At 45.4% G+C, this 71,826-nt stretch overlaps 3 protein-coding genes and 1 pseudogene across 3 annotated transcripts; 1 reads left to right on the top strand and 3 right to left on the bottom strand.

The window, feature by feature from the left end:
* Positions 1–19,474: 19,474 nt before the first annotated feature.
* Positions 19,475–21,468, bottom strand: LOC120836709 (beta-1,3-galactosyltransferase 1-like). Its single transcript, XM_040205737.1, has 2 exons — positions 21,317–21,468; positions 19,475–20,327 (listed from the first exon to the last, which is right to left on the bottom strand). Exons 1-2 carry the CDS (start codon positions 21,466–21,468, stop codon positions 19,475–19,477), a joined length of 1,005 nt encoding a protein of 334 aa, XP_040061671.1.
* Positions 21,469–23,466: 1,998 nt separating this feature from the next.
* LOC115321800 (tetraspanin-33-like) lies at positions 23,467–30,606 on the top strand. The gene is made up of 4 exons (XM_029982070.2): positions 23,467–23,586; positions 27,313–27,570; positions 29,421–29,581; positions 29,975–30,606. Exons 1-4 carry the CDS (start codon positions 23,467–23,469, stop codon positions 30,423–30,425), a joined length of 990 nt encoding a protein of 329 aa, XP_029837930.2. The 3' UTR covers positions 30,426–30,606.
* A 20,389-nt stretch (positions 30,607–50,995) lies between these two features.
* On the bottom strand, positions 50,996–51,177 carry LOC115312204 (annotated as a pseudogene).
* LOC115316486 lies at positions 51,001–52,253 on the bottom strand. The gene has a single exon (XM_040205736.3). It carries the CDS (start codon positions 51,993–51,995, stop codon positions 51,288–51,290), a length of 708 nt encoding a protein of 235 aa, XP_040061670.1. The 5' UTR covers positions 51,996–52,253; the 3' UTR covers positions 51,001–51,287.
* Positions 52,254–71,826: the final 19,573 nt, after the last annotated feature.

Raw genomic sequence — 71,826 nt, 5'->3', positions numbered from 1 at the left:
CCAAAGCGACCCGCCAAAGAGAGGCTGGAAGGGCGATAGGAGACAGCGTGTAAATGGAAGTTATCTACACTGGAAGGAACTGACAATTCTGAACTAAAAATTAGAAAGCCAACATAAAAGGGGAGAGAAAAATAAATTTATAGTAGACATTTTAAGACATCCTCAAACAACCCAATCTGCCAGCATTTCAATTGACTCCAGCAAAAGCACTGTTAAGTGTGTGTATTAAATCTGACTTCTGAGTCACGCGGTCGTGATGAGTGGGGAAGCCGGAAAAAAGACTGGTAACTGTAAGGTGGTCAAAGACGTGTCCTGTTGTACTTATGTACCATGACAAGGGGAGTGAAGGTATAAAAGTTACGTAAGATTTGGATATTACTACTCAAATTTAAAAGGATTCGGTGTGTGACCAATGCACGTGTGACGAATGTGACGATTGTGTGACAATTGTGTGGCCAACGCAGTGGTCACACAATCGGGCTCCCATCTCGAAAGACGTTTTTCCCGATTTATGAACCCAGATCCGCATCAATGGTGATACAGAGGTTCCTAGCAACATCCGGCACCCCTGGATATCACTCTGGATATACGCCTGTGCGTATTACTTGAACTGTAGCCAAAAGGTTACCACCGCTGGTCTAAGCCTAACCAAACAAAAAATGCAAGAAGTTACCGACATCAGCCACTCACATTTATGCGGTTACAAATTTATAGGCGATATTGAACGCAGTGCGCCAACTATCTGCTTAATTACGGTGCAGATAATTTTGTCGGGGACATTGACAGTCACCCAATATGGCGTTTGATGTCCATGTATGTACCGACAGCTCCAAGGAAATCTTCGGAAGGCAGCAATTTTTTCAATGTTGCGTTGGCTGTTCCAAACGATTTTATTGCCGCTGCATTAACGAAACCGTCGAAGAATACAAAACTTATGGCAACCGCAAAAAGCCAATATAAATACAAAACCTGCATCAATCCGCGAATTATATATCTGACATGCTCGCCTCTTCGCAACAAGATATCGGCGCCAAAGAACTGGTGGGGGTATCCAATGCTGCAAACGAAAGTAATCTACTAAGGGCCCTCAAATCATTGCTCGCAAAAAGTGGACAAGCCGATGGTGGTGTCTCAAAGGCAAGTAATTGCTGGGCTATGTGAATGAAATGGCGAATCACAAGCCCGAAGCGTGCAAGACTTTCGAATTTACCAATCAATTTCGTGCTTTGCTCGACAAATCCGCATGCCTGCACCCAGAAAAACTGCAAGCTACGTCTTTTCGGGCGCTTTTTAGAACTCATCAGGAAAGGGCGAATCAATCAGAGCTGACCACCGTACCATGACGACAGCAAATGCAACGAGGACACCTTTCATTCCCAGAACTTCTCCAACTCACGATTCGAGAAGCCAACCCTCCAACATCGGCGAAGCTAGGACAAACCACGCCAAAGACGGCTACACTGCAGTTACGAAACCAAAATACCATGAGATCCGGTAAACGCAAGACGTCCACCATTTAGAGTGACCGTCGAACAGGAAGAGCTTTGTTTGTGACTCGTCTTCGCCCGGACACGTCAACTGAACACGAATATGAATTGCTCGCTTCAGTTATTAAAGCTACCAGGATTTATTAGAGAAGGTGACGCTGTCGCCTGTATTTGTCTTGTGGCGGTATACCTAAACCCGCTGGGATAATCTGCCTGAATCTTTCGCTCTGTTCAATATTATTGCGTTAGAGTAAGTTGACGCTGTTCCCGACGGCAGTGAACCAGACAGTCACGTCTGTCTCCCTGGCTCTCTGTGCGCTGTTGTTTCTTTCCACGGTGACAGTGAAACCATCCAATTGTTCGCCATTGAAAATAGATTCATCAAAAATTATCACTAGATATACGTGGTTCGCGAGAACATGACGCATGTACGCTGTATTCGAATAAAATTTTGCCGAATTCTAACATATTTGTTTCAGTCTGTTGGCTTGGCTATGCGTAACAGTAGTTTTTCTTTTCTTTGTTACAGTGGCGGGGATGAGACCTGTTGAAATGAAGATAATGTTGTCGGTAAATTGTTTTCCAAAAAAAAAACAGTTTTTGGCTCCACATTAACTATCTCGGCAGTATCATAAATAAATTTCCCAGCTGGAGAGAATATGTGCGCGAGGACCGAATTCTAGGGTGGACTGCGTAAAAATTTGAAGTGAAAGTAATATTCTCTATGGCTTCAGAAGATACAAAAAATGCATATATCTTGCGTTCAGAGTCGGCTTTTTTGGGAAGAAACAAACAAAATCAGGTTACAGTCGTCCTCTAAAAAAGTTGGAATTGTTTGGGTTAATTTTTGTTACCAGTGAAGCGCCAATCTCCTCTACAAAGGAGCCTCAGGTAAAATAATAAACGATTTTAGATAAAGCGATATTTCTCATACGTACAACTGCCACTTAAGTAAAAGATCTCCCGCTTAAATCAAATATCTCTTATTTATTGGATTCGAAAAGTCTCAATCAGGTTTTCATTATCATTGCCAGTGAAATTTACTCGTGCTGTATCAAATCAATGATAACGATAACAGTGAAAGGCAGCAGCTTGGTTCTGATTCCCTGGATTCTATAGCCTAGATTCAACGAAACAATGGACATGAAAGGTATTGCGCCGCTGCGTTCTGTGGTATTGTAAGGCTGATTTCGTAAACATGCATTGTTCCGGTTTGTTGCACAGAACAATAGTACGGGGAAATCTTTCGATCTCTTCGAATAAAAATTAAATGTAAAGTTACAAAGTTAAGGTAGAAAATCTTCTCTGTGCAAGAGGTTGCAAGATTTGCATGCGAGACGTGTGCAGAAGTTTCTGTCTTGAAGTGAGTATCTGCTAGGTTTTATTTTGTTTTACTCATTGAAATGTCTGAAAATCTAAGCCATGTCACACCGAAAAAGCATTATTTTATTCCGGCACAAAATGTATTGTCCGAAGAAACAATCTAAAAGAAAATGCTTTTTTCGTTTAAGATTCTTTTTTCTTATTCTTTCTTCTTCTACTTCAACATGTGGCCCATGACGTGGAATCGTTAGCCTTGTGATAAAGACGCGACACATTTTAATCTGTATTTTTGTAGAACGCTTCATAGTTACAAATAAGTCTAAGCGTTTATTTCCTCAGCTCAAAACGCTGAGAAAAAAAGGTCGTGCCCATTAATATTTTCTTTAGGCATTTTTATTGACATTAGAAATTCGAAACATTAAAGGACTTCCACAAACTAAAAAAGACGAAAATAACCTCACGCCAGACAAATACCCCAACCACGACCTGCAGCATCTGCGGAGGGTTTTGATGTCAGTTGTGATTTAGGGCTCGGATCTTAGGCACCCGTTCCCGCATAAAGAGGCATCGCCGTAAACTTTGTATTTTGGAACGGGCGTCACAGACAACAACTTCACGTGACGTTCCTGGGGTCACGAAATCTGACGTGGCCTTTGGTTGGCTCCGATGGCTGGAGGCGTCAGCTGCGGCCGTGCATGGAGTGGGGAGGAATACAGCAGCGGTTTTTATTTATTTATTTATTTTTAACTTGGGCTCTTTTATTTGGGCATTTTTACACGTGATCTGACAGGTGACGTGGCCCGGGTGTGGAAACCGAAAACAACTCTGTAACCGACTTTGGCAACCAGTCTTGAAGAACGCCTGTCTCAGGCCGAAACGTCGACTCACTAAATGCTTTAAAACTCCAACAACTTTTCGAAGTGCGACTTCATTACTTTATATATATATAGAGAGAGAGAGAGAGAAAGAGAGATACAGTGATGTCTCGTTAATATGGACACCTCCGTTCCCCTAAAAACTCGTCCATAATGTGAGTTGTTCATAATGAAACAAAAATGCAGGTATTTTCAAAGTTTGTCCCCTAAAATGGCGTCCATTTAGCGGGGTATCTGTATTAACCGGGTCTATATTAACGGGACATGACTGTATATATATATATATAGAGCGAGAGAGAGAAAGAGAGATAGTTGTCTAAGAAAGCCGAGAGAACTACACTTGTGCGGTTTGCGCTGGTTATTCATATACGGCCAGGGGGACATAGTATCGGGGGCTAATCCTATCCATCGATTGCCTTGTTAAGTGTAATTTGTTAATACCGTTTTTAGAATTAGGGAAATTAGACATGTGGTTTCCATTTGAAACTTGCTAGGCATCATCGAAAACCACCAAATGGATTCTTTTTAGGGAGATATAAGACAGGGCAATATTTTACGGCGTTCTGAAAAAAACGCTCAGTTCGGACGCGTTTTTAGATTTCGGTTTCTTATGAAAGCGCATATTTGCGCCTTTGGTCCTGGGCCCTTGTTGGTTGGTTAAGCCCGGCGCGAAAAAAAAAACCTCGCCTCCCTCGTAGGATGAAGAGAAGTATGGCGCACATATGTTGGGCGTCGCAACCACTAGTGATCAGGACCCCGGGTGCAGGGATGCGCTCCGTTGAGAAAGTTACACCTAGAAAAACGTTTAAATAGAGTGTCTTTACGGAACGCCATAACAATTTGCCTCTGCGTTATACCTTTCTAAAAATGGTTGATTCGGTGGTTTCGATGGGGCTCAAAAGTTTCTAAACGGAACCCTACGTCTATATTCATATCTAAAAAGTTTCTTACCTATTTCACTTCATTAGCAAAATAATCTCTACGATTAGCCGCCTATACTAAGTCCCCCTGGCCGAGTAACTCACCCGCACAAACTGCGTAAGTGTAGCTTTCACGATGTTTTTTTAAACAAATTTGTTAATATTAAAAAAAAAATAATCAAAGACGTGATGCCTGACAAAACATATGCCACTTTTACAGTTCCAGCAGAAAGCCTTCATCGAGTGCTTCAGCAACGATTTTCAAAAATCTATATATATAAAGTGGTATGAAAAAATGATTTCCACCCATGTCGGATGTTAGGTATAGGGAGACGCATACTCACAATTAACTCTTCAGTTATTCAAAAGAAACATATAGTTCCAACAAAAACACTGAGCGTATTCCAAACAAAATGTATTTCATAAAAATATAAAGAAAGTACAAACTTTACCGCGTTAAAAAGCAAAACAAAAAACACTGAATTTTTACGAGTTGCTGGATTTCAATTTGCTAACCCATCACATCTTTGTACTAGCGGTTCTGTTCTCTCGTGGACGAGGCACAAAGTGGCCACTTCGCCTCTCTCGTGCTTCAATTTCAACAAACCACGCGAAGCTTATTGCGTTGCTAGACTCACAGTATCGAGGGTTCATATCCATATTCATGTCTACAAAAATATTCGATTTCAAGTGCACGAAACGAAGCGAGAAAACTGCACATTTCCATATAAAATTCTGCTGGGCAGCTTGAGCCGATTACAGACGTCGAATTATATTCGCACACGCGTGTTTCGAATTCACCTTAAAACTAAATGACGCTGTAAGTTAACAATTAAGTTTACCAAGCCTAAAATTTCTCGCTCACTATTTGAACTACAATTCTCGTTAATCAATATTAAATTAAACCGATCTCCGCTATTTTGAATTTCAAGAACATGCAGTAAATATTCTCAATATTAGTGAAAAGCGCCGTTTGAAGACATCACAAGTAGACCAAGTTGGGCATGCCCACGCTTCGTCCCTTTTTCTTTGAAATAGGACAAATAAGAGAGGTTTTTTGAAATAAGAGAAATATCAAACTGTAGGTTCGTGAAAATGGCAATTTTATTAGTCACTAATGAACAGGATTATAATGAAGAAGCCAAACGTTGATTAGTGCTTCCCTCGATCTTTGTAGGTGGATGGCGACGTAGCAAATTTCGGTACGGTTTATCAACGGAAACCCAATTTGCGCGTTACAATACTTTCCATGCGCAGACTTGCCCAAGGCCTCCCCGAAATTTTAATATTACATAAAAATAACAATTGCCTACTCATGAAAAACAAGAATGACTTTGTCTGCCCTCAAGTGGAGTCCAGACAATCGGTGCTCCTTTTTAACTTGCGAGAATATTTTACCGTTAGCTAAAAGACCTTCGTTCTCGTATATCTTTTTTTATGTTCTTATTACATTTTGAGTCATTACAAAATGAAAATCGCAATGCAAAGAAAATTGCCTTCAAAAACTGCGAAGTTCCTTCAAAAGATAATATGCATTGTGTTTTTCTAGAACACAGGCTGCTTTCGCTTGGATGTGGAGTCTATGTTTAAGATTTTCCCCACGACTTACATTCGCTAAACTTGTTTTCACCCTACATTATTTTTCTAATAAATTTGTGTTATGAAACACGGCAGCACAGCAATTTAAATTCAGATTTTATCAGATAGCACAGATGAGCGCAACGCACGCACACGCACGCCCGCAAGCTCCCACACGTTACAAGAAATTTACATACACACGCGCACGAATAAACAAACACCCACACCGACCCCCCTAGCACACGAGCGCAAATACGCTCAGACACACAAGATGACAGACAACGAAGGATTTATTTTCGAGAACAGCCAACTGAATGAGCATTAATAGGTTAGAGTCGCGGCTAGTGGGGTTTTTATTTGACGATGCCGAGCTCTCCATTTCATTGGGCAGACTTTACTGGCAAGTACTTATGTGGTATTACGGTTCAAGTCGCGGTGTCAGTGCCCCGGAACCTATGACCGCTTGTCAAACCCTTTGGGTACGTAGACTGGCGTGAACATTGTGAGATGTATCTTGATTAGCATTGTGAGGCGGAAAAAAGAAAGGAACACAGCGTTGCCCGACAATTTCACAACAAACATGCAAAGAAAAAGAAGTTTTCAACTCAGGAAACGTCGAAGTTCGAACTCCTTTAATACCCCATCCTTATCCCTCTTTGCACTTAGAAACAGGAGCACATAAAATATTCGTAATACGTGAATGGTTTCCTTTATCTTCAAAAGTAGATGTCAACGATTTCCTCGGAGAATTTTTGAATGACTTGATACAAAACTCTGTGAGCATGGAAAGTATTTTTAAGCATGAAATGCTTTCTAACGTTACGCCCAATCCCAAACTTTTCGTCGACCCTCCGTCCATCCCTGAATTTCCCACTAAAATTAGCGGGGAAGTTGATGTCACAAGACCTATACACGAATTCAGTATCCCCGCTAAATATAGCAGGATATTTGAAATCACGTGACCTGACCTCACGGGGCCTACACTCCAATTCAATACCCATGCTAAATTTAGCGGAAAAATTTACGTCACATGACCTCTACACCAAAACAGTTTCCCCTCTAAATTTGGCGGGGAAATTAATGTCACCTAACCTGGCACCAACGTAGCTTCTCCCTTTAAATTTAGTGGGAAAACTGACGTAACCTGATCCGACGTCGCCTGACCTTTACTTTATATACATACCTTTTATACAGCCATGAAAGCTACATTTATGCCTTTTGTGTGCGTGAGTTATTCGGACGGGGGGCATAGTATAGGGGGCTAATCGTAACGATCAATCGGGTAATTAAGTAAAATGTGTTTATTAACTTTTGAATTAGTGAAAATAGACAAATGGATATAATCAGAAACATGTTGCATCATCGAAAACCACAAAATCAACAATTTTTAGCGAGACTTTGAGCTCGTGAAAAGCGCGGCAACGCGCTAAAGTTACTCTTCGTGCAGCAGGAGAAAGGCTTCCGATGCGATAATCCACCCGCACGATTTTTCCGACTCTTATCATGGCCTCAGCCTTTTTAGTTATTGCATGAGCGGTAACTTTAGCGCACTACAGCGCTTCTCGCGCGCTCGAACTCTTTCTGAAAATCACTGATTTGGTAGTTTTCAATGACGCTCATCAAGATTCTAATTCCTACCATATATTTATTTTCGCTAATCATAAAGTAAAAAAAAATTTATTTAACTAGCCCACTGACCGTTACGGTTAGCCCCCTATAATATGTCCCCCTGACTGTATGCCTCACATCCACAAACAACATAAGTAAAGCTTTTCCGGTTTTTTTTTTTTGGTTTTTTTTAAACAAGGATTTTCACTATTACAGAAAACACCGTGTATATAAAGTGAAGGTCAGGCGACGTAGGGTCGCGTGACGTTTGTTTTCCCTCTAAATTTAGCGGAGAAACTACATTGGTGTATAGTTCACGCGGCGTCAGGTTACGTCACATCAATTTCCCCGTCAAATTTAGCGGGAAACTGAATTGGTGTAGGTGTAATTGACGTCAATTTTTTAGGAAAATTTAGCAGGGAAATTAAATTGGAGTGTAGGGCTTGTGACGTGAGATCACGTGACATCAAATATTCCGATAAATTTAGCAGGGAAACTGAATTCATGTATAGGACACGTAACACCGTTTTTTCCGCAAAATTTAGTGGGAAAGGCAGGGACGGACGGAGGGACGGACGGAGGGACGGACAAAATTTTGGGATTTGGGGTAAAGTTAAAAAGCATTTTATGGTTAGAAAAAAAAAAAAACTTCCCATGTTCGTAAAGAGTTGTATCAGGCCATTCAAAACTTTTCTGGGGAAATCGTTGGCATCTATTTCAGAAGAGAAAGGAAACTATTCAGGTATTTTGATTCTTTCCTGTGCTCATGTGTCTAGGTGCAAAGGTGAATAAAGATGGGCCTTTGAAGGTGTTGAAGTTTACGTTTCCTGCGTTGGGAAGTTCTTTTCCTTAACCTGACACTTTACATCTTTGACGTGCAATTGTCATGCAAAGCTGTAATTTTTTTACGCCTCACAATGTTATCATGCAATAAACGCCCCTTAATCATCTGTCAAGCGGTCATTGGTCCCGGAGGACTGCCATTACGCGATGAGCCATAATACCACACCAGTACTTGCAGAAAAGCTTGCCTTATTAATTATAGAGCACGGCGTCGTAAATTAAAAGTCATATTTGCCACCATTCTAATTTCCTGGTATTCATCCAGGTGGCTGTTCTAGAAAATATTTCCTTCGCGTCGTGCGCCCTTCTGTCTCTGTACGTCTGGTCGCGCGTGCGTTTATTCGTGCGTGTGTTCGTGTTCACGTGAACATTTTTGTGCACGTGCGTGCGTGCGGGTGTGTGCGTGCGTGCGTCGCGTTCATCTCTGCTAGCCGATGAAATCAGAATTTAAATTGATGTTCTGCCGCTTTTCCTAAGAGTAATTTATTAGAAAAATATTTTACATTGAAAATAAGTTTAGCGAATGTAAGTAGTGGCGAAGCTCTCAAACCAAAAGTCCTTATCCAAGCGAAAGAGTCGAGTGTTCTAGAAAAACACAATTCGTATTATCCATAGTTTCCGAAATCACTTTTTTTTTTGTATTGCGATTTTCATATTGTCCTGACTCAAAATGTGAAAAGAAACAAAAAAAAAGTTATATGAAAACGAAGATCTGCCAGCTAAAGGTAAAATATTCTAGCAGGTTTAAAAGGAGCAGCGATTGTCTGGACTCCACTTGAGGGCAGTCAAAGTCATTCTTGTTTTTCTTGAGTGGGCAATTTTCATTTTTCATCTAATATTCAAAACTTCGGGAGACCTTGGCCAAGTCGGCGCGTAGAAGGCATTGGGATGCGGGAATTGTGTTGGCGTTAATAAACAGTACCGAAATTCACAACATCGTCATCTATCGACCAAGATAGAGGAAAGTAAATCAGCGTTTAGCTCCTTCTTTATAATCGTTTTCATGAGCCACTAATAAAAATTTATTATTCAAGAAGCTAGATTTTTATGTATCTCTTATATCGAAGAACCTTTCAATGTTATTGTAATTTCCATCCCAGCTGTCAAACCCTCCTCAACGCTCTATATTTTTTTTCGTCAAAAAAATTCAAGCAATTATTCTGTCACTGTGATATTGTTATATTGTGCATGACTGAGCGGACTGCAGGATCCATCCTTTTCAATGGCAGATTGTGCAATAGGCGTTGCAGCAAGAGTGAGGACATTCAGTACCCTAGAATCCGTATCCGCCGGCATGGCTGAGCCGCAATACGCCTTAAGCGCTATTCGTTGCGCAATCGGCTCCTAATTACCCAGGACTTAACACTGGCGACGAGAACAGATGAGTACCGCACGTGGAAATTCTCCCACCGTCTCAGTGATGATAGCGCTGCAGGGCAAGCTTGAAGAGTTACATGGTACAGTGTGGTTGGCCTGGGCTGAACGGTTGGACTTCCAGTTCGAGGTGAATGACGTGCACTGTTGACATTATGTGGGGTAGAAATGAATATTACGGTACAAGCGCTTGTTGCAACCCGCAGGCTGGAAGAAGTCAGCTTCGAGGATATTATGTCAGTGCTATGGGACCATTGAGGTCCAAGGCCATCTGAACTCATCTGTAAAAGCAAATTTCAGAGGCGTGATGAGCATCCGGGGAAGTTTTTTACTTGCTACGTGGCAGACCTGAAAATATTGGCTGCTGATTAAAACTTCGCCTGCTGACAGCGACTGCCATGCCAGAGATTGCAACAAGGTCATCCACACGATGTTCAAAACACGACGTTTTTAAATCCCCCCCCTTCCCCCCCCCCCCCCCCCCCCCGAAACAAAATCCTGGCTACGTGCCTGGTGGAAGGTATCTTGACACCCCACGCATTTGTCTTAATTTCACTCTACTGCCGACGAGCGCAGGACTTTGTCGTCTGCTTCCCGAGTTTGGCCTCGTCTGCCGTGTGTCCAGGCGTAAAAACAATTCAAACCAGATAGCACTTCACCGATACAAAATGGTAATAGTGATGTCCCTTTCCCATTGAACGTAAATGTATTTTGATGGAACTAAGACGTAGTGAAGTTTGTTGACACAACCACCAAGGACGCGTTGCCGAGATAGTGACGACGTCATGTAAACAACTACGTCACGTTTCTAAACGTCATTATGGAGAGGGCTTGTGGCAACCTTTCAGCGCGCAATATTGAAATCGGGAGTAAAAACCCGAAGACTGACCGATTAATACCTAAACCTATTACCTTTTCGCAAATTTTGTATATTGGTCAAACCTCTGATAGTAATAATTAACATGCGCGCACAAAGAGTTAAAGAAAAATAAAGGAAAGAACATAGAGTAAAGACAGGCCCGTATTCCTTCTGTTCTGCGTTCCTTCCTCTTTTGTTCTTGTCATCGTGCGCGAATTTCGATCATGTGCAACGTTTACAAACGGGCTCAGCTTGCCACCTTACCACTATGATAGTAGTTGACGTCACTACTGCGAATGCAACATCGGCCATAAGACCATTATTCAAAAAGTTATTCAACAATTTGTTCAATAAACGGCTTTACCATGACTGTTATTAACTCATCTAATATCCACCTAACCTGACACTCACATGGCAAAGACGGCACCCGTGTGACTCCCACCTTTTATCAAACATAGTGAGTTCGGAATGTGATGCGTGCTCTGCTGGCCTCCAATGTAGTCCGGAGTCTAAAATATTGCAGATGAACGGGACCTCAGGCGCGTGAGACGTCCGCCGCAAAGATTGAAATGCTTTTTCCATCATTACACTGCTTTTGGTAGCATATATATTCTATCAAAATGCATTTAAGTGCAATGGAGAAGCTAGATTACCGTTACTAATTCGCACCAGTGGAGAGCTATCCGCAGTAATGTTTGGAGGTGGGCTAGTCGGTGATGCATTGGAAACATAGAAATAAAACAGCGGAAACGAACACAAGGACAAGCAGAAGAAGGGACACAGACACAGCGCTGACTCACGGCTTTCTTTCTCATCTTTTTAAAACATATCAACATAAGAAAACAAGAAATGAAAAATAAAAGAAGAAGAATCCAGCATGTAGCATGGCATATGACAGAGAGGATGTCCTACATGCTGGATTCTTCTTCTTTTATTTTTCATTTCTTGTTTTCTTATGTTGATATGTTTTAAAAAGATGAGAAAGAAAGTAAGTCGTGAGTCAGCTCTGTGTCTGTGTCCCTTCTTCTACTTGTCCTTGTGTTCGTTTGCGCTGTTTTGTTTCTATGTTTACGAGAGCTATCCGGAATGAATTTGTTTTTATATCTGAACATACGACAGACGAGGCCGACGCGCACTCTGCGTTCCCAAACTCGGGAAGCGGACTATGCAGGCCAGCGTTCGTCGGCAGCTACCTTGGCAGAAGTAGACTAACATTGGGACGATAGTATCATTACGTCACGTAAAGAGGATATACGGATGCATGGAAGTCAGGATAACTTCCACTTCAACTGAATAAAACGTGTTTTGAGGAGAGCGTTCAAGATCGCGGCGGCGACTCAACACCGTTGACGCCTCGCTGACGAACGTCAGGGAACTTCGCCTACCAGGTAGGCTCCCGGAGTCATAGTCGGTGGGACTCATTTTTAAAATAATATATATTTTCTAAGCAACAATAATAAGTACTTTTCTAATTTTTGATAGGTTGAACAGATGAGGTGGATTAAACTTTCACCTATTTCCACAGTTCCGTCCACTGCTGCCTATATTGCTTTTTATGGTTCTCAATATGGCCGTTTTTACATAAACTGGAGATTTTGTCATTTAATAAAATCACAACAAAACCAGGAATTGAAAATTTAATACATGCAATTTAATTATTAGTTTTATTAGAACAAAGACAAATATGGTACATAACACCTAAACCCAAGTTGACCAAAAAAAACAAAAAAATCTTAAGACTTTTTTTTTCGCGCTCCATTTGACTCAAAATCGAGTCTTTCTATATTGCCGCGCGCAAGGCTGAGAAAGCAACGCTCGGTCACGGTCCTCCAGAAAGTTCCCGTTTATTCATGTACCGCACGTAACTTCTATCAGTTATCCCTGCTTTTGTTTTCTAGAAAGTGCGTGTTTATTCTCGCCCCGATCACGCGACGCTCGAACCGCTTTCGCCGAATCTTCGAGATAGCGGCGCACTCTAGATAAGAGGCCGCCCGCGACCTTGTCGAGTCAGTCTCGCCCTAGCGCTCGATTCTGCTGACACGCCGACTTCGACGCCCGCGACGCTCTGCTTTCTTCTGTTTCCTTCTTTATTTTCGGCACAAGTTCGCCACATTAAACGTTTATTTCTCCCTGTTTATTTCCTGTTTTCTTTTGGTCACCAACCGTGACAATATTTGCATTTTAATGTAAGATACGGCATATTATTAAGTAATTAGGCGCCCACCTAAATTAGTATGGTACGGAACCGTTTTCACAATGTTTTTTTTTTTTTTTTTTATTATGAATAGTACGTATATACAAAATTCTAGAAAGTTACGGCATATCGGAAAAAAAATATTTCTTAAAGATATACTTTATTTAGTTCAGAGGCTTCTTTATAATTTTTTTTTTCGTACATATCTTAGACACGAAAAAAATTGCCGCGTCTCCTTCGGCATGAAATTACCTATACGTAATTAATTGTTACATCGCTATATTGAACTCCGTCGAACGTAACAATGTTGCGCTTGTACTTGTCCGCTCCTTCATGTCCCTCCTCTGTTTTTGCGCATACAAGTTTACACAGTACCATAAACCAAGTAGCAAAAAAAAAATCTAACGTGACAATGTTCCTTGTTAGAGAAGTAAAATTTGCCTTAGTTTTTTTTCTTTCTTTTTTTTTTTCCTGGGGTGTCGCGGTTAGTTTTGCTAACGGCATAACCTTGATTATTAAAGAAAAAACGTCTTAGCAAAAAAATGGAAACGGTGCATTGTGCATTGTTCGTAATTCAAGCAATCCTCGCTTCGACCCAAAGACTGTAGTCTACACTCGGCGTCAACTATACCGTACTACACTTCCAAGGCCAACCTAGCGTGCGCAGTTCTCCAACTCTGTCAGGAAAAATAAACGCCTTTAAATAAGCGCCTTTCGGCGTTATGTGCTTTGACAGAATTGGGGCACTGCTGATGCTAGGCTAGCCTTGGCAGCGTAGCACAGAATAGTTGACGCCGAGGCTGTTCTTTGCTTGGTTTCTTTTGCTGAGCCGTTGCAGACAATTTTGTTGACGACATAAAGTTGTTTATTAGCGAAACCAATGTCCAAGTGAAAGTTTTAGACGGTGCATTGTGCATTGTGGATTGTGCATTGTTCGTAATCATACAATGATCACCTGTAGTCTATACATGGCTGTTATTTTGTCTTCAAAGTGAAACTTTTCGACTGGGATCCGACTGGTCCCAGTTCAACTGGTTTATGAAACGATTCCTATAGTGGCACCTGGTCCCCGTTTCAGCATGTTTCAGTTGTAGTTGGTACCAGCTAGAATTGGTCTCAGCTGGAGTTGGTCCCAGTGACCGCTGTTGCAGACATCAGTAACAACCATACACGGCTCAAGATGGAAGGTTGACCAGCGTTTATTGTCAAAAGTTTCAGAATAAAAATAAATATTAGTTTGTTCGGTGACGTAGTACAGGTTTCCGAGTTGAAGGAAGAGTAGTGTAGCTCTGTGAGGGAAGGCTTCAGCTGCCTCGTTAGAGGCTTGCTTGCGACGATTGAATCGCCCTTTCAGAGGTAGTATTCATGCGAAATGGAAGAACGGCCGCTGACGTCTGTCAGCATCAGTGAAGACGTCCTTGGCTCTTTCGGCGTTGCGTGGGGGAAGTCGCGATACGACGGGGCAGCGCTCCCAACTTGCAATCCAACATTTACGATTACTTGTGTCGCGAGAGTCGAACATTTTCGAGGTAGACTTCCCTCCATTTTTTCCAAGGTGTTCTCCGCGGCTATTCCTCTTCCGTCTGGTTTTCCCCAAGGTGCCCTCCTATCGCTAAACTGCACTTTTCAATCCTCGAAGTTCAGGCTGCCGCCATGGCGTGTCTACAGTTGGGTCCAAGGAAGCGCAGGTATGTTTTGGACATTTTCACAAGAACACGTTTATCAACGCGCCAGCTTGGCCGATGGCTTCCCTTCTCGTATACCGACCACCGCGTCCGGCCCGCATCGGGTGGGGGGACACCCTTTGACCCGCGCCGCGGCGCCATATTTGGTCGGACGAGGGTGTGTGTGCAGTGGGGCCAGTTGGGCGCGCAGCAAACTCATCCTTGAAACAAAAATCTCCCATGATCTCGTCAGCAGCAGTATGGTACGTAACGCGTTACAAGTAATGTATTACTTGTACTCGATTACATTTTAGTGTAGTCTTGTAACGCTTCAATTACTCCTTTAAGGACTAACGATCTTTGTGATTGAGTTACTTTTTTGTGTAATCGATTAAAATATTACCCGTTACAACTTTCCTCAATTCCTTTACTTATTATTTTTTTGGGGGGGCGGGGGGGGGGGGGGGGGGGGGGGGAAGGGTTAGATGTGCTGGAGTCACTCAGCTCTGGACAACGGTATTTTTTTTCTTTTTTTCTTTTTTCTTCGAAACCCATAAGCACGGGATTTCAAGGATTAGTAGGCCACTTCACTCTGCTTCGTTTCCTGGGTACATTTATTTTTTTGGTACACCGGAGACTACTTCCGGGTATGAAAAATGACCTTATTCAGCCTCTTGTGAGTAATGTTTTTAAACAGCGCTCTTTTCATTTTATTTTTATTTTTATTTTTCTCAAGAGGGAGGTGTTGGCGTCACTCACTTAGCTCTTAGCAAAAACGGTCAAGACTTTTTTTTTTTCTTCGGAACAACTGAGCGCGAGACCCCATGAATTATGCTACCGCAATCCAAAAAAAAAAAAAAAAAAAAAGTTGAATAAAAAGTAACGTGGGAAGTAATCGATTACTTTAGAGTAATTTTTCGATTACTTTTTGAGGCTGTAATTGTAATTCTCATCGGTTACTTCTTATGGTGAAGTAATTGTAATTGTAATCGGTTACATTCTTTCAGTAACGTGTACAAGTCTGGTCAGCAGTCGTGCCATGTACCTGAAGTGTGTTATGATGAAGACGTGATCGTCCATGCATTACTACGACGGTCTGTTGTATTCGGCTGTGCGCCGGTTCGTCGGAAAAAGGACTCCGATGTTTCCGCCTCCACCGAAAAAAGACGGGAAGAAGAAAATGGGAATCCCAAGTCAAGCGCGATTTCTGGAGGGCTACTAAAACTCGAAGATCTGCGAGGTAATTTACAAAAGCACATCTGATTTCTGCTTACGAGAGCTGCATACACTAAAAGGCCGTTTTAAGGAACCGTTTCTGAAGCTCCGATCGATCGCTCCGTGATAGGAGTTGTTGCACTGCAAATTCAGTGCTCGCTTTGCCACACCGATCACATCAAGCGATTCATCGGATCAAAGATAATAATTAAAACTTGTGTTTGGGCGAGTTGGTTCATACTGATTTAAAAGGTTAAAAAGCGCAACACAACAAGGACAATGAAGACACGAAGACGACAGGACGGGCGCTAACTCACAACTGATTTTATTAGAAACAACACTGTCACTTTTATACACAAGATCGTATGCCAAACCCACACTGCAACCAATCACCGCTCTCACAAGCAACTATCTAGAAACATTACTTCTTTCTGAAGCAAAAAGAGAGAGGGCGCGCTAACGCACTCTCTCTAAAAAAGAGAGTGCGTTAGCGCGCTCTCTTTTTTCTTTAAAAATAAAAAAAATTTTAAAGAAATCAAAAGATAAGACCGAGAGAGAGATTATAGAGGCGTTTTATATCAAAAAGAAAGATGACAAGTGCGTTAGCGCGCCCTCTCTCTTTTTGCTTCAGAAAGAAGTAATGTTTCTAGATAGTTGCTTGTGAGAGCGGTGATTGGTTGCAGTGTGGGTTTGGCATACGATCTTGTGTATAAAAGTGACAGTGTTGTTTCTAATAAAATCAGTTGTGAGTTAGCGCCCGTCCTGTCGTCTTCGTGTCTTCATTGTCCTTGTTGTGTTGCGCTTTTTAACCTTTTAAATCAAGATAATAATCCCTGGAGAAGGGGAACAAGAGGGACAAAGGACCAACACAAATCTACAAACATAACTAGGTGACTGGTGCGCGATCGAAACAACCCGCCAGGTCCTGGTATCGAACCAGGGACCTCTCCATTTTCAGTGGAGCGCTATACCAACTGAGCTAACCAGGAGTTTGACGTCAGCAGAGAAAACGGGTTTTGTCAGCTGCCATCAGTCTCACATAAACAAGAATGAACGGCCTACATTTTAAGGTTGTGATAATATTGCAATTAACGCAAAGGTGCAAGCGATCTGGACAACAGCGACGATAATAATCTCTCGAGAAGGAGAGCAAGGGGGACAAATGACAAACACAAATCTCCAAACACAGCTATAGGTAAATGGTGCGTGACCGAAAAAATCCACCTGGTCCTGGTGTCGAACAAGGGACCTCTCCATTTTCATCAAATCACATCAAATCACATCAAAAAAATCACAAAGTTCTTGAAAAGAACTTTGTGATTTTTTGTATATATATATATATATATATATATATATATATATATATTTCCTTACTTCGTAACTCGTTCAGAAATGCATCACCATAAAAAAATACAAGAAAAACCTAAAAAATACTCCTCCAGAAGGCTCATCGCCACGTTCACCTCTAAAGTAGATAGCAGGTAGGCCTCGAAACGTTGCGTCAATATAATTAGGGCTTGGTTGGACTTTCTCTTCTTAAGGGTGATGCAGCAATTTTTGTCTTTTGCGCAAATACTGCTTGGAACGGATCCCTACAACGAAATTTCGGCGCTTATTTTATTGTCTATATGTGTTCAAAGGAGCAGTATCACATCGAAAACGACAATATCTTGTTAAAAAAGTCACGAAAAGGAATTTTAAAACGAATTAAATGATTAGCAAAGAGCACCTGGTGGATGTCGCTAACGCCTCGTTTGTAATGCCCGTCTAGGAACTTTGACAGCTAGTGACGGTGAGTGTCTCGCCTCCGGCCACGACGAGAGAAGAGGGGAAGGAGGAACTCCCATCTTCCCGAGAATCCCTTTTGTGTGTTCCAGAAGTAGCTATTGTCCCCCTACAAGGTTATAAAAATTAACCCGCCACTCAAAATTCGTACAAAAGCAGCCGCTTCGGTGGCTGGAACGACTAGGCCATCCTCTCGAAGTCAGCCTCGCCGTAGCTTTGCTCGTCCCCAGACGACCTACGTCACGATTGCGTTGGATGTCACGTGGTCTCCGCTGGGCCTTCTCCGAGCGCTCGCTACAATAGGCCGTTTATAACAAAAAATACAGCCACCAGGCTCAAAATACAAACATGCAATTGTCATTTACGGATATTGTGGATCATATTGAACCTATTTTTGAACACGACGGATATATTTCAAATTTCGTTGAAGTATCCCCTTAATGACCTATGAAAAACGCGTTCGTTTTTCACCCCACGCAATAGAAGTCCCAGAAACAAGATTAAAGAAAAACAAGCAGCATTCACCCCCTCAACTCGCAGTCAGAACAAGCGGCCACGTGATCTGGAGCCGAATATATGCCGCCAATGTTGATCATAGCCACGCGCTGGGGTTGGCAAAGCACAGGACACGCGCTGAGTTCCAGACAATTGTTATGGCTCGGCTATTGTCGTCGTTGCAGCGATTGGACACGGGCCACGACACGAATGCTTCTCGAGCTTGTAATGATCACGAGCCCAAATCGAGTGCCCACGCAATGCTCGGGTCCAATTTATGAACCGCATTCAAATATCGTCATTAAGCTGTACTGCGATCCCCACGTTCCGTTATCAAATTTCGCAAAGGAGAGATTAAATGAAAATGATGGCTTTTGTTTTTGAAATTACACCGCAACAAAGGAGTTTCTTGGCCAGTGGCGTTGCGTGCGAGTATCCTTGATTCCCACTGGTGCCAGTAAGCTCGTGTAAAGTGAAAAATTACCGCATCTCCACGTGGTGAATGATGTTGATTGGGGCGAAGCTCGGGTGGTGCTGATGATACTGATTTTGGTCATAGGTAGTGCTGATGGTGCCATTTTCATTCATGTCAGTAGAAGAATGTGTGGTTTTCTTCTTTTTCTTTTTGTAAGAAGACAGATGGGATGGCAACTAAGAAGCCCCTACTTTTTTTTTTTCTTGGTACTGATTTTGGTCATAGGTACTGTAGTGCTGATGGTGCCGTTTTCATTCATGTCAGTAGAAGAATGTGTGGTTTTCTTTTTTTTTCTTTTTTTAAGAAGACAGATGGTATGGCAACTCAGAACCCCCTACTTTTTTTTTTTTTTTCGTTTTTTTTTTTCGTTTTTTTTTTTTTTATTATTTTTTCTTGCTCAAGCTGCTGAACTCACGAGCAGGAGCTCGTGAGCTCACGAGCAGGGGCACGCCGGACGTTTTTTTTCATTGTTTTTTTCTTGCTCTCGCTGCTGAACTTACGAGCAGGAGCTCGTGAGCTCACGAGCAGGGGCACGCCGGACGGCGGACGGACATACGAACATGGCTAGCCCCTAAGGAGCTTCGCCCCTAAAATATTCCAATGGAATATCGTTGCATCGCTCCTTTAAATATTATTTTCCCTAAGAACAGATGTATCTGTAGAATGTTCACGTTCAAGCTCTTAACTTAAACGCTTCAGTGATTTGGCTAAATAAGGTTTAGGTTAATTTTTGTCGCTTTATTTTACGTAGCACACGCTTCCAGAAACTCCACGGCACATCAGTTCCAACCGAGCTCTACTTCAAGTCCACGACACTCTTGCTTGGCCTCCTGCACCCTTTTCACGAGCCCTGCTTGTTCCGCCGGCTGGACACCGTGAATCACCACAAGGTACAGCAAGTTGCACGTCCAGAAACTAGACGTCCTCGCCGAAAACCTGGAGCTATGTTGAGGTTCCACTCCGGCTTCATTTAATACGGATCCTACGTAGGCATCCTCATTCGCGAACGGCCGCACATAGCGCACAGTTCTGATGAACAGGCTCAGTGCGGTAGCATCAAGGACGTATCCTGCACCGCTGGGGTAGGGCGGATACTGGCTCGCCGAGAAGTCCTGCTCCGAAACGTACCAACGGTTTTTTGCATCGCGTACGACTTCGTTTTCCCAACGGATACTTCCCACATAGAGTGCCGAAGAATATTCCTGAAACCCTGAAAACATAGACAAGGGCGTTTCGACTGTTAAAGTTTTTGCATCTACAACCTTCTTCTCCGGCGTCACATTTTGCAGCATTGTAAAAGCGACCCGCCTTGCTGGAGACCCAAGCCGATTAAGTCTAAAGGCTATGTCTCCTGTCAAGACATCATTCAGAACTTTCGTGTTGACAAAACAATCGTCATCTGTTTTCAAGACGTAGAGAGGCTTGAGATGCATGCCGGCCCAGATGAGTCCATGCACTGTTTTCAGGGTAAGGTTCCTGTAGCTGTCCTTGTAGTTTCCAAGTAGGACATCTCCTTCATCTTTGACTTCATTTGCGATCACTTTGTCTTGCTCGGGGTTTTCAGTCCTCCCGACTAGGAAGACCGTGAGAGCCGCTGGGGGGCTTCCATTTAGCCCCCGCGACCAGGCGGTTCTGATGGCATTTCGTTGTCGAATGTTCTCTGGAGCCGAAGCAATTAGAATGACTAAAGATGGCACTCCTTTCGGTAATGATGCACCATGACTGGATTGGAATCGAGTTACAATTCGCCACAGATGCGGATCCCAAGCAAAGTTGGGATATCTCCTCTCTTCCTGTTTTTGCACCATTCCTCGGATTCTATAGGACCGTGGCCTTTCTTTAACTCGCCGAGATGTGTCTCTTGGTGAGATAACATTACCAACAGCGCTCTGTTTGTGAACGAAAGAGAAGACCTCCATACACGCAATAATTGTGACTATAAACAAAAACGCTGAAAGCAATAACTTCAGTTTCCTTTTAAGAGTCATCGCATCCAACGTATTTTGATACGCAATCAATTTCCTTTTTGTGAATCAAGTATCATGATCGATTCAACGACTCAAATCACATGGTCTCAATTTTTTTCCGCTACTAGACACAGCTCAATACTGAGGATGGAGTAAAATAATTGTCGACACAACATAATTAACAGCTCACAAAATTAATTCCTAGAACCTGGAAATTTCAATCAGCACACCGCATCAGTCTCGATGTGATACCCAGAGCAACGCTATAGCTCTACTGTAGGTAAGGCTAGCCTAAGGTATGTGGACAACGTGAAGACTTAATGACAGAAGTAAGCGTGCTATCGCCACGGCACCAGAAGCCATTGAAAACACATCCCGGATTTGGGAAGTGATATATCACAAGGAATGTTTTACTAATTCGGTGCGACGAAGTTCACTTGGCAGACACTCCACAGTCTTAAAAACTCCTTGATCGATTCTGTATATTCTTACACCCGAGAGGCCGTAGCACCCTGTTGACACAGCTGATAATCGGCGTATTACAAAATGTCTGACACTCGGTGACTAAATAAAAATGTGTCTAATGTTGGTACCTACGTCGCAAAGCATCCTTTTGTAGCCTTTGTACACTCTCTCATTGATGACTATTCTCACGATGTATTGTAGTGTTGCACTTGAACGTTGACGGATTTCCGCATTTCACCCGAAGACACTTCACTGCACAACACGACGGCGACGTCTTCTTCTTCGGAGAACACGACACCTAATTGAGCGGACAGAAAATATCTCCGGTCGGTGTTGGCCATGGTTGACGCCTCATGCAGACGACTTGACGTAATCCCGTTTCGCAACCCTCCCTGTTCTCCCCGTTGCCATGGTTGGTGGTAAATGGGATTTGAGAGCGACTGAGGATTTATTTCTGGATCAGCAGCTACCGGGCGCTAGTGGGGCTTTACGCACAAGAAGGGATTGACGGGTTTCGGATTAAAAGAGAACAAAATAATGCAAAAATAAAAAAGAATAGACTTATCGTACGACGTTAGATTGCACTTAGGTTAAACAGCTGGTACGTAAATAAAGGCTAATCTGCAAATGTTTTGCTTGTCTGTGTGTGTGCGTGTGCGTGTGTGTCTGTTTGTGCGTGTGTGTGTGTGTGTTTTTAAAGCGGCAGTTTTTATTCTGAACCTCCCGTGGAAATTAATCACATTCACAATGACGGCACTAGCTGTGCACACTTATCTTTCCTTTAGCATCATCTCTCACGCTTCCCTTTCTCAACTGCTTCAAAACGAAGCCGCCTTTTTGCATAAGTCCGACCGTCGGAGGCGGAAATGCGGTGCCAGGCCAATGTGCAGCGTTTCTATGCTCCAAGATCTATGTGAACGAACTGCCGGAGCACATCGTTGTCGAACATAGTGCAATTATCTGCGCGAGTATTCCCAGATATCTTGAAGTAGCGGTTTAATGTCATCTTCCCAACCCTGCCCGCTCTAGCTAACACAAGCACGCCGGGCTTTTGGATCACTTCCATGCAATGCAATACAACAAGCACTGAGTGAAGAACGGAGCAAGGCATCTGGACAACAACTTACAATCTATCCTTTACCTATTTGAAAGACGCACATAAATATAACACAGCTTGCAGGAAAGTACGGGCTGTAAGGGCTATGGCGCCTCAATGTCCCTCTGTTTAGGGCGATGCCATGCTTCGTAGCACCTCATGCAAACGACAAGCGCTAACAGGAAAAATACGAAATAGAAATAAAATGCCTCCATAGCCCTGTCAATGTCAAGAGCTCGTGCTGAGAGACGCTATTTGACGCGTATCGTGGATTTAGTGGGTTTCTAATCTAGTGGTTATAGAAGGTTTCGAACCTGTCACTGGCTAATGGCGACGTGCACGACCAAAAGCGTCGCTGTGATTGGCCTTCCACGATTGGCCAAATGCTCCCTACGACGTCTTGAGTAGGATTATGTATGCTCTCGTCGACGGAAATAAAAGCAATGTCATACTTTAAACCTTGGCGGTGTTGATATACAGAGGTGATAACGTTTTAGTGCTAAAGCTCTAACTGTCTCAAGGAGAAGAAGCTGGTGAAGCCTGCGAAAACGGAAACTAAATTCCCATTGGCTGGGCGTCGTCTGTAGCAGCGAAACGGCACCTAAATTCTCATTGGCTGCGAGAACTTTTTCGGGGATGTTCCTATAAACAAAGTAAATTGATGGCTTTGGAAAGAAAACTTCGTACATTTCGGTTTGGGTGGGAAACGAACCCGCGGGCCTCCGAGGTGCGAGACGAGCACGCTTTTCCGACGCCACGGCGGCTCCACTGTTCCGGCTGACTAAAGCAGTGCCTAGTGCGTGCGTCATGCTTTTGCAATCCCACAGGCAAGCAGTCTTAAGTGTCTCTGCCGATTTTTTTTTTTTCAAACACCATCGAGCTTGTTGTTTGCTACAAATAAACTTGATCGTGACGTCAGAGGTAGGAACCATAAAGGGGCACCGCCAAAACGTCTCGCCTAAAGCCCCTCGATGTGTTTGTGTTTGTCTCGTAAGTAGCGTCGAATGCGCCACTGCACCAGGCCCGTGTCTCGAGCGCAGCTCTGAAATGAGCATATCTTGGAAGCGAATGTCGGCGGAGCACCCGCTCGTGGCACGTTTCTTGCGCGTTTTCACAACAATGGTTGGCGATACTTGAAAGCGTGAATTTTATCGAGGGACTTTAATCTCGCCGTCAATTGACATCACCAGCAGTCGAAAGAAAGAGAAAGAAGAAATCTTCTATCCACAGCGCTTTTCAGGCGATGCCTCGAATCTCTTCCGAAGACACACTCACTTTGGATGTCAATCCTCTGTACAGGATACCACTCGTCGCCATCAACTGCTTCATACTAGTCGCTTCCTTCGGAGGGCTCAGCATGGCCGTGAGTACACTCGGAAAAAAACAAAAGAGCTTCTCTTCCTCCACGTAACGCCATCACACTCTGATGGCACGAACTCTGGCCCGAGCCCGGTGCCGACCATCTTTCGACACATTGACTTCATGGACAGGAGTCCCAGCGGAACGCTAACACAGCGCTCGTATCCAGTTGGTAGGGAGTTTTCGTAGACCGCGTTTCTCCTTCCGCTAAGCCCTCCGCAACGAAGAAACCGCTACTGCGCCTGCGCGTATGTACAGGGGGAACAGTGTACCCGCAAAACAGTCACTCAGGTCAACATACACCTGTTCTGCGGGTGCGCTTTTCTCTCTGTACATCAAGAGCAACCAACTTGCCCGAACCTCTGTGTTAACATGCACCTGCGCCCCTATGGCCTTGACTGTAGACTTCCGGGCATCGTAGCGGGTCGAGGGGAGCGTTGCGGAACGGCGAAAACCATCTACGAAAACTCCCTTGTGTCTGCGCCCGATCTTACTGGGATGACGTTGAAATGCCACACTTCGTTTCACGTCCGGACGCAGCCAACAGTATACAAGTTGTTGGGACCAATCAAACGGCCTGAAAAGTGCAAGTCACTGGAACTTCCCTGTATAATGATTGGTTCTGCGATGATAGAATATGTACAGACACATTGCGAACACCATGCTGTTGCATTTTTTACGCAGCTTGATTTGTCTCATCAGCTCTTAGCGTCTTCTGCGTTCGAACCAAAGGTGAAACGAAGCATAGTGCAAGGGCATTAATTATCCTATATACATCGTTTTAGCTCAAGTCCAGACGCAGCTGTCCCTGCGAGCGAAAGGGACCAATCGAGCAGCGTCAAAAGCGCGAGTCATGTGGCATTTTACATTTATATTTGGCTCAGCGATGATAGAACATGTACATAAACGTGACGAACGCCATGATGGTGCTCCTTTGACGCTGTCTGATTGAGCGTCGTCTGCGTCCTGACTTAAAGGGACCATGAAATGACCTTTTTACTTTTTCCAGATAACTTTTACATTAAACCGTCAATGTTCACTGAATGCCGAACAGGCATCCGTTTTCGTCTCGGTTTATTAACTTCTACACAAAAAAATTATTGAAATATCGACTTTTTCATTCTCTCCAACTGACCGCAAAACAAGCCGTGACGTAGGCCGTTTCCGGAACCGGAAGTTCTCTCGGCAGTAGGAGAATGGGAGTGTTAGCGGCAACGAGTTGGGGTGCGCCGGTAGGTTTTACTGCGCTGATGTCACCGACGTATTTCCTGAATCGGCGCTTCTCATCACCGCATCGCAGCTGAGCGAAATTCAATGAGATATGTTGCGCTACAGCGACAGCATGGGACTAGTCCCATACGCCGGTATGCCTGTTGGGAAGTGCAGCGAGTCTTCCGGTGAAGACTCCAGAAGTCAACCACCCTGTCATTGTTGGCAGAAGGGCAGGCAGTGGGCCGGCCCGTGTCAGTCGTTTGCAAAGCGACGTAGATGGCGTTTTTCGCGGCCTCGGAGATGCAGGAGCGAGCCGACGTTAAAAAAGATACGTTTGAACTACGAGTGTCAGCAAGAGCCACGTAAATACCTGTTTACACTCGGAGCGGACGCGCGCGCTTGATGGAAGTGCTGTATTCGCGCTGTTTGTAAGCGCTTCGGGACCGTTCTTTTACGATTGCAACTCGATACTGACGCGACACTCGGCAAAGAAAGGTTGGACCGGGGTTGTACGTATACCTCCCACGAACTGTTATAGCTCGACAGTGACGTGCAGTCTGTCAGAATAAAAATGGCATACCAATAACAAAGTGTACATACCGTGTTACGAAGGTAATCCATACGTCGTTTATTTCAGCTCTATATCACACAAAACAAGAAGATAGAATCGACGAGAGTCCCTTTTCGACGAGTGTTCGTCAACACTGCCTCGGAAAACAAGGGGAAGAGATTGACCTCACCTCTTAATCTAGAATTGAGGTCAGTGATCAAACTATAATACGGGAAGGGTCCACAAGGGTCGCGCGGGCATATTCCATTTAGCACGCCAGCCGGTCGTAGGCAGACGGTCTTGCGACGAAGCAACGCAGCGCCGAGTCGGAATGCCTGCTAGGCCTATATTCTGAGCAGCTCGCTTCGTCGGAGTCGGTGGATCCAGCGTTCTTGTTCGTCGTGGTCTGTTTGAAGTACCGTTTTCTTGCTGCTTGAAGTCGGCACGCGCGGGAAGAACACGTAGAAAAATAAACGTTCAGTCAGTCAGAGTTTTGAGAGGAAGGAAAACAAAGAAAAGAAACGTTCGTCGGTCGCCGCCACTCAAGTAACTGTCGGCCCTGCCCTACTGCGCACGCGCAGTAGTTGCTTCGTTTACCACACGATAGATGGCGCTTGGCTCTCAGCATTTCTACAGCGCGGAGTAGGTAGACTGGCTTTGGGGGTACATTGCAAAACGCCAAACCAGGGAGTACAAGGAGACATGGGATGGGCATCATTTGAGAGCAGGGAAGCGGTGAGCAAGGTAGAATTTGAGGATAGGTTGAGGCAAATGGACGGGGAGCAATGGACACGAAAGGTTTTCAGCTATTTATACATGAGGAGTGTAGACACAAAGTGGAGACAGCGCACTAGGAAATTAAGAGGAAAGTTTTTGGGCTATAGCGAAGATACGGAAGAGCAAGTCTCAGTTAAGAAGAAAGTTAAGGCCACAGAAAGAGATTGGTGGCTAGAGGGAATGCAGACAAAGACGGCTCTGGAAAGCTATAGATTAAACAAAAGAGTTATTGCCAAAGAAAGCATTTATGACAATTCTAGGGGAAGCTCATTGCTGTTTGAGGCAAGAACGGGTGTTCTGCGAACCAGAACATACAGAGTGAAGTACCAGGAAATTGATACAGTGTGCACTGCTTGTGGAGAGGAGGACGAGACGGCTGAGCACTTGATACTCTACTGTAAAGGGCTTCACCCTATGCCTACCGAAGACAACATAGATTTAATAAAGTCATTGGGTTTTAGAGACAGCGAAGGGAGAGTGGATTTCAAGACTGTAGAGATTACCAAGCAAAGATTAAGTGAATGGTGGCAGAAATCGAGAGAAAACTAGGTATTTTCTTATCCACTGATGGCAAGGGGGTTTCATAGCCTCACATTCTTTGCACTGCGGAGTGAATATAGATTTCACATTTAAATATTCTAAGCTTAAATGGTAAAACAAAATGGCTAGGTGGCGTAAGCTACCGCCCGATCCAAAGGGCTCAGCCGTATTCATCCATCCATCCATCCTATCAAATTTGGCAATTTTCGCCACACATCTCTAATTATGCTACAAAATGTGGATCTTAATATTATTTAACAAAACTTTTAGGAAATACTCGCCGGCTATTTATTGTTTACAATCGCGGTGCTGGTGAGGTAGGCTCTTACCCAATAGGCGACCTGGATTTGGCTGACGTGCTCCATTTCCGCGGATGCATCGTAGTGAACAGGCGAAGGAAGGAAGGCGCAAAAGAGTCCAGTTTTCTTTTAAAAGTTCTATAGCAAATAATTTTTTTTGGCTCCCTATTTTTGTGTTTTTGTGTTTCTTTTCACACCTTTTACGACGTGCGGTGGATGAAACTCGATTTTAAAATCATTTCATGGTCCCTTTAAGGCAAAACGAAGCGTAGGAGGTGTTGTCTAGAGGTGCGTTTCAGAACACTTGCTCGCCGTATCGCAAGCACGCTTCCGTCATATCTCTCTGCTTTAGACCTACTCGCTGTACTACCGGTTCAGCGAGTTGTCCCTGACCGGCGGTTCGGTCCTGATCACGGTGGCCGTGAACCTGGAGATCCCTATATTGAGCATATCCTTCGTCACCTTCATCGTGTCCTTCGTCGGCTTCTTCGGCGCTCTGCGGGAAAACAAGACGCTCCTCAGGTGCTACATCCGCCTGCTCACCAATGGCATGTTCTTCGTGCTCCTCGTCGCTATGGTCATCGCCGGCATTCCGTTCATCTCCAAAAACGTGAGTAATACTTATCAATAAATAACTGGCAGCCACCTTTATCGCCAAACTCCTATAATGCATAACATGCAGTATTTAAGGAGTGATCGTTCAAATTCGTTTAGAAAGTACTAAACAGTATTTTCGGGGAGTGAAAAACCTATATTTCTATCTATTCACCCGCTAAATTTAGCGGGAAAACTAAACCATTAAATCCGTGTATAGGTTAGGGAAGATGGGTCGGATGGGATACATTTTCTCGCTAAGTTTAGAGGGAATATCAAATTGGTCTGTAGGTCACGCAACTCAATTTCATATCACGTGATGTCAGGTGACATGACAATACTCTTTCCTCCAAACTTAGCGTGGAAACTGAATTGGTGTATAAGTCCCGTGAATTAGGTCATGTGCCGTCAGATTTCCCGCTAAACTAAGCGGACAAAAGGTGTGGCCCGCATTGGTGTACAGATCTTGTGACGTCCGGCCAAGTGACGTCAATTCTTCTGCTAAATGTAGCGGCGAAATGGAATTGGTGTGGTCACGTGACGTCAATTTATCCGCTAAATTTCGCGTGGACCTTGAATTGGTGCCATAGGTAAAGTGGCGTCAGGTCAGTTGACGTTAATTTTCCCGCTCAATTCATCTGGAAATGCACAGACAGACGTACGGACGGACAGACAGACGGAGAAGAGTTTAGAATTCCGTCAAAAAGCATTTCATACTTAAAAAAAAAAAAACGTATCAAATATGAATAGGATGCGGCATCTCGATACGGTCACGTACACTTCTCTACCAATGCGCGACCTCTTTTCAGCGTGAGTACCGTTCTTGCAATTGATATGCCAACACCGATCTCCACTTGAGGGCTGGATGGCGCGTTCAGCAAGCAGGTATGAAGCCACCGGAAGTAAGCGGCTTGTCCCGGAAGTGAGCGCTTGGCACGCTTCGTAACCCTTCCGAGTGCCGGTTTGGAAAGCGCCGAGAATGCTGGATTTTCGCTTTTCGCATGAGCCTGCTTGTTGCACAGTAAGAGCGCATGCAGACCCGACAAGTATCATGGCAAGCCATTCAATGTAAACTTTTTGAGATTCTGGTTGATCAAGTGTGCATGTGTCCCAAGTTCAAATGCCTCATTCTCGGGATTTAATTCGGAGCATGATTATTAAAACACACTCAAAGACACCGGAAAGCACGAACTGAAGCGTCGATTGAATGCACTAGTAAGCCCAGCAGACGCCCGACTTCCGGGACAAACATCAAACTTCCGGTGGCTTCACATGCGCCCTGCTCGGAGAGCGGCTATACGGCTGCGTTAATGGCACCACTCGGCCTAACTTGGCACAATAAAGAATGGTTATTCACTCTCTCAGCCTGAAGGCCTATTCACACTGGGGTGTCCTCATGTGCGCTTTGCTTAGGGGGGCAACAGGTGCCTTAATGTTTTTTTGCTGCTGTTGTTTTTTTTTTGTTTTTTGTTTTTTCTGTTTAGTACAGGATTCCTCAGTGTCCTTCTCCTAAAAATGATATGACTTTTTGTAGTGCCCGATGCCGGCGGCATGGATTCACGAGGAAAATAAAAAAGAGTCGGAAACAAAATTTTGTTGTAGTACCGCCAATTTAGCTCGTGCCGGGAAACACGCTTTCACGCGTTCCTGAGAAAGAAAGCCAAACGTCAAGGCAAAAGTCGTCGTATGGTGCAACTCTAATCAAAGCACATACAATGTAAGCCTATGTGCCGCCAGACGTCACATAAAAGTCAAAGCTAACCAAACGCTACTGTCTAATTTCCCAGTGGAGCGCTGAAGCAGCCTATTGAGTGGCCAAGTTATATAACACGTGTTTGGTTCTTCTTCTTTTTTTTTTTTTTTCAGACGCTGCAGTCTTCGGTGAGCGTTGAACTAGTGGAACGCTACCGGGACAACGCTGACTACAGACAACTTATCGACAACGTTCAGGAGAAGTTCGAGTGCTGCGGCGTGACCGAAGACGGATACAAGGACTGGAACCAAAACATCTACTTCAACTGCTCCAGGTATACGCGGGAGGATTGTCAGATTGGCAGTCGCTGGACTCGAAGACACAGCGAGGTCGTCTAGTTGGTGTTTCGCCACATTTTGTATAAAATATGCATCTTCTTACCATGAGGGCACGTACGATTAAGACGCAAGACGAAGCCAGATGCTGTCGCAGCAGCGGAGGGTGCTGTATTGTGAAAACTATACGTTAGCCTTGACAATCTAGCAGAAAGAGTTAATCTCAATAAACGACGTCCAAAACTCTGTACTTCCTCCTCATTCGCATTGCTTATAATCCTGAAGCTTGACAACTCACTCTGCTACGCAAACTGCTATGAAACAAGGAACACGTGATAAGGGCTTATACGGTCATTATTGTGCATTTCTTTTTGTTCCTGACTCTCGTGCAGATCCAACCCAAGTGCGGAGCGCTGCTTCGTGCCATCGTCTTGCTGCCGGCCCATGGAGGTCGTGCAAGACCTCGAGGCCATCTTGAAGCGTCGCTTCTGCGGCCAAGACGTCCTCAAGGTCAGCGAGCAGGAGGCCTGGGAGAGAGTCTACCAGCACAACTGCGTCGATGCCCTCGTCAAGACGATGCGCGGGAACCTCTTCGTGGTCTTCGCGGCCACGCTGATCATCCTGGCCGCGCTCATAGCCATGAGGTTCTTGGGGGTGTGCGTGAACCACGAGATCGTGGTCGTGGAGCGCATCTACAAGAAGCACTACGAGGGCGTCCTGGCCAGACTCGCCAAGGCCAAAGCTCGGAGAGAAAAGCGCGAGCGGAGTAAAAGCATGTCCAAGGACGTTTCAACTCGCTCCGCAGAGGCTAGCAGCGATTCGGAAACGTCCTCTCCCGAATGAGGGACGCGACTTCGACGTGCATTCGTTTGTATAATCCTGTGTGTCTGTGTGTGCATGTGTGTGTGTAAAAATAAGGGGGGTGACAAAAAAAGTTCAATAAAAACGTAAAAAAATGAGTACAAGATGGATGATAACAAATTCACATGACAAACAAACGACAGTATCATCAAATAAATGACAACATTTCGTTTCAAACCTGAGCGTTCATTGTGTTTGTGTGCCGAACCCTTCCCATGCTACCTCGGAGACGAACCGTTCGCCTTAATAACACTCCCTAAAACCTCAACTTTCCCTACAACCAAAAACAAAAGCGGAAAACAAAATTAGACGAAGGAGTGAGAGGAATGTATATGACAAGCGTTGACTTGCAACTGAATGTTTATTAAGAAGAAATATGAAACCCTCGAACCACCAAAACACAAAACACAACGCCAATCTTATCAATGTGATTACAATTTTGCTTCGTAACGACACGTGTAAGCCATCTCGCTGCCAAACAAGGCAATGGACGGCTAACTAACGCACATACCCTTCTCGCACCCGGACATGACAAAAGCCTCCGTAATCTCGCTCGTTCTTTGGTTAGTGTGCCGTGTCACAATGCCAATGTAAGTGAAAAGTGGCACACTAACCAAAGAACAAGGAAGATTACGGAGCCTTTCGTCATGTCACGGTGCCAGGAGGGTATGTGTGTTAGTTCGCCGTCCATTGCCTTGTTTCGCGGCGAGATGGCTTACATGTGTCGTTAGAAGCGAGATTGTAATCACAATCCCATTGATAAGATATGGCGGTGTGTTTTGTGTTTTGGTGGTTCGAAGGGTTTCGAGTTTCTTCTTAAGAGGGGGCGCACCTCAGAGCCCCATAGAGAATACGAGGTTTTTCACCAAATTAAAAAAATTCTCACATAATAAAGGCTGCGCGGATCTTCTTGAAAATTTCGGCTTTAAAGACATTGAGTCATTATCGAGACACTAAGCGCAACAAATGTTTCATCATAAATTTAATTATATTCTTTAAAAAATCATGAAAATGGTCAAAATTGGCTAATTCGGCACTCTTGCGTTCGGAGCGAATTTACAAAATTATATAAATTCAAACATAAGAGGTATTGCGCTTAGTGTCTTCTAAATTTATTACGGAATCGAATAATATTCAAATTATTCATGTAAGTCGATTTGTTCCGTAACTACAGCAAATATAAAGAACCAAGGTGTCGGTGCTTGTTTTCGTCGTTTTTAAGGTACCTCTCTCTCCCGTGCGGTGGCGCTCGCTGTCCACGAAATGCGAAATCGTCCGTTCGGAGATCGGCCGGATCGGCACTGTGCGAGGTGTTCTTCCGCGGCCGTATTCCGCGCCCGTATCCTGTTTCATTCTGCACGCCGAGGCATCAGTGTGCGTGTCTTGCCTTCCTGGTTCTCGCTGGGTAGGTCTCCGTGTTTTCGCAAGTGGCAAATTCACCTTGGAGCTATGGGTCGAAGACAACCGTCCTGTGGCAAGCGGACCGCGAGGTGTTCCACAACCTCGCGGTCCGTCAACGCGTTGTGCTTGTTTCTACTTTTTTTTTTCTTTTAAAAACGGGCTTTTTTTTTTTTGACGCAAAGTTTTATTTTATCGTTATCCTTCACACAAACGTCCTTCGGCCTTGGGGTCGTGGAAATCGGGGATGAAGCGTGCACAGAGTAGATCGTTGTTTGGCTCCTTTTTATTTTTCACGGACGTCCTGTGACCTCCGTACGGTTCGTGGTCACCGCAATCTAACGCGGGGAAAAACGGGTCGCCTGCTCTGTAGTCAGGGTATTCCTAGGGGAGGGTGATAACTCGCTGTTCTTCTGGAAATTCACATATCACCCAAAAAGGTGACATGGGTAATGATTACGGTATGTTTTTTTCCGGTGTTTATTTTTGAGCGAAAATCGGTGCATGTTTTTCGGTGCTTATTTTTTAATCACCAGTGTATTATGGGTTGAACGTCTTGTGATGACGCTAAAAAGCGTTGATAACCAAAGAAAAATGCGATTGGACAAGAACATTTCAAATTTCCAATTCTATTCACATATCCACTACGCTCTTCTCGTGGGAGCATCTATCCTGACGAAAAATGCCTAAGTCAGTGAGCTGTGAACGCATACTCAGTGTACAATCTTTCGGCCTAGAGAGGTATTGCGCACGCTCGAACGCGCTTTACAGCCCAGTAGACGAAGTTGGTGGCACCCAGAAGGCGAGTTTTTGAATGGTCTGTATTAGGCAAAAGAAACAAATAACAATCAACGCATATCAGCTCTTCAAGCGAAGAGGCGCGTTTCTAAGGTCAATGGTTCCGGACGGCACTAATGTTGTTGGCGTTGTCGTAAGGTGACGTCAGTTCATACGAACTGACGTCATCTTACGTGATCACGTGACACAAACACGTCATCTTACATGATCTCGTTACACGAAATGACATGATCTTACGTGATCATGCTGCACGAAATGACGCCATCTTACGTGACCACGTAACACGTCATCTTGTAAGTCAACCTCTCCCCACAGCAGCGCGCTCCGCGCTTTCCGGGCCCGTGCAGTGCTGTAGTCGAAAGCAAGCTTCCTATGGCAAGCGGAAGCTTCTGAAGTCTCAAATTGAGAATACTCGCAAGCGACCGTCTGTGGAAGCTTGGCACGTTGAGGTTTTTGTTGAGATCGAGCCATCGTGTTCCATTAACTATAGTTGAAGTTATCGTTCAATAAAGCCCTAAAAAATATTAATGTAGTTGGTGTAGACATCAAGATCTAATCAAAAATGCGGTTTGACGTCGTTTAATTAACGTGTATATACAAGTGTAGAAAAAAATGAGTTATTTGTGCAGAGATGTTTAAAAAAGTGTTTATTATTCGACACGGGACTTTGGGAGAAGGATGTGTTCAGATTTTTCTTCATGAGCGCAAATATACCTGACGCAATAAATAGTGACGATTTCATCGTCCCAGTGGTGAGCAGGTGATTTCTTGCTCGAAACAATGATGCCATTTCATAAACCAAGTTCTGTGACATATGCTTTTCCAATGCCTGGTCACTATTTTGTAAACCTTTCAGTCCAAACGAGTATACTACTGTTTGTTTTTGTTAGCTTAGGAGGGGGTCACAGAGCCTATCTTTTTGTCTTCCTCTAGGACAGACGTACAGAGTTATACCGCAACACGCATCTGTGGAGCACACAGAGCTATCGCTCTCCTGTTGGCGGTACAGTAGCAGACGACACAACGCAGCTCCGTAGTCTATCGAGGGCACGGCTAGCCGCGGCCTGTAGCGCGACCGTTCAGACTAGGGAAATGGTTTTGAAGAACCGAGAAATGGTATCTTGTGTACAATAATCACATGTCGTTAGTATACTAGTATTCTACTTGCTAAGCCAAATAAATATTTGCAGCTTGTCAGAATATGTTTGCGTGACGATTTACCGTTCACACTCCTGACGGATGTTAGCGAATCCTTCATGTTCGTGGCTCGCAGTTATCGGTACCCCCTCGGAGTGACTTCACCATATATATTTTTTTCTTGCTTGCAGGACATCATAAAAATCACAAACACGCGAGAAAAAAAAAATCTTATGAGTACGAGTGATTTTGAGCTTCGCAGCTCTAAAGATGCCCGGTAAATGTCGTCCAGCTTGGGAAGAAACTAATCCTTTTTGTTGGAGTTTGACTATCGTATGCTGGCAGCTCGTTTCCGGTCTGTTTTGTCTATACTCCGTTTCACCGTAATTTGGCAACCCTCAGTCAGAGCTGCTGTGAGGGAATCACAGTCGCGGAGCAAAGCACGTGACAGCTACTTTTAGGAGCTGTACTATGGCACCTGCAGCGCGTCTCCGACTGGTGTGTTTAGCAGTGTTGCCAGATGGTCCTACAAAAAACCGCCATACGACTAGGAGGTATAGCCCAAATATAGCCAAAGCCGTAAAAAAAACATAGCCCAAAATAGCCGACTAAAAACAATGACTTTTAAGCCTTATACTGTCTATTTCTCACACTCATACATACACGTTACAATCTCTGTTTCAACCCTCAGATGCACCTGCTTTTGTGTACATTACGCTACTTCTGCATTTTTCAAAAAAAAAGTTTAGGAATGATGAAAATCCGTGCAAAACTGGCCCTTCCTTCGTAGGTTTTCAGAAGTACAAAACACACAAAGATAGCTTTATTGTGAAGCCCGCGGGAGATATGATCATACAGTAAAAGAACCAAATACAGAAGGAGAACGGTCAGAACACTGGATGCTTCAAACCAGAACCCCAATATCTCAGGCCTTACCAATATCCCACCCGTCTCTTTTTCTTTGTGAAGAATATTAGTGTCACCCATTCATGTTCACGCTATTTCTGATTAGGGAGTTTTCGTAGATCGTTTTTGCCGTCCCGCAAGGCCCTCCGCAACCCGCTACGATAGCGGGAACACTACAGTCAAGGCTATCGGCGCGCAGGCGCAGTAGCAACTTCTTCGTTGCGGAACGCTTAGCGGAGGGGGCAACGCGGTCTGCGAAAACTTCCTATTGTGTTGTGCTTTCTTGGGGTGGGCAGTGACTGGAAGGAAGTCAAATGTTTAGCGGTGAAACTGCGGACCTCTCATTTTTACAAACCTGGGTGCCTATTCGTCTGGGGCACACCACACCCGTCCAGTGCGCCAGTGGGCACCAAAGCAGCATTTGGAGAGTTCAGTCTACGTCCGGACGGAGCCATGTGCGTCCGGGTTGAAGGCGCGCTACAGGGCCTGTGGTATTAGTGCAATCTGTTTGGTTTGCTCCACTGCGCTGCAGGAGACCGCTTGAACTCTGCAAATATTGCTTCACTGCGCATTGTAAAAACACCGAAGTTTGTAGAAGTTTGAGGCCTTTCTCTTTCCTCTCTCTCGTCTCGACTAGCCAAAAGAGAAACTTTTTTTTTTTTTTTCGAAACCGATTTAAAGGTCGAAAATTTACAAGCCGAACCTCAAAGTTCGCCGTCGAACCCGAGGTTCGACAAAAGTTCGCTGCATTCTTAGAAATAGCCCAAAATGGCCACATAGCCAACCACAAAATTTTGACGCCAACTAGAAAAAAAATGTAGCCCAATTTGGCTATATATAGCCCAATCTGGCAACACTGGTGTTTAGCGTCTTATGCTGGCCATACATCAAAAGTGGTCCCGAAGTGCAACAAATGACGTCACAGAAGACGGAGTGTCACGCTGTTGCATCTCGCGATCCTGGCAATTCATCGTAGAAATGCTGGCGAAAACCACGAGGGAACACGAGTGTCGCTGTCGTCATGGCGTCCCAACGAAAAGCAATTATACAATTTCGATGTTTTTGTAATTCGGTAATTTAAATTACTGTATACAATTTTTAAGAAAGTAAAGACATCATAACCAAATAGGAACTTCCGTGCTAAAACATGCAGTGCGAAGTGAAGACAACTACTATCTTTTTTTTTTTTTCTTGATGTCCACAAAAAAAAAAGGCTATGCAGCATCGATCCTACCGTTTTTTTTTTTTTTTTTTTGTTTTTTTTCGCACATTATGTGATGTCCTCTAACACGAAAGTACCGACGTAAAAGCGCTGTAGAGACGATATAAAAACAAAAATTTAAGTGAATCGAGCTTTGTAGTGGAACGGAAAAAAATAAATATTTAACGACTTTTTACGGTAAACACTTCACCTCTAAGTAGAACTTCAAAAAAGTGACGGTTACGCGCTTTCATGCCCATTTCGACAAAGTTGGTAGAACGATGTATTGCATCTTGTGAATAGACATGTGGAGCAGCATGTTTATGTTAGAGGCATTGTGTGTAATCGCTGCGCAGTACCTGCCAAAAGAAGATATTATTTGGGCACAGTCTCAACCGTTTCCGTCTGTGTGTGCTACGAATACAGCAACTCTTTTCGTAGAAGAAGTGATGAGGAAATGGCGTGCCCTTAATGATACGATTGTGATTATGAAATAAAATTTTTAATCAGCCAATAATTGCGACCTGTCCGGTCGCCTGGAACCCCGACAACAACTATCGTTCTCTGGAAAGTTCATTCTAATATTTACACGTTTTGTGGAGTTCATCGAGCGAATAAGAATGTTCCAACAATGAGCTAAACCTACACGAGTTCCCGAATCCAGCACGGCGCTTTTGAATTTTAGCGCCTTAGATAGTTCTGCGAACAGTGTATACTTCTGTGCAAATATTCGTCTAACAGTTTTGCAATGTTGGAAAGCATCGGAATGATTCAGAATCACTGCGGAGTTGATACTCGGGAAGATAACACGGGCACTTGGGGTTGGGAGAAACGGACCGTGGCATTTGAGACAGGGGCACAACCGGGGGACAAACGTGCTACAATCGCATACCCTTCCAAGGTCATCGCTTGGGCGACCGCGCGCGCGCCCAAGAAACCTTTCTTTTCTTCTTTTTAGGGGTGGTGGTGGAGGGGGGGGGGGGGGGGGGAGGGGAGTGGTGTAGGCGCTGATTGTCTTCCTCCTTTGTGGCTTTTGACAGACGCACAACGAGACTGGCAGAACAAGCGCATGATTCATTTCTTTCGATGGAGGCGTTCTGTCTGTGTATGCGAGCATGATTTTTTTCCCCTTTTAGTAGTTAGTTGTTCTTGCCTTGACTCGGGTCCCAGTGGGTGCGTTGTCGTTGTATGCCCACTATTTTTTTTTTTTTTTGTTTATGGTAGTTTTTGCGTTGATGGGGTATCAAGGTAGACAAAAAAAAATAGCGCCTCGACAAAAAAAAAAAAAAAGTTGTTGCGATCAGGAACGTTTTCAAAGCGATTTTAGGAGCCTGCAGTGTTACCACAGGTGCAGGATTGAGAGCGTAACCCACGCACTTGAAGAGAAGGGGAAGCTCTCGTCTTATTGGAACTCTCTTTTATGGGTTTCCACGTCGCGATTGTCCTTCAAAATCAACTGTCATTTATTTCTCGCTCGTGGCTTCCAAGTACTGGAAGCCACGACTCGAGCCACAATAGTTTTGCGAAATCAAGGTTTCGCTGAAATGGATAACTCTCACGTACAGTTCGACGCGCAATACCTTTGCCGTATTGACTCGCGAGAGATGCCCCCAACACGGCTGAGTATGGCGGTTCTCCAGACCTAACATCTAAATTTTGTTGCCTTACCTGTTACTATTTCGCGCCCATATTGAGCCATATCAAAATGAAAGCGCATGATGAAATAAAAATGACACTCGTTTTCCGCTCGATGGAAATTTCACGCCAGCTCGCTGTCTTTGCTGGTACCTTGAGCGTTTACCAGCAATGCGGAGAGATAAAAAAAAAAAAAAAAAACACGTACGATGGCATCCCTTGCACACTGATTACTTCTATAACACTGAGCCACCTCGTATCCTTTTGTTTTTCTTTCATGCTACTAATTTCTTTGTGGGCGGCATTACGGCTGTTACGACGCTAAGTCTGTCTGCCCTTCGAATTTGAACTTAGGCTCAGATCAGGGACGAACCAGTTTAAATCGGGAAAATATAATTAACACTGTAGCAAAGTAAGTCTATCATATCGATCGGAAATACGATTTAGCACATTCCATCTGAACACATATTGTGCACAGCGAATGCAATAGCGAGTCAGCGTGCAAAACGCCGCCACACTGAGCTACCATAACATGTCAGCGATTTTTGCATAGCACCGAGCACGGAAAAGAGAAAACAGTTATTCATTCACATAAACGAAGCAAATTTATTTAAAGCCCGGACACTCCGTACGTCCAATCTAGCTAAGGTTATCAATAGACTCGACCATGTCGTTTGTCGAAACGGATAAAAGACGTTGGCAAAAATGATTAGACTGAATAAGTGAATCTAACGCACGTATTTTACCAACCGACGGTCGCGCGCCTTCAATACTCTTTCCAATTGTCATTGCGCACCTTGGACACACTTTGGGGAGCAATGCATATTTACATCGCCGCCCGAGGTCTCCATTGAACGTGTAGTGCTGACCCAAATAAAATGCTAACCTGACTCTTAATCGCTCACCGCAAAGGACGATTTCGAACAGGCGGTACTGTAGGTCACTTGAGATAAAAAAAGAAAAACAAGCTATAGAAACGAGCGTCGTAGAAAAGGGGACCGGCATTTTTATTCCTACCTCCGAACAGAAACGAGCGCCACCCACTGCATCACACAGCGCAGAGGCCGGACTCGGCCACCGCGCGACGCGCGTACATACCAAGCGCGCGCGAGGGAAGGAGAAACTTCCTCCGCCGGGAGAACACGGCACATTTCGGGATCTATTTCACGCAGCGGATAACGCGGGCCTTTTCACACCTCGATACTGGCGCCATCTAGAAGTTGCGCGTTCAACCACGTTTCGAGCCGCGCGCCATCTGGTGGCTGAAACGGACGAATAAATAGAGGTATGTAAGTCATCGCTTGTCGTATAGGTTGTATTCGTGAAGCGGTGCATGCTGGGACCAGCGCCATCTTGCCGTCCTCGAGAGCAGACAGCCGCGCGCGCACTCCCGTAGCGCCCAGCGACAGGTGACGGACGCGTTACGCACGCACCGTTGCAGTGCGACGTATTTATGGTGTTTGCTCGCCCGCTAACGTGAAGATGTCTTCTTCAAGTGGTTGTCCACCGCTGGGTTTATACGGCCTAAGTTTAAGCGGACGGGAACGCACACGTTACGAGGAAAAGGTTAAAATGTGCGGCGCGGATCCGTTCGCGCTGCCGCCGATGGACCTAGTCCGGAACAGCAACCTATGGCCGCAGGTAGAAATGGGCGACATACAGAACTACCTGATCCTCAAGACAAGTTTCGTGACGCGCAAGCAGCTAAAAAACCATAATTACCTTACGAGCGGATGGGTCCAGGAGCCGGCAATGAAAGCAGCGAACGCGGACAGCGTGATCATCGTCTCGAAGGTGAGCCTAACTTTTCATGTTTTTGCGGACGCGTATCTTCGCTTAATTTCGTTTGAAACGGCGAAACGGTCTGTTTCAGGAGCGGGAGAAGGGGAGAACACGGAACAGCTGTCCGATTTTCCGCCGGAGCAGTGGCACCCCTTAAAGATTGCTGCAAGGCAAAAATAAAAACAGAAAATCGTGCTCATGAATGTAAAATAGTTATCTAAATCCTGTTTCTCCCGCTCCTGCGACAGAAAGCTCGCATTCGAGTGTTTTTAAGATCCTTTAGAATGACTGAACCAACTAACTTCGATCGAACTTGCGCTGCAAGTAGGCCTAGCCCACTGATTCGAAAAGCTCCAGGAAGTTAATGTCAGAGAAAAACAAACTATGCCGACACTCACCCGAGACGAAGTGGCGTGAGCACACCTTGTACTTGTCGAGGTCAGCGTCCAGGTCTTTTCTGTTGATGCGTTTCAACCATTCTCGCTGTCTCCTCGCGGACAGTGTTCGCGTCGTGTCGCATTCACGAGTCCGTACCTTCGGTATTTTAAAGAACCGAGCGTCTGCGACCTTGCACTCTTTCTTCTTCTTTGACGATTGCGTCTTGTTGTGGCAACCTACCACCACACACGACACCATACCCGAGGCAGAAAGCGCGGCTGCGGCTTCGCCTGAAGTTTGAAAAGGTAGGATGCGGTTGTCCGTACGCGACTGTGCGACTGTCTGCTCCCGAGGACGGCAAGATGGCGCTGGTCCCAGCATGCACCGCTTCACGAATACAACCTATACATTCCTCTCACTCGTCCTTCGTCGAATTTTTGGCGCTTTTTTTTTTTTATTGCAATGCATTAACAACTTGCCCAAGTTTGATGAAAATAATCCCTGGAGAAGGGGAAACAAGAGGGACAAGGGACAAACATGAATCTCCAAACACAGCTAGGTGACTGGTGAGCGACCGAAAAAATCCGCCTGGTCCGGGTATCGAACCCGGGACCTCTCCATTACAGGTGGAGCGCTCTACCAACTGAGCTAACCAGGGGTTAGACGTCAGTAGAGCAAACGGGTTTTATCAGCCGCCACCAGTCTAACACCAACATGGGTGAAACTTGCGATTTAAGGTTGTAATTATAATGCAATTAAATGCAAAGGTGCAAGCGAGCTGTACAAGAATGATGAAAATGGTCCGGGTATCGAACCCGGGCCGCCTGGCCCGGGTTCGATACCCGGACCAGGCGGATTTTTTCGGTCGCTCACCAGTCACCTAGCTGTGTTTGGAGATTTATGTTTGTCCCTTGTCCCTCTTGTTTTTCCTTCTCCAGGGATTATTTTCATCATTCTTGTACAGCTCGCTTGCACCTTTGCATTTAATTGCATTATAATTACAACCTTAAATCGCAAGTTTCACCCATGTTGGTGTTAGACTGGTGGCGGCTGATAAAACCCGTTTGCTCTACTGACGTCTAACCCCTGGTTAGCTCAGTTGGTAGAGCGCTCCACCTGTAATGGAGAGGCCCCGGTTTCGATACCCGGACCAGGCGGATTTTTTCGGTCGCTCACCAGTCACCTAGCTGTGTTTGGAGATGTATGTTTGTCCCTTGTCCCTCTTGTTTCCCCTTCTCCAGGGATTATTTTCATCATTCTTGTACAGCTCGCTTGCACCTTTGCATTTAATTGCATTATAATTTTGCCCAAGTTACCACTCTCACTTTTCTCAGAGTCCGATCGATTCACGCACGGACTCGCAGTGGCGTCGGTGAATCTTTTGGGGACGAACCGTTCGTGGGGATGCAAGGGCTCGAAAACAAACCGAGAATTTTGAAAAAACAAAACACTGTTGTTTGTTTTTTCTTTTTTTGTTTTTATTTGACACAAAAAAAATGAAAAAAAAAACGAAATTCAGTTTATGCAAGTATTAAGAAACTTGTTAAGCTAATTTTCGCAACAAATGTCGAAATGAAAAGTAATGACTGTGTCGAAACTAAAAATAGACATGGCATGCATATTTTATTTAGGTTTCGTTGAGAGAGCAGGTGGAGGAATAATAATCGCAGTCTACTAAATGCCGGGTTGGTGAGAAAATAATGCCCAGTTTTCCGGCTCGCATAAATGAATAACATATTACAGAAAGCTGAGCATTATTGAGAATGTGACACTAGCGCTGGTAATGAAATGCGTAAGTAGTAGCTAGATTCTTAGGGCATGTTCACAAATATAGAGAACAGCGCTATACTTCGTTTCAGCTTCGGTCCAGACGCAGCCGATGCTACAAGCGCGAGCATGTGGCCCAGAACAGTGCTTGCACTGCACGAGCGCGCGTGCTTGGCAGGGATGCTGAAAGCCCGGAACTCGCGCTTGTAGCTTTGGCTGCGTCTGGGCCGAAGCTGAAACGAAGTATAGTCCAGTGCTCCTGCGACGGCGAGCCACCGCCATATTCGTGCCTCGTATCTCGTGTTCTAAGTTGCTCTGTGAATGGGTTTTTAACTTTTTACGCTTCATATAAAGCAGGAGTACCCCGGTTTGTAATGTCAATTCAGCACTCAGGTAGCGCTGCGCTGAATGTTTGACTCGGTGTCTCTCTGTGCCAGGGTGGAGACATCCTATACTCTGTTTCACCTTATGATGTACCGCAGAAAAGGCTACAAGCGCGAGCTCCCTGCCCTAGGGCGCATCAAGGCGGCACAAGCTCTCGTGCGTTAAGAGTAGCTCCCAACGCTATTAGCTCGCGCTTCTAGCCTTGTCTGCGGTACAACATAAGATGAAACGGAGTATAGTGCCGCCGGCGCGTGCCGAAGAAAACATATAAATAAACCTTGGGTAAGGAAATGGCTTCAAAGCTCTGGCCAAAGCTGGGCGCTCGCGCCGGAAGACCCCGGGCCCGTGCACTTTCTAAAAACATGAAAAATTACTGGGAAGGAAATGGCCGAGATGTCATCACGTCATCACACCACACCAGCGCGCGTGTATGAAGGCGCCCTATGCAGGGCTGTACACAGAAATTTTCTTTGGGGGGGGGGGGTTGTGGAACACGGTGGACATCTTGAATGCATTCTCCCCTCCCCCACACACACTCAAAAACAAGTTGTTACGCCACTGACCACGCCAAAGTAAGATTTCGGATGGCGCGAGTAATATTCAAAACCACCTGTTTTGAAGTTCCCGTTCGCAGACGACGGGGGAAGACGCTACGCTGACGCTTCCTCGTCGTCGCGCCATTATTCGCGTGTCGTGCCGGCCCCTCGTCCCTTCCTTCTTCGCGCGGCGCGGGCGATGGAAACATCCGACTTCTCTTACCTCGCACCATGGGGGAGAGAAGAGTTTTTCCATCTGCTGCGACGATAAAAATAAAAATAAAAAAATAACGCCGAAAGCCGGCTGCTCGTGTAACATTACTATATTTCCACTTCATGTGTGGAACTAAGGTATATGTGGGAGCAACTCAGAAGAGCTTCACATTATTTCATCAAGACGCACACGTGATCAAACATCAAAAGCATATTTTCAATGTTGTGAGAAGTAGTTCCTGGAGCGCATGAATATTGCTCAAAACTTCCTTTTTTTCTTGATGTGATGAGTAGATTGGCGTGCGCAAAGCCGTCTTCAACAGTCCTTCAGTTGACCAGCCAGACACGCTGCATGACGCAGACCGTAAAAAAGCGTAATGAGAAAAAGGAAAGTAAAATCCGGGGGAAAAAATGGAATCTTTAATCTGAATTTTTTAATAAATTTAGTCAAGGTGATGCCGGTCAGCACTCGATTCAAAGAGCAGTTTCAAATGACCCATACACCGAGACATTGCCTCCGAGATGCCGCCCCGAACAGCGTTGATATGATGTACTAGAGTACTGTAGCGTTGATTCCGAGGATCTCGGAGGGAAAAAGCATGCATGGCCTCCAAGATCCAACAGGGACCAACTCTAAACGTACCCACTAGATGGCAGCACCTTTCAGGGTTTGCATTTCCTTTCTGGAGCGAAGTTTGAAACATGGGTTATATTCTCATTGGAAACTGATGGTGCCAAAAGTCGACCCTCGTTTAAAGCGGCAGTCTTCTCGGGAGATAATTCGACGTGGCGTCTCAGCCTTTTGTAGGCAAGCGCTACCGACCGAAGAGAAAGCTTTTGTCTTTCAGCCAGTCTTCAATCGGGCAATTTATTCGTAAGAACTTCACACCTACTGCCGGATTAGTGACCGGGATGGGATCTTCTGACCACGAGATGTTCTTCACACGACACGCGTACAGAGTGAAAGAAAGGCAAGAGAAAGTTACGTCACCAATGTTATAAACCCAGCTAGGTGGCGCAAGTCACCGACAGGTACAAAAAGTACAAAAATATATATATATATATATATAATTGTAAATATTGCCAATAGATGGCAGCACCTCCCAGAACGGGCACATAACTTTAAATTTTGCCAATAGATGGCAGCACTTCCCAGAGCGTGCATATCTCTATTTGTTTTTAAATGTGCATGAATGGATATAGTTTGGTGTTTATTAAATCGGGCGGTATTTTGCGCCACCTACTTTTTATGTATAGGAAATATACTGATTTTAATGAGAGCAGTTCCTCTAGAGTACAGACGCGTTCATTTCAACGTTTTCTTTTCTTTGTATGCGTATTTTCTCGGTACACAGGCCGGGGAAACTGCGATTTCGCATGCATGGGCCTCATCTTGCAGACAAACCAGGACTGCTTTAGGCCGCAGCGCAACTGTAGAGCACCAGCTATTGTAAAGCTGAAATATCATTTGAAACCTTATTCTCGGATAAACAGTTTTAGACAGACTACAACGATTTTGACTAGTATAACTCATTGCTTTGGGTCAAGTGGTAATTTGTGCCGAACATTTTACAGCGTTGCTTAAAAGCATCGCGATGTCCTTTTTTACAGGAAAGATATTAGCTGCTCAAGTGAATTAAAATGGAAAATCCAAGAAATCAATGGCATGCAAACAAAGTTTGAAGCATGTTTCGATACTCCCAGTGATTTGTGAAGCTTTTATCAAAGGGACAGGCAAGCGGAATGGGCAGAAACACTGATCTCAATGACAATTGCTGGATCGCGCTTGCCGCTCCCGCAAGTGAAGCCACCGGACTTCACTCGCTTGGGATACGATTTGCCGTTTTTGCTAGCCTTTGCTGCGGTTTTCCAGCGTGCTGTGGACACGTTTTCTACTCGTTCGTCGTCATTCGCCGAAGAAGTTTTTTGAAGACTCTGTGTATTGTTGAGACTTGCCGTCGTGAATACGTGGAAAATTTTACGAAAGTGCAGTGTCGCAGGAAAAAGGCACAACGCGTCGAAAGGAAGGGCTGGCGGCGTGTTCAAAGCGTCCTTGGCACGCCGAAGTGCCGTGTCTCTGTGCCTTCGCGCGCTTGGATACCGACCAAGAACCGACGCCGTGTGAATGTGTTCAGCGAGTGCAATGTGCGTGAAGCCGTATAAAAAGGTACAACTCGTCGAAAACGTGTCGCCGGTGTCGCGGCGCGTGATCAAAGCTTCCTTGGCACGCCGAGTGATGCATCTTTGTGCCTTCGCACGCTTGGATACCGGTCAAGAATTGACGCCGCGCCAAAGTTCTGAACGTGTGTCGCGCGTAGATGCCTTTAGATCAATTATATATATCGGCCACGGAGTTCTGGATCGTCCAGCTGTTCCGGTGAGTTGCTATCAATAAAAGGGGGAGATCTGTACGTGTTCTTATGTACTATATTAACCATGGCTATGTCCCAAATCTACTCTAATAGATTCCGTGGGAGCACGAATAGGGCAACGTTGTGGAGCCAGGGGGTTTTCGAAAGCAAAAGTACAAGACGGCGAGAATGAAAATCTTTGAAGCGCGGCCGATATGGTCGTGTGCAATCTGTTGACCAATTACAATTAGGCGAGCCGCGCTCAAACGTCAAGTGCAATTAAGTAGGTTGATAATAAGCCAGCACTGATCAGTGATGAGGAGCTGTTGTGCACGGTATTGTGTAAATCGTCTAAGGACGAAAAAAGACGTACCTTCCCCCCATCTTCCGTCGCTAGTGGACGCTGGATTAAGCTCGTTCCTAAACCGCGTGGGGAAAAGACGCTGATCCAGAGGCACGAACAGCTTCACGCACATTGCACTCGCTAAACACATACACACGGCGTCGGTTCTTGGTCGGTATCCAAGCGTGCGAAGGCACAGAGACACGGCACTTCGGCGTGCCAATGAATCTTTGAACACGCCGCCAGCCCTTCCTTTCGACGCGTTGTGCTTTTTTCCTGCGACACTGCACTTTCGTAAAATTTTTCCACGTGTTCACAACGGCAAGTCTCAACAATACACAGAGTCTTCAAAAAACTTCTTCGGCGAATGACGACGAACGAGTAGAAAACGTGTCTACAGCACGCTGGAAAACCGCAGCAAAGGCTAGCAAAAACGGCAAATCGTATCCCAAGCGAGTGAAGTCCGGTGGCTTCACTTGCGCTGCAGCGAACAAGCGGGGAAGCGCGATCCAGCAATTGTCATAGAGATCAGTGGGCAGAAATGAAGTCCCGATATTTCACACAGTTTCGAATGTGGGTCCATAGTGGGCATTTCCTCCAATTCCCAATTAAATAACCCTCCTTTTTTTTTTTTTTTTACTTTTAAATGAAGCTAAAATCTATTCAGACAACCGTGTGGAAACGCAGTTGTCTGGCAGGCCGCCACAAAAGGCATTGGCAGCATGCCTGGCAAGGCTGTCGCCTTGTCGGGCATGCCGATGCCCATGTAGCTCATTGCCAGTTTCCAAATTAGTGGCAATATGACCTGCTGCAAAGTTGCCGCGGTTCGTGGAGACAAACACACCACAATGTTGATCTACTGCTACAGAGAGGCAAGGTCATTGGTGTACTTGTTGCTGATTCTGCTGTATATTACTCCAAAGAGAGCAGAATCGTACCATTTTCGTCAATTGCAATAACACGGGAAGACATCTTTATTCACTGGACCACCTTCATGAGGTACGACCCGCAGAAGATCCAGAGGACGATACGCAGCATCAGGAAGGGCAAAACCGTCGAGTTCCAGACAGTCGTCGGTAAAAAGAGGCTGCTAACGTGAACGGCTCAGGCGGCGCATTACTGCAGAGCTCCCGCAGCATACCAGAGAAACCTCTGCAGGCAGGAGCGACGCGTTTGAGCGCTAGGCCTATAGCGGCGCACAGGTGGGCATTGGCTTCGAAGGTGACAGTCAGAGAAGTATGTCTACACCTAGACAGAGATTGGCTTTGCCTTGGAAGGCAACAATCAGATACGGAAAAAAACAGAAATGTAAATATGTGTTCGATGGTATAAGCAGCAATTGCCCTTTGCCAGAGAGCTTGTGTGTAAATATGCACTGTGCTGTGTAAGCATATTTTTTGTGTACTTGTGTTTGCCATACGTTTACAACTGTCATTTTGTCCTCCCTTCTGTCCTCCACCGGAGAAGGTGAGATGTGGCAGTAGCCGATAATAAAGGAGAATGAAGTATACAGGACACACGCTTGGTGTGGAGGAGCCAGACGGAACAGAGCGTCGTCTCATCCTTCATAGATATTAGTGATGGGGCAAAACTTTTTCTAAAACAGAGGTTTCGGAAAGTTTGGGAAGAACGGCCGAACCTCGGTGCGTTTCGGATTAGTTTGGATAGTTTCGGTGCGTTGCAATATTGTACACCACATTATAGAATTAAATTTTTAAATATATATATTGTAAACGACTTAATTTTAGCGAGGACCTAGTTTTCACAAATCACCTACAATTCGCAAGCAATGTACCCCGAACAATTCCTGTAAAATGTAATTAAGGTCCCACAAACAATTCCTGTAAAATGTAAACAGACAGGAATCTATATATGTTGAGATCCCACTGTGCCACGAAAAATAAGTCATTTACACTACTTAATTTAACAAGATAGGCCAGTTAAGATCAAATCTGAGATACGGGGAAATAAAATAATGGAAAACATGAAACAAAATATTGAGATTTTGTGTCGTTGGTCAAGACGGTTTCGAATGAACAACTTTTATAGTCACGTCATGTAACCAAAACAAACCTGGCAGGTCGGTGAAATTGACGATTGCAAATCGCAATGCTCATTTTCATCGCATCAATTGCTCGGCGACGTGCATGGTGTTCGTCCCAAGCGTCGGGAACGTAGCAGGTCACATTGGCAACAAAGGTGGCAAGTGGAACTCAATTGGTCGAACAATGTTTTAGAGAAAAAAGTCCCACCCCTTGACTTTTCATCAAAACAGACTTTAGCAAAATTCGTTGCTTACCCTAAGACGTTTATTGCTCGTGCACCACAGTTGGGCACCTTTCACACAGAATGCATCGCTGAAGACCACTAGCAGCATGTTTCCAAAGTGGAAATAACATATCCGATTAGTCAGCCCCGATTCATGATCGAAACGTTCGGGAGGCCTGCACGCTGCGCCCAGAGCTCCAACACTTCAACACGCACAAGCTACCATAGAGCTTTGCTTTCGGAACTCCTGTCGTCAGTCTGGCCGTCACTTCGAGTATGGATCAAGAATGTGCTCCATGGGTCAACACACCTGCAAGCCTCGGCATGGGAATCTAGTGTCTATGAAGACCCCTTCACACACTGCGGGCAACCTGGTGTGTATTGCTACAACGCAGAAAATGAACCAAAAACAAATTGCATTTCGGTCTGTATCGAGGTTTAGACTTTAAACACTCACAATGTCCACAATATCAAAATGAAGAATGCCATGTTGGCTAGAACGCGACAAAACTGACAAACCTTCGAAAACACCGAAATTTCATTCAGAGAGCTTTGAAACCTTCTGAAACAGTTCAGAACGAAACCTCCAAGGTTTCACCCCATCACTCATAGATATTGTTACATTCAGTGTTGTACGGAACAACGTTCCAAAGAACGGCGTTCCTGGAACGCGTTCCTTTTAGGAGGAACGAAGGAATGCCGCCGTTCCATTTTACATCGGTGGAACTGGAACGGGAACTCGTTACATTTTTCCTAGAACGGAAAGAGTAACGGCGTTTCGTTTTTCGTTTAGTGGGGTCATTTTTATTCTATTTTTACGAGGGAAATTTTAAAGGTATAAAAGCTTTATCATTACGAAAATATGGTTTTTAACTCGTTCACCTTTTGGTTAGTTATCTTAGGATTTATATTGTGTGGTCCTCGCTTAGTAACAGTCGGTTGCTGGAAAGTTAGAAGACATCAATGTTTATTTTTTTTTTAGTGCTTCAGTCTTTGTTACAAAAAGCGAAACGTTTAGTCGCACAAAAAGACACAAAGAGGAACGTTTCAAACTCAGCTACGTTATTTGCTTCTACGAATCCTCATACACCCAGAAATCTAAGGCCGACGAAAGCCATTTTTGAACTTTCATAGACCTACATCTACAACAAAATCACAGGTTACTGGACATTAAACACACTTTTGAATCCCTAACATTGCCTTTATTCCTCCTCTCTTTGTCCCCCACCTTCAAACTAAACAATGAATCCAACCTTCACAAAGAACTACTTGTAGTTTTCAAGACTGACCTTCGAAAAGCATACCCTCTCCTTCACTTCTTCGTCTTGCGGAGAGCAATATCGAGAAGCAACTGCTGTTAAAGGGGTTATGACATAAAAATTAAACGGATAGATTATTCTTGAAATGGAATGCTCATAGGCTACTTAGTATATACACAAAGTTACGCGATTTTTAGAGCTCTGGTAATAGCAATATCCAATTTACGAATTTTTATCATTTTCATCTGGCGACCAGGCATCACTGCCCAAGTTAGTCACACCATGGTGTCCATAAACCAGGTGACCATGAACACTCTCTCATTCTAGGCGCCCCCATGATTGCTCAAGCTCTCCTCATCGCGGTACGTTCAAAACCGCTCACACAACTCGGTAACCCGAAAGCTATTCTCGCTCTCACCCCCGGCCCGTTGACCTCCCATCCTGCATGCGCATGCGAGATATTACAGGACGACGGTGACGACGGTGAGTTCGTCCGTTACTCGGTGTTCACTAGAGCTGGTCGCCAGCGGGTCGCAGTCAAAATGAGCAGCTTCCAACATCTCTTGATAGCAATCACTCTCATCGCTGCTTAGATCACTGTCGAACACTTTGACAAGGCGAGCGATGCCGTAGACGTATTCGTCACGGACCGCATGCTCGAAACGTGGAAGGTAAACGAGGAAGCTGAGGCTCGATACGCCAAGAGAGCCAAGTCTGTGAGTGCGTGCAAGGAGACACCGCGCTGGAGGCTGGCTACGTAGCCAACCTCCAGCTCCGCCCGGATCTGCCCCTCCGAGGGGCCCGCATATAAATCGATTTATACACAAAACTATCGCGCTATTTTCAAAACAAATTTAGCAGGATTATAGGAGCATACAATGGGTCCTAGCAGTATAGTTATCTCATATTTTATTTTTGACGTGTCATAACCCCTTTAAGGCCCGTTCACACTCTTGCAACCGAGTACGACCGAGAGAGACCAAACCGGTTTTTAAGCCTCTTGCGATCTCTTAGGACCAGCTCCGCTCAGCGCATCCGGTCTCAAGAAGTCTTTCTCGGTCGTAGTCGGTTGCAAGAGTGTGAACGCGCCTTTAAGTTCGAACAAGGGACTTCGTTAGATTGGAACGTGTGAGGTTGTAAAACACTCGTGCAATGTGGGGTAACAGTAGATGCAGCTTGTCTGAGTCGTTCACCACAAACATAAATCTGGTTAAAAGCTGAGATTTTTAAACATGAATATATCAACAAATAAAACCTTGATTCCGCTTCTTTTCTTCTCCTGGTGCCCTTCCATAACGACATATAAATTTGTATGTTCCCATTTAATGGCATAGATAAAAAAAAATACTGCTTGATCGAACCAAATATGGTAATTAGAAAAATACAAATGTAACGTATATGTAACGAAACGTTCCATTTTTTTAACTGTAACAAGAACGAGTTCCTTTCTCACAGATGGAACTTGTAACGGGAACGCGTTCCAAAATTCAGAAGGAACGAGGAACGAGCTTTTGTTCCTTTTTTTGAGGAATGTGTACAACACTAGTTACATTTTCCAATGCCAACACTTTACCATCACTTCTCAGGAGCACCAAACTTTCAACACTGTGACAAGACATTGAAAGACAGGTTGCTGCTGCTCTTGTCACCAACACTGACACCTCACAGGAACACAACACTCTCAATGCTGTGACAAAGAGTTCAAATGCACACCACCACTGTTTTGTCAATGCTGACACCTCACAGGATCGCGCAGCTTTCAACACCGTATGTAAGAAGGCGTTCATAAGCACACAGCTACTGCCGTTGCTGCCAGACTAGGCACGGCAGTCATTCCACAGGAGCACCAAGTCTTCAACACTGCGAAAAGGGCCTTGTCACAGTGTTCACGTCACACCACATTCACAGAACTCCGCCACAGGTCAACCCCCAGAACGGCTTCGAGGTCATCTCTTCAGTTGGCATGTGCCCTGGCAAACAAGACATCATCGTTCGCCAGGATCCTGTTCAGATTGAGCAAAGAGCACAGAAATATGAGACTTCAAACATATCCTGTCTCGCACGCTACTCGCGAGTCGCGACGCATATGGCCTCACTCGCTCACGACAGTACATTCATATAGAGGAATACCTCAGCAGAACAGGAATGGTGCGTGATATGTGATTCTCTCTTTGGATTTATATATTTCCCCCCGTGAGGGGGTGGGCCGATCCCGGAGGCAGTGCAATACCGGGCCAACCCGTGGCATAGGTGAGGTAAACCTCAAGCACTACGCCGCATTCCAAAAATAAGATTAATATCTTGGGTCCAAATAGGACCCGTATCAGATATTAAGCTGATAAGAACAGATTTTTTATTGATGCTAATTACATAGATACAGGGTTTCCATCGGTGATTGCTTAATTTTGGTAAGTTAGAGGAAAAAAAGGGGTAATAGAAAAAAGAGTTATGTGAGGAGAAAGGCAGGTGAGGGTGTTGCGGGTTGAGGTCACTCCCCCCCAACATGCGCCACATAAATGTCTCTTGACTTGGCAATTGTCTCACTCACTATTAGCTTTTTCATCAGCCGCAAGTATGAGCGGCTGCACAGTCGGCGCAGGATTTTGTCGTTGTCCGGGTCCCAGGCGCCGAGCGCCCCCACAACCACGGCCTCCACCGTGACTCGTTGGAAGCGTCGCCGAAGGAGCTCCCGAACAGGCGCATATTTCTCAATTTTCTTCGCCCTCGCCTCTTGCATGGCCACCCGTCTGTTTTCGAATGGGCAGCAGACATCAAGGACTATGGCCTCCTCCCCTCTTACCAACACGAGGTCGGGTCGCAAGCCTGTGTCTCCCACCGACTGGTCTTCGTGGGTGACTGTGAAGCGGCTCGTAGCTGCGGCCTTGATTCGTCGCACAATCTTGTTATGGCGCTCGGTGATGTCACGGCTTCGGGGCATGCAATGGCAGACGACATGCGGCAGTGTTTCCTGCTGGTAGCCGCATGTCCTGCACCGTTGGTCCACTGCTGCAGCCCAGGGTCGAGCACCGTTGAGGGGTAGGAGGTTCAGTCGCGCCCGATGGATGAATCGCCAGTCTGCAAATCGTGTGAACTGACCGGATCGGATGAAGTGTGAGCTGGTCCGGTCAGCTGCTACGCATTCCATTGCCTTGCCCTGGCTTGGTTTCTGTTGGAGGGCTGCGTTCTTCTCTGCCATCAGGACCTCCCGCAGCGTGCGAATTACCTTGTGGCGGTGCTTTGGAGACAGCGAGGTCTCCCCGAAGGCGATCCGGGCTCCATCTGGTCGGAGCTCCCAGCTTACCCCAAGCCGGCGAGACGCCTTGCGAGCCTCCGTCCACACAGACTTGAGTTGGGTGGCGGTGGAGCGGAAGTCGCCTTCTGTCTCGCCCGTCAGGTAGGCCTCGATGTCTCCTTCGGCAGCTGGTCTTCGAAGCCGCTTTGCAGTGATGTCTGTCACCGCTTTGATCTTAGCCAAAAGGCCGAGAAGCGATACCCCCAATTGTCTTTTAATTTCAAGTCCTTCAGGGCTTGAACCCCAAGAGCACATACCACCCTGCAAAGAGGTAAACAAACGCGCATGGCTTCCCAGCGCCAAAGTGGACACCGGTACGCTTTTCCGAGGTTACGTCGAATCAAGTGCAACTCTCCGATGGTATATAATCTCGAAATGCCTCAATTAAAGCGGAATTAATGAAAATAAGCCCTCTAGACACAACGTCGACGTCGTACGAGAGACCTCATCGCCACCTCTCGACTCGCCAGCAAACTCAAAAGGTGTACCGCAAATCACAGGAAACCCACATAAAGCTGCGAGAAAAACAATTCGGAATAATATATTAGCACGATAAAAATGAAACGCAACATGTATTCGCACAGGTTCAAAATCCGGATGTCTCAAAGTGCTTCCGGCGAAACATTGTCTGCTATCACAAATGGCAGACGATCACGTTCGTCCACAAACCACCACAAACCGAGAACACGACTGCCAAATACTAATACTCGAAAAATGATCTAGTAAGATACATCAATGGGAAAACACAAATATTTAGTCAAGTGAGGATCCCGGAGTTGATGGAAAGCTTCTGCCCCAAAAAGGCAGTCACCCAACGTTCAAGTAACGGTTCATATCATTTGATGATGCGAAATTTTGGAAATGAGCATCGTTCGAACTTTTTCGTGCGGCACACATGTGGCGAGATATGTGCACCCTATTCGAGAACGTCAAAGCGTCGGTACCGCAGCTGAGAAACAAGCGAAACCTTCGAAGCTTGATCGAGGAAATCACTCGTGAATGTTCGTCAAGACCTGGTCAAGACGCCGCGACGCTGCCTTGACGACGCCGACGACGCGGACCTAGCGCAAGACGGTTGTGAGCGGTTTGCGCGAGATGGCGCCAGCGTCGCTTCGGCGCTTTAGTTCGCAGTTCATTTACTAGATGGCCCTAGTCCCCCGTTCACTACTTCAGTCTCGTTTCAAAACGCGGGAAGATCTCTTTAAATTGCGAAAACAGAATTATCACGTGCAGAAAAACACAACCCACATTTAAGCCTGAACGTCAATGAAACTTAAAGGAACAAGCAGTCTAGCTAGCCGATGAAGGACTTGCAAACTAAGGAACCGACGGTTTCCGAACACGAGCGCGCGCCCCAAGAACGCCATTCCGGCATGGCACCAAAACCACGCTAAACAAAAACAAAAAACAAACAAAAAAAAAAACTTACATTTTGTAAAAGCATGCGCGAGGCAACAAAAATGCTTGCATTCTGACGGTACCGGGTGCACGAAACTACGACTGACGGACTGACACGGCGACAAGAAACGACTGCCATTAGGCCTAGCTGTCATCATCGCCCCCATTAAGAGGGAGCGCTCCTCCTAGCCCCATAGAGAATACACGCGATTTTCTGCCATTTTACGAAAATTCTCATTTAATAACCGTTACACCGATTTTTTCAAACTTTTTTGCTATAAAAAGATTCATTCTTCGTCCAACTATCCCACCGAGCATATTTTTCATAAAAATATTTATTATATTTTATATTAAATCGTGAAATCGGTCGGAATTGGCTGTTTTGACATGTTTACGTTAGAACGCGTTTTTAAAAACCTGTGAATTTTTAACTACAAATGTGTCTGGTGGGATATCTGCGGAATTTAACACGGAATTCAATTATATTAAAATTATAGCTGTAAGTACATCCGTTCTTTAACTACGTCGAAAAAACTCAACCAAGGTGTTGTGGCTTGTTTTCCTCGTTTGGACGGTCAAGACTAGTTCGACGAGCGCCGCGTGAGGGCGCCACCATTTCGCCACGCACGCTGCTCTGATTTTGTATTACTCCGCGCGCATGCGCTCTTCAGTAACGCGCTTGTGGTGGTCCAGAGACGGCAAGACCCGTCCAGGCAGAGTGGTTTTGTTTCTCGGGGTGGGATGTCAGGCGGATAGCTGTGCGTGTTTTCATAACTAGAAAGGCCGTCCTCGCAGCTATGGGTCCAAAGAGGTATAAATATGGCAAGCGAAAGGTCTCGAAGTCGCAAATAGAGTTTGCACGTAAGCGACCCTCTGCTGAAACTACGGATGGTGAGGTTGCAGGTGAGGTTGAGTCATTGTGTCGTCGCGCTGCGAGAACGAATTGACTCGGGGTGTTGAAGATGCCGCTTGGGAAGCCATGCAACAGGCCGGAGTGGAAGAAGCGAGGCGCGCGAAGGAATCTGGCGAGATCGATGCCGAAGGCTATCCGCTTGTTACCGTCGTTGCAGACTGTGCGTGACCAAAGCGATCGTACAGGCACAAGAACGACGCTCCTTCTGGTACGGTAAGTACTACATTTCTTCCTCTAAAAGGGGCGCGAATTTTGATCGTAGATATAATATACATTTCTTTAGAGTGCGTTCGAAAGAAATCCGAAGCATGTTTTTCTCGCCACGAAAATACATTAGTCTCTGTCGCTAGGCTACATTTGGGCGGACGCTGAGCATTTGGCAATGCGTAGTTTATTTTTATGGTGAGATGACCGTGGTTAGAATCCCTCTCTGTTGTATGTGTATTTCTGTGAATGCAAGATTTGTTTCGGCAACTGGGGTGACGATTTCTCACGAAGCACTGGAAACAGTTATGCTTTTTGTGTGCTTGTTTTAGTGACCGCTGTTTTATGTACTATACATTCCGAATATACGCGGTGCCATGCAGTCAGTTCGTCAGACGACGTTTTAGACAGCTCGTTTCTTCGAAGCTGCACTTTTTCAAGGATAAATCGTTCCATCGGAAATAGCCGGCGTTCGTTTCATCGATACACCTTGTGACGTTTCGTCTAGTTTTTCTATTATGTGCGTGCTCGCGCTTGCGAACGTAATTGCGCGTCCGTGTCTGCTTGCGTGTGCGCCTGCATGAGCGAGGATGCTTATGTGCGTGCCCCCCGTGCACATGCGTGTTTTCATGTTTACGCGTGAGTATATATACCCGCGTATCTGTGTGCGTGTTATACGTGCATCTGCGTTCGTGTTTGCACGCGTGGGCGTTTGCCTGCTCATAAGTGCGCGTGCCTGTGCGAGTGCGCGCGTGCACGTGCGTGTGTAATTCGTGCGTACGTGTGCGCGGGTGTGCTTGTGCGTGTGTACGTGAATTTGCATCCGTGCCTGCGCGTGCATCCACGTATCTGTGTTCGCGCATGCGTATGAGTGCCTAATTCGTGCGTGTTTGAGTGGGCGCATGCATACTTGGGCGTACGTGTGCCCAAGTACGCACGTTGTCGGACTTGCGGGAAAGGTTCGAGAAGCTCGAACCTGGTCGAACTCGAACGTCGGCTGGTTCGCGACACCTTTAGTACTCACGTTGCGGACGGTTGGTGATTGGCCGCTGATAACTTCACCGTAACTTTTTGCTTTATGTTTAGCGCCATTTTTTATATTTCTATTCGTGCGATTGTAATCTTTTGCGATTAAACTCTCTGTACTCTTTCCTTGTGACCTATGAAACGATCTCGAACGCCTCGAACAACAGCGACGCTTGCGTTCGTTCTCGGGGCTAGTAGGCGAGGAGGTTACAAGTATTTATATGACGTCAGACTGCCTTTTGATGCCGAGTCACAACACAGAAGTATGGCCACCGAAGGCAAAAGCAGTTATCCCATTGGCGAGTTTGCTTTGTCTTTCAATTTTCACAACTCTCCCGAATCAGTTTTGCTTTATCGTTTGGTGGTCATGCTTGTGGGCGATGACTCAGCACGTGACTAGACCCTATAACCGTTCATGATGTTTTTCTCTGTTTTTATTTTTTAGATTGAACGATTCTGCTGCAGTGTGGAACGAACTACACGAAAGTGCTCAACCTTCTACGAAGTCTTCCGAGGAGCAGAACGTGTGGGGATCAGGACTATTGGAAGATATGTTCTCAAGTCATGAAAAACTGCCCGGTCGCCAATCATTACAAATTGTCTATGAAATACTATAAGAAACAATCAGTGTCGTGAAAAATTGTATAAAAATACTTCGTTGTGCAGTGCTGGTGGCTAGTTGTGATGAAGTAACGAAGGTATATGCCGGTAGTTTGTCATATATATATTCGATTATGTATTTATTTTTAAAGTACCTAATATACAGTGTTGTTTTTACTTAACTGGAACGTGTTTTTCTTTTAAAAGAGGGGGAGGCATTTACCTTAGTGCCGTATTCACTGTGCCTTTAGGGGGCTCGGCGAACACTACATGGGAGATCATTGTAGCGATAAGCTGGGTGGGTAAATAACTAAAATCTGCTAATCAAGTTTCCCACGAGCGGGTTTATAGCTCGTATTGCAATTATATATTTAAAGTCATTAGACGGTAAATAAATTTGGACGTATTGCTAAAACCCAAAGGGATTTTAAGTATCTAGGTTTTCAGTTTTTTTATGGCTAAAACATAATTGGCTCGTTTGGCCACGGGAATCGCAGTACCGCTATTTCTGCATAGTTGAATAAAGCAATCACTCGCTAACACATCGTACAAAATAAATAGCGTGTTAATTGCAAACACAATGTTTATAGTGAGAAATAATATTCCGGAGCGCCTCTCGCGGCACAGATCATTTGATAGTGTTTTATCAATGCCATTTATGTAATACAGTATCGCGAGAAATATATTGTGTAATTAAAAAAATATTTATTATATATTGACAGTGCTACTGGCGAACTCTCCACGCCGGTCCACTTGTAAAGACGGATTTTGAAGTAATGTCTTGTGATTGTCTTTGTCGCCTCGTGTCCCATGTGTTTGTAGTTGACAAGTGTTTATTTGAATCCACGGTCAGTGCATTCAACCGTACGTTCAGTGCAGTTTCGCTTATTTTGCTCGAATTATTAAATTTGCATTTGTTTTAATTTTCTTCCCTTTAGTTGTGTCTGTGCGCCGCTGTTTTTACTCACATGAACACATATACAGGGTGATCCTCGAATCAGCCGGGACCCCTTCAACCGTCGCCGCGGACCACAGTTTGAGAACCGCTGAACTAAGATGTGCTAAATATCTCGAGTTAATTCCGTGATTCGTCATGTTGCAACTGCTGTTTTAGAGACAATTAATATGGGCGGCTTTATCTTGGTAGTGTACTTTGAAACGAGTTTAAATTTATCCTACTCGGAATTCGTTTTATCGTTTGGAAGAGCAAGGCTGATGGATTTTTACGACTCGTTAGAGCATGAATGAACTGGCTTAGAAATAATTACTGAACAGTGAGAGCGTCTCGTGAATTGGACTATTGGGGAGCGGATCGAAATATAGGGGCCGCTTTGTCTAGATTGTTGTCCACACAGCTGGGTGTTTATTTTGAGAGCATACACGTTGGTTATGCTCTGCAAGAGCCAGATGGGCTCTGCAAGAGCCAGACGAAGATTAAACATTGCGACGGCGAGGACGCAAGCCCCGCGTCGCCGTACTTGACGACGGACGACGTTCTTTCCCACGAACAACGGCAGTGCATCTTCAAACCGAGAGTACTGCGCGTGGTTGCCCGACCGATCCTCGCTTCAAACAACGTGCCCATTCGCGGAGCGAGTTTCTTGGCCGTTGCACGCACCTTACGATGGACCGGAACTGGAGCTACAAGTCGTAGCAGCCAATCCAGCGCATATGAACGTGCCACGCGCCTCGTGCTTCGTTGTGTCTGTCCTAAAGCTGACGTGACGCTCACGCGGCATTGGATTGGCTCCGATAGCTCGTAGGGTCCTCTGCGGTCCATCGTAAGGAGAAACGGAACATACCACGAACCCGGGGCAAAGGAGGGTCGACGAAGAGAGGTAACGAAGGGGGAAATAAATAAAAACAAAAACACGCAGAGAAAGAATGAGAGAGAGAGTGAGGAGACCCGGCCGCGCGCGTGGAAGACCTGCAGTTGTCTGCGCCCGCGTTTACCCGGCAGGCTTTTGCGGGTTGATTTTGCGGGGAGCAGGCGTTTTTTCTTTTTCTTTTTTGTCTCGCCACCGTTAATAGGGTGCCTTCGTACACATTCGCTTGTGCGGAGTGGCGACATCTCGGCGATTTCACTGCCCGACCTTTTTTTTTATTTATTTATTTTATTTTTTTGTTTATGCAGAGTATACGTGCTTTGGCATATCTCTCGGTGCGAGCCCGCAATTTTGGCTATAGACGAGCGCGCGAAGACCGCCCTGTTTACAAACACGGTTTTTGCTTTGCCCACACCGGGTGTGGGCACTGCGGAATCGCAGCGTCTCGTTTTTGAAGAGAAGCCGCCTCTGCGTGGTGCGCCGTACTCAAGGCAGCGCCACCGCAGAGGGACGGCGTCGGAGCCGCGTGTCGGTGTATATACTTCGTTTCACGTCATGTGCGAGCGAAGTCAAAGCTAGAAGCGCGAGCCCAAGGCTCCGAGCGTGCCGGCTTCGCACGTGCGTACGTGCACCACAGGCGCTGTTACAAGCAGCATGCTCGCGCTTGTAGCGTTGGCTTCGCTCGCCCATAAGGTGAAACGAACTAGCCTTTTGATACCATATTCCCTCTAGAAGTTAATTTATAAACCGGGTGTTCTTTTTTTTCTTTTTTTTTTTTCTTTCTTTCATTAAACTTTCAAGTTGTATGATAAAGCCTCAAAGGCAATACAATGTCTCTGTCAGTTACTTCAAAATATCTGTATTCCTTGGCAGAGTCCTGCCTTTTCCGTGCGGATACTTCGAAAGTCTGACTGATTATTGAATTCCTGTTGCCCACGAGGATAACAAAGGAATATGTGCAGAGAAAGACGCTTCTTTTGACGCTTACAAAAACAAAAAAGAAAAACAAAGAAAAACGGTTGCAAAACTTGTCTTCGGATCCCTGGAAAAGGTCAAGACCGCTCAAGATTTTACAACTGACAGCCGTCGAATTCGGAGTTGTTCGGATAAATCCGAATTCGCGATAGTTTCACCGGCGAGTGTTTCACGGAGTTTATAGCATTTGTCCGAAAGTTAAAGTCCCTATCTACAACCTAGGTTAGGGCCCACCAGGTCCAATCACAGACCAGTTATAGGCACGTGTGCATTAGCGTGCTTTTCTTATACGCGCGTCGAAGTAATGCATTACGTGACTGGCTCCCGATTGAACCTAACGGGCCGTGGCGTCGGCTGACGACCATCGCAGGACGAGACGAAATCATAGTGCTAAATTCTTCTCGTTGATAAGACTGAAGGATGTGAATGAAATGTACTGTACTTTTTGCTTGGTGGATGTTTTAATGATTTCGCGTACATAGAGCTGACTATCATGTCATGATTCGTGTGGCACCGAAATCCGGCTGGTGGATTGCTGAAATCATCACCTCATCAACCCTCCCGGAACCCGCTAGGAACCCACTTGCCAGTATTCGTTAGACCCACTGTGTCCGACCAAATCCGATCAACTGCCTCGCGCTTCGACACCAAGGCGGTTTTCGTTTGCAGCGTCTAGGCGATCTGAACCGATTATTTTATCTACACTTCAAATGGTGCAGGTGTCAACGATTTGCAGTGTTGTTCAAGATACTCGACAAAAGTATTTAAGACAAGATACTAAATACCCAAGTGAGAAAGTATTTAGAGTAGTATTCAAGTTACTTTTGCGCCAAACTATTTTGAGTAAAGTGCAAATACCTTGAAAAATAATTGAATTACTTTCGAAGATACTTTATAAGCGCGCGACGAGCTGAAGTTATTACAACTAAATAAAAAAATGGGGGCATCTTGATTATATTAACTTAGCTGAAACGCATATCGTTCGATGACCTCCTAGTGTACACCTCATTTGTCCCCCTAGACACGTGCAAAGGAGAAAGAAAGAACATTTAGTCTTAGTACTTCCCCTTTGGGGACGAACTTCTTCGTACGCCGGAAAAGGTATTTGAGATACTGAGTAGAAGATACTAAGCAATGTAGTCAAGATAGAGTGCTAATTACTCTCAATCGAATGTATCTTCAAGATACCAAAATACCGACAAAAAGTATCATAATTACAGTATCTTGAGTAGAGTATTTGAGATACGTAGAAGCCTTGCTATTTGCTTGTTTCAAGCGAACCTCCTGCCGTCATATTGCTGGCGACACAGGAGAAAAAGGGTTTACCCGCCCTCTTCAACATACCATAAAATACGCAGTATAATTACGAAATATTTACATATATCTTTACTGACATGCGTATGTACATATACAGAAAGCTGGTGCACAACTGCTGAGGAAACGCACTGGTCGACACTTTTCAATATTTTAAAGATAAAGGTAAAACAAATAAACAGTGGGCGACACCGGTCCAAAATGTATACCTCGGTAAAAAAAGTTCCCGTGTGTCTGTGTTTCCCCAAAGCAATTCGAGAGACAGTTCTGTAAGCTACGGAGGATGCTCGGCGAATGGCGAAGCCATTGATGTGTCTAGACTGAAAAATAGTCGCCGAGGGGACACTCAGAGGCATGACACGGCTGTTGTCTGTCCGTCATAAAGACATCGTTTTTAGAGCGAAACAATAATTCGGATTCGCCATTCGCCGAGCTTCCCCCGCAGATTACAGAGATTGATCCTCTACTCTAGGAAAAGTTGACGCGCAGGAAGTTGTGCGAGGAAAGAAAAAAGGTAGCGAGTGGCGAATATTTGTGATTGCGTGTGCCGGAAAAATATAAAAAGAACCTGAACAATACTTAAAAATTAAAAATCTCGACCAGCCAGCAGACTTCACTGAGGCGCATTTTCATTTTCGGAAATTTCGACAAACTCCAGTCGTGTGGCTTTAGCCCCATAACTTTTGCAACTGTGAATCCGTGGGCGTCAATCAACGCCAGGCCGCTTCGTCATCCATAGCCCAAAAGCGACGTTCACGGCGCCCACCAGGATACCAGCCAAGGTCGCTGTACCGGGGCCACCCGATACGTGATACTTGTCCGCCGCCAGCAGGCCTTTTTTTTCGTATTTTTTCTCTCGGTCGAGGCAGGGCCGGCATTTGGAGTGGGCGACCTATGCAGTTGCACCGGGCGCCATTCATAGAGGGGCGCCGAAAGGGCCGCCAGGTCATGCAGGGCTCAAACCTCGAGGGGATAAAATAAAAAAAATAAAAAAACGACCGCATCGCCGTTTGGCATTTCGGCCGCAAAACCAACGACTAAGTTCTTGTTATAATTGGCGTCCATCAACCCGCAGCCACCTGCGGATGTTGTTTTACTATAGAGAACCTCTCCCCCGTGAGAATCAAAGCGCCATTGAATGAGTCATGAACGACGGGGCAAGCGGTCACCTCCGCACAGCTCTCAAATTACGAGCGGAGCAAAACCTGACTGGCAAAAAGCGATGGAGCCAGCATGCCGCACTCTTAGCGCAACTTACTAAACGGTGGCGCCAAACCCATCGGCGAGCAAATCAGTGTGTCGGAGCGAGTCACGGGACAAAATAGTATTGGAACGGAGTTTTGCTCTTAGTTATCACGTGCTTCGCTCAGAGTCTCTGATTGGCTCGCAGACAACGTAGGCTTCACCCTTTGCCAAGTTATTCTGAGCCGAAGAATGGCTTTGCTCAGTAGGTCTGACCGGTGGTAAAATGAACCCGATTCCTCCCGACATTCGAGCTGCGCTTTGGGCAACGCTCGCTGTGGAGTCTCTAGCAGTAAGCTGAACGAACCAATGCCCCCTCAGCATCCGGTGAGTCTCTGTGCCCAGAGGCTTCAACCTAACTGAAAATAATATGTGTAAAGAACTTTGTATCCGCAGCTCTTTCTTTTTTTGTGTGTAAGCGACCAGCGACGACTACGGACTTCCAATGCCGATCAGTGTTGCCAACTCAAAATTCAGAAACTCGCCACAAAAATCCCGAAAACCGCGAAAACCATAAATTTATAATGTTGCGCAAGAATGGCCGCATGACAGCAGGCAAACCTGGTGTCCGACATGAAGCTCTAACTCTTGCAGTTCAGTTTCTCGTTTACATTGTTGTGTGGTACGACATTCTTTTTACAAGTTAATGTTGTAAGCGAGAACATGCAATGCAAAACGAAGGACATCGTAGCAACCACCCAGCTGATGAAAGCATGCAGCGATTGCATCGACAATTATCGCGATGTCGGGTACGAAACTGCAACTGGCAACTGCGAACGGTCTTCCCGAGAGCATGGGTATTGACAGTGCGACGAAACCGGCCCCTCGACTGCGGCGGAAAAAGCGCCAGTTCTGTTATGAGTGCCAGGACGAGGTTGATGATGTCGAGACAAAATTCAAGCGAGAGTTCTTCTACGAGATGATTCACACCGTGAGATGTCGATTGAAGAACGCTTCACGCGGATGGAGCAGCACGTGAGCTTCTGGGGGTTCCTTTACGGCCTCACCCGACTTCCCGACAAAGCGGAACGTCTTAAACTTTGCCAATACCTTGACCATGCACTCAGAGTCTGAGACACCTAGAAAGTGCAGACATCGACGGTACAGATCTCTGCGAGGAGCTGATCTAACTATGCAGCCTGCTGCCCACTGGATGCAGTGCTCGCCAGGACGTTTTCCAGTTCATTCCGGACAACCATCTATGTGACAAATTCCCTCATACGTGGGTGTCATTGAGGATCCTCCTCCCTTTGCCAATGTCAATGGCCACCGCTGAGAGGAGTTTCTAAAATTAAAGCTTATTAAGAGATGCCTAAGATAAACCATGGCAGATGACAGGATATCGTCATTGGCAATTTCGTCCATTGAAAACAAGATAGCGTCTAGCCTGGATATGTCGCAAGACGTAGCCCAATTTGCGTTGTTGAAGGCTCGGAAGGTTGCCTTCTACGGCATTTGACATGGTTAACTTGTGCTTTTGTTTTCTCTGTCCCTTAGACGTTAGCTTGCTATGGGAGACCCACAGCTGAAGTTTGGTTAATCTAAGAAATAAATGATTCTTGAACTTTGAACACGGTGCCGACAAAGCTCACAATGCTCGCGGACGTCGTTCGTTTTTAGGACGCGGTTTTCGACTGACAACGACAAAATCACGACCATTCGCGCTGGGTCACTGTGGCATGTTTGCTTACAACATGATGTTTGGTGCGAGAATAGTATACGTGTGTGTAAGGGGGGGGGGGGGGGGGAGCGGGGGGGGGGGGGGGGGCGCCACGCCTGCAGTTTGCCCAGGGCGCTTGCTGCTCTAAGGCCGGCCCTGGGTCGAGAAATTTGTGCTGAAAACGAAGAGACACGTAGTGGATGTATTTGGACAGAGCAGGCCTATTCAACTCAGAGTACCGCAAGATTGAACGGCTTATTATGATCATGGTTAATGCTGTTTCATTAGAGGGGCCATGCAACGATTTTGCTACTTTCACCGAATACTGTTCTGAATGAATACTTGAAGTTCATTATGGGCGGAAAGCGTGTGGCAACCCTCCACAGACCTTTCGTATTCGTGCTCGTCGTGCTCTAATAAGTGATCGGTGGGCCATTGTCCGTGGGATCCTGTGCACCACGTGACCACGCTGGAAAAAACGCACCTCTGGTGGTCACATGACCACGTGACCATGTCCCGTGGGGGTCATGTGAACATGGTCAGTTGGATCCCGCCCACCACGTGACCAAACTGCGAATAGCGCGCCTATGGTGGTCGCATGATCACGTGACCTTGTTGCGTGGGGTCACGTAATTACGCAGCGACGATTAAACTTGTAGCTCATGGCGTTGCGCATGAGATACTTGCGTGACACTTGTGTCAGTATGGTTGTGCAAAGTGCCCGAAATTCGAACTTAAAATTGCTGCAACGGAACTTTAAACCGCGTGGAAGCAAATTAGTCACGGCTTCCGGTTTTAGCGCACGCGCCAGCCTTTGTCCCTACAATAGGCGAAATAAAAGGCAGTACATTGGGGGATAAGCGAGTGAGGAGAGGACACGTTCATGGTAGCCGGTAGGTAGACCGGCATAACGTACTTGTTTGTTGCTGTTGTTAAAAAAACATCTGTATTAAGTCTAATAAAGGAAAAATAGAAAGGGAGAACGATGTGTGACTACCCCTATTCTGGGTCCCATTAAATTTCTATCGAGGTGCGCGCTGTCCGAGGCAGAACGAAAGTTCTTGTGTTCGTGGCTTTTATTTTCAGCGCTGTAATAATACGAATGTTGAGGACCCAAATAAGTCACTAAGATTATCAAAATATTTTTCCTGCTTCTCCTGGCTCGTGCAAATGTACTTTACCATTTGCGAAAATCAATGCCGCTATGCTCTAGAATGTAATGCGTCAAAAAGTAGGAGCAATTTCGTTAGACTGAACAAAATTACGCGTAAACTCCTCTCAATAGTGTTATGGTAGGTCATATGATAGAGTTAGTATGCCATATGATAGTTGTCCTCTTCTAATTAGCTTCTTAGAACATCCAAGGACCTTGCGTTTGCAAGAGACGTGCGATTTTATGGGAAAGGGCAACTCAGAAAGATACAAACTTACGTCCACATTCAAGACGACCAAGATCCGCTCCTTTGTGCACTCTATTGCACGTGGCAGTGCCTTGTTGAATAACCGTACTTCGGGCTCAACTGCCTTCTTTCGGAGTTGCGGTATGAGCTTGTAACAGAACACAAAATGTACCCTTTGCCTGAGCCATAGGAGCAGGTCCCGAAAAGCAAAGTCCAGATGCTAGCTGTGCTTTGCAAAAACGCGCACACTTATTGAATCATCGGAAAATATGTGATAGCATTTCTCGGTAGAAAGAACACGAAAATATAAAATTTAGCCAAAAGATGTAGATACGTCATGTTTTTCTTTCGGATCTAGTATAAAACTAAAATAACAAGACCTTGAGATAGTTGCATGATTTTCGTGTTGCACAACAAACTTTGATGTTTGCTTCAAACGACTATTGAAGGTGTCAAAAAGAAAAAAAAAAAGACGGGTTTATTACGGTTATCGAACGCGGTTTTATCCAGGTTCGTTTCAACGAAAGGGGTGAGGTATATCGAAGCACGGTTTAGCGAAAATGGATACATTTTATCGAGGCCTCCGTTTGAGAAATGCTGTTTGTAGGCGGCGGCAAGCTAGGCTTCCAAACAGACCGCGCTTCGTGCGGGCACCCCTCGCTGTCGCTCGGGAAAAGTTTAATATAAGTTCGAGCGTGGATCGCCAAAGGCTGGTTAGCATGCCGGCGGTCGCCATTTTCTCTAAACGGCGATCCGATCTGCTGTTGTCGCGAAAACGGTGTTCGGTAAAACGAGCTTCCCTAAACCCCACTTCTCCGAAAATCACCACATTTTTCTCCATCGCTTACAACCATGCTGGGGTGTTGTAAGCTCTTCTTCTTTGACCGAGGCTGACCTTCTGTCGCCATTTTGCAGGTTGTTTCCGCCTACGTAGACTACCGCAAAATCGAACTTTTTGAGAGGCAACCCGTCAATGTTCTCCTTGAGAGCCTGCACCGTCGCTCCCGAGAAGCTAAAGCTGCATGCACACTTGTATGCACTCATCTAAAAAGCGCGGCAAAGCCATTTCACTGGGCTGCTCCCGAAGATTGCGCCTTTCATCTTCGTCCGGACCTCAGTGAAATCTTCTAAATCTCACTTCTTTGTATACCAAGGTCGAACGCTAGAGCACGTTTTTTTGAAAGCAATACACCACAAGCGCACACAAGGAACTGAATAAAGACCCAGGATCGGCTGAGTGAGAAACGGTTAGCTAGACTTATTTTTGCCTCAAACATGCAGTCCGTGTTAGAAGTGCAGGCCACTATAGACTACCGAAAAGTAGCTCCTAAAGTCATTTTTGCGGAACGTGCAGATGGTCTTCACCGGAGAAGAAAATTGTGGCGGAGCGCTTATTTGTACGTGTTTTACTTGTTTTGATATCTAGCATTCAACAATGCTGCAGAGTGCCACCGTGAAAACTAACACCAAACAAAAACTAACCCAAAACAAACGAAAGAGCCAGAACCCGTGCAAACTGCGAGCGAGGTCTTTCCTTCTATTTTTACTTTCTGCACGCGGCCCAACGCTGCCCGGTGCCGCCAGCTCCGTCCAGACGGACTTTGCGGGCACTGAAAGTGAAGGGAAACAAAAGGAGACAGACGCGCGCGTCTCCAACCGAGAAAAAGGAGGCAGGAGGCTTTGAAGTTGAACTGGTTGAACTTGAGCGCAGACGTCTCTGTCGAAGAGCGGGCCCCGGACGGACGAGTTCACCCCAAGTTGGAGGGGAGGCAGGCGAAACCAAATTCGCGTAACCTGCCGATCGCGGCGGCGGCATTTGCACCCGCAAATGAATGGGCTTGGCAACTTACAGACTCGTAAGACTTCACGCTCAATGAACCGATCAAGTTAACCAGTTGACAGAAAAAAAAAGTAAAATAAAATATTTCGCTACGCGAAAGCGGTAGGTTTTGTACTAACAGCGACAAAGCGTCTTTACTACGGCTGATCGAACGCCGTTATACACCAACTCAACTCTCCTACGTCACGCCGCGGTGGTGGCGCGCCGGACGCACTTCCGGTCTCGGGCGGTGGGCAGAAGTCGCCGTGCCAGACATGCATTCCTGTGTACCTTTGGAAGAAACGAGACAAAAAACCTGCCTTCTCGTCAAAATGCTGCGATGGGGGCTTTACCAAGAGAGTCTGGGAAGGTTTGAAGATCAGTTTTCATGTGTTTTTGCACTCTCCGTTCGTCCGAGAACGTGAATAGCAGCCGTGAAAAGGGCAAACCTGACGCTGTCGAACTACGATTGCGTGTGCGGGCCACAATTTGTAGTCGCCAGATGTATTTGCTTTGTTCCAACATGACGGAGAGAAAACCCCCAAGTTGTCCGGACCACCCACGGATTCAGTGCGTCTTCAAATTCACACGGCCGCCTGATAGTTCGAACTTTCGTCTGCTCTTTCAAAGTTGTCTGCTTTTTGTCGTCTGCTCGTTCAAACAAAAGCGGCCCGTAGACCGAAGTTTGACCCGGTGATTGCAATAAGAAGTAATTGCAGGCCTCAAAAGACTTAAGTAGGCTCGGTGTAAACAGTAGATACTTGTTAATTATTGGTACCGGTGGCCATCACCTATTTGTTACGCTTTGTCTGTTCCCGCTTCCGATTTTCAGTATCGATGTCGATCATCGCCGCTACCTTTTACACTTTTGCAGCACGAGCGACGTCGCGACCGAAAATAGGTACAAGAATCTCATCATGGTTTTGGCGTCCATTCTGCAGCGTTCATGCGAATGAATCGCCGCACGTCAAATTACTTACGGAAAGTTTAGCGGCGTAACGAACCTCGATCATTTCGCTCAGGCGATTGAAGTGGTAAGACATCGCGATGAGGACGTAGAATCGACAACTCCAACGCGAAAAAGAGTATGCAGACTCACACAGACGCCGACAACGTGACATTCGAATGGTTTGTTGACGCGGGACGCGGTGCTTGTTGCCCGTACTCCATTGCGCGTGCGTTCGAACTGTCGTCTGCTCTTTCAAACTTGGCTGCTTTTTGTCGTTAGTTCGTTCAAACGACAGCGGCTCGTAAACCAAACGTTGACCCGGTAATTGCGATAAGAACTAAGTGCATGCCTCAAAACATTTTTGAAGGTTGGTTGGGGTAAGTCGGCTAAGTGTAAACAGATACAAGAAGTTGTTGATCATTGTTACCAGTGGCCATCACCGACTTGTATTGCCCGAGTTTACTTGAGGTTTTCAGTATCGATGTTCACCATCTCAGCTACGGTCCACGCTTTTGCAGTCCGAGCGACGTCGCGACTGAAAATAGCGAGCAGAATCTCGACGTGGGAGTCAGGCTTTAGCGTCCATTCTGTGGCGTCCACGTGAAATGAATCGCCGCACGTCACATTATCCACGCAAAGTTTTGCCTCGATAGTTTTGGTGAAGCCGCTCAAGTAGTCAGACAATGTTAGGAGGACGTAGAATCAGCAATTCCAACGCGAAAAAGAGCACGGGGACTCCCACCGACGCCGACAACAAGGCAATTCAATGGTCTGTTTATGGGCGACGGCGGACTTCTTGCCCACCATCCACGGCGCATGCGCGGCGCCGGTGACGTCCGCTAGGGGCGCTCCGGTTTGTTTGTAAACATGAGTTGGTGTATATCGAGGCTCATCTTAGCGAAAGGGGTACGGTTTATCGAAGCACGGTTTAGCGAGAGGTGCACGTTTTCTCGAGGCCTCCGTTTGAGAGCTGCTGTTTCTAGGCGGCGGCAAGCTAGTAGTAATGCAAAACTATCGATAAATTGACTATCGATACTATCGATAGTTTTTCCAAAACTATCGATAGTGTCGCAGAACTATCGATAGTAGACTATCGGTAGTACTATCGACAGTTTTTCGATAGTCGACTGTCGATAGTACTCTCGATAGTTTTTCGACAGTCAACTATCGAGAGTTTTTCGACAGTCAACTATCGAGAGTTTTTCGATAGTACTATCGATTCCTTTTTTACTATCGATACTCAGTTTTCTGGTGACTATCGATAGTACTATGGATAGTTTTGCACTACTAGAGCGAACACAGTTGCCGCACCGCCGCTCGCTTCCCCTTCCTCCTCTCTTCGGCCAAACTCCCGTCTTCGTCATCACTGAAAGCTGAACCGAAGTTGAGACGGTAATTGCTTGGGCTAGTTGGTGTCCCATTTGAAAAAAAAAATAAAATAAAAAATAAAGCGAGAAAAAGAGACGAGGGAGCGACGCTCACTACTAATGTCGCATAGCTATCGATAGTAAACTGTCGACAGTACTATCGATAGGTTTACGATAGTCGACTATCGATAGTTTTCTGGTAGTCGCTTAACAACAATTTTCCGATCGTCGAGTATCGATAGTACTATCCATAGATTTTCGATAGTCGACTATCGATAGTTTTTCGATAGACGACTATCGATAGTACTATCGATAGTTTCTTTTACTATCGATGGTCAAATTTCTGGCGACTATCGATACTATCGATAGTACTATCGATATTTTTGGACCACTACAAGCTAGGCTTCCAATCAGACCGCGCTTGGCGCGGTCGCCCCTCACTGTCGCTGGGGGAAAATTTATTATAACCTCAAGCTTGAGCGTGCACTACCAATAGTTCACCGCCAAGGGTTCGGCAATCTAGGCTAATGAACCAGGGGGATATCGGAAACGGCACTCCGGCTGCCGTCATTTTCTCTAAACTGCGATTGGATAAACTGATATCGATAAAACGGCGTTCCCTAAAAGGAGCTTTTCTAAACCGCATGCCTCCGGGACAAAACGGGAATCCGCGGAGGTAAGAGCGGCATCGAAATACGCACATCTGAGTCCATTTGGACTGTTGGCGTTTTGTCTTCGCCAACGGGGGACACAGTGCAAATAACCCGTGCCGCGGTTTTTTTTTTTTTTTTTACATTTGCTTTCGCTTTTTTGAGGTGTGCGTGTCCTGCGTGTGTTGCTAGAAAAGTATGCCAATTATTGAGATTCTAAAAGCAAACGTCTCGCAAGATGAGGTAATCGGATAACACTAACACTGACATTATGTCAAACTGATAACCTGTATCTCCCTAGGTTTACCCCCAAAATTTACAAAACGTCCTTGTACTTACACAAGGTAATGACTTCGGAAGGCATTTTAGGTGTGTTTTGCTACTTTTTTTTTACTTTACGAGCTACCTTGCGGATGTTAGTTTGGAACAATACAGAGGCGTGAACTTCAAAACACCAAGTAATCAAATGACTAATGCCGAACGTATAAATGCCGGAAAATTAGATAGAAGTATGTCGTGCTAAATAAAAAAAAATAAAAAAACTCGTTCGTCCACAGGTAACTTAAATCGATACATGGGGATTTAATTCCCCATGTGTAATTTGTTCGTGATATTCATAATCTCGCGAAGGGAGTTTTTTTTGGAATAAGAAGAATTATTTTTTTCATTTCCGCAGTTCAATATCGTAGCTTATCATCATGTATGTCAGCACAAATGACATTCACCAACAAAAACAAAATCACACTTTCTTCGAACGCATTGCTACATATTAAAAAAAAAAAAAAAAAAAAAAGTGCAAATAATAATAGGCCTCGTGAACAATTATAGCAAACAACGAAGACATTATTTATTTTGTTTAATCTACGCGCTTTGATATACTTTGCACAATTCGGAAGGTGCATCTGGTGTTTCAGATAAGAACGGTCGACCATATCCGGTGACCATTTTTAATTCTGACTAGAAAAATGCATCTTGCTGCCACAATGCCCAGGAAAACGGAACCGGTCGTTGTTGTTGTTGTTTTCTTTTTTTTTTTTTCTGTAGGGGGGGGGGGGGGGGGGGGTTGCCTCCAAGTAAAAAAAAGTCAGAAACACCTGGTCAATCTGAAGCGTTGTTTGCGGATTTCGCAACATTGGCATTTCAAGCAACTTTCCCCCAAGATGTGTTGTGACTACTGGCCCAGATATATTTACCGACAAAGTAAGTATGGGAATGATTGACCCAAATTATTTATCACGAAGTATCGACGTCGTTATTTTGAAATAAAAAATCGCACAGACGACTGCACAATAAGCCGTACAGCTCAAGTTTTATCTTTTTTTCTCCGCATTTATTCCAGCCAGGATTTTCAAACTTTGTCAGCGTGTTATCCTCTATTTGGCTAATCTTCGTGACAAGTATTGTTGTCCTTGTTAGCGGGAAAAGTTCACAAAAAACGCTCAAATAAAGGCATTTTCGTAAATGTGCATAATTTTGAAAATCAATTTAAAAAGAAAGGCCATCTTCGATTTTTTCAAACTCTTTCAAGTTAGCGCCAGTGATATGTACTAACAGGATGTGCAAAAACATGTTGCATTATTTGTGTGTCTTTAAAGTTACAAAGCAAGAAAATCTGGCCAAATGGAGGCTACCGCGGTTGCCATGAATGAGGCCTGTGCGTACGCCTATTTGACAATTTCATTATTTTTACACAGCGTAAAACCTCTCCCGGGTGGTCAGATTGACAGCACAGAGGTGGAGGGTACTTTTGAAGTGATGATTCTTGATACGTCTTTTTTTGTCCTTACTATTAGTACAAGAGTCACAAAAATGCGCAGAAGCTGGAGCAATCGCGAGACGCTATAGCCTGTCGCACGCTTCGCAGGGCCCGCTTTCTATGGCGGGCGTGTAGCGTCTCTGCGCACGCCACGTAGGGGAAACGATCGGTGCGGCTCCGATAACAGGCGTTTAGGTAACAGGATATAGGGCTCTAACACGATATTGAGGATAGGGCGCCGTACAACGGGGGCACCTACGCGCGGCAATAGAGCCTCCGCCGTGGTGGGCCGCACACCGCAAAAAAAAAAAAAAAAAGAGGAAGAAAGATTTTTGTTTGTTTATAATGCAATTAAATGCAAAGGTGCAAGCGAGCTGGACAGTTCGTTTGTTTGAGACTTTTTATGCTCCCTTTTCATCACATTTTTGTCTTAGACGCATTGTAACCGCTTCGCACCAGCCTGCCAGCAGGCCTGGGTGGAATCGAGCCTTTATTGTCCGAGTGGCTTGCTTGTAGACGCTATCGTTCGTGCTACGAGCAATTCGTGGCGCAGTGAGTTGACGCATCTATACACTGTCAGCAGTGCCAGGATTGAATTCCAGGCACGGGATGGAGGGAATTCCAGGCACGGGATGG

The sequence above is a fragment of the Ixodes scapularis genome, unplaced genomic scaffold (assembly GCF_016920785.2).
Source record: "Ixodes scapularis isolate PalLabHiFi unplaced genomic scaffold, ASM1692078v2 PGA_scaffold10__122_contigs__length_95168666, whole genome shotgun sequence".
Lineage (NCBI taxonomy): Eukaryota > Metazoa > Arthropoda > Arachnida > Ixodida > Ixodidae > Ixodes > Ixodes scapularis.
The sequence above is the reverse complement of the archived record's forward strand: the minus strand, read 5'-3'. Positions and strand labels throughout refer to the sequence as shown.

Bases quoted from the DNA above. Each gene is read 5' to 3' on its own strand.
- LOC120836709 (XM_040205737.1), bottom strand. From the start codon at position 21,468: ATGGCCAACACCGACCGGAGATATTTTCTGTCCGCTCAATTAGGTGTC. The intron at 20,328-21,316 runs GTGAGAATAGTC...AAATGCCATCAG, and splicing joins GTGCAACACTACAATACATC to AACCGCCTGGTCGCGGGGGC.
- LOC115321800 (XM_029982070.2), top strand. From the start codon at position 23,467: ATGCCTCGAATCTCTTCCGAAGACACACTCACTTTGGATGTCAATCCT. The intron at 23,587-27,312 runs GTGAGTACACTC...TCTCTGCTTTAG, and splicing joins TCGGAGGGCTCAGCATGGCC to ACCTACTCGCTGTACTACCG. The intron at 29,582-29,974 runs GTATACGCGGGA...ACTCTCGTGCAG, and splicing joins ATCTACTTCAACTGCTCCAG to ATCCAACCCAAGTGCGGAGC.
- LOC115316486 (XM_040205736.3), bottom strand. From the start codon at position 51,995: ATGGCAGAGAAGAACGCAGCCCTCCAACAGAAACCAAGCCAGGGCAAG.